We start from the raw sequence: 72,089 nt of genomic DNA on the forward strand, positions 1-72,089 counted from the left end.
GGGCAGAAGTTAGCAGTATTGCTGGGTAACTCTGCCGACTGCCAGCAGCTCGATTCTCACCAGGCTCCAGGTTGACTCAGTCTTCCATCCTTCCGAGGTGGGTAAAATGAAGACCCAGATTGCTGGGGGACGATATGCTGACTCTGTATATCTTAGGGCTGTAAAGCACTGCGAAGCGGTATAGAAGTCTAAGTGCTCTTGCCATTTGTGACCTTCCCAACTGACTTCCAACAAGCGAAGTTAATGGGGGAAGCCAGATTTCCTCAACAGCTGAATGATTCGCTGAAGTGTGGCAAAAAAGCTTGCAAAATCCAGTGTGATTCACTTAACATCCTCGTTTAGCAAATGAAATTCTAGTTCAGGGTTGACGAACCTTTTCAGCACCTAGTGCAGAAACAACAGCGTGCAGGGGGGAGGGGATCACTAGAAACCGGAAGAGCAGCTCCCCGGCACGCACACGCGGGAGTGCCAGAAACAGGAAGAGCAGTTCCCCAGCGTGCGCATGCATGCCGGTCACCTGGTCTTCCGGTTTCTTGATGCATGCGCATACGTGAAGACCAGCTGGCCAGCACGCATACGCCCGCCGGAAACTGGAAGCTCAGCTTCCCGGTGCGGGCATGAGCCCCAGGGAGCCATTCTACCAGTTTCCGGCACTCCCACACACGCAAAGACCAGCTGGCGTGCCGGAACCCGGAAGGGGCAATGGCTGGCGTGCCGAGAGAGATGGCTCCGTGTGCCACTTCTGGCGCACGTGCATAGGCTTACCATCATGGTTCTAGTTCCACTTGTGATTGTAAGTCAGGATTACCCGTGTAGCAAATGTGCTTGTGTGATTGCTACCAGCAGTGCTTTTGTGCTCAGTCGTGGGTGTTAACATTTCCATTGAAACTTAAAGGTAAAAGGCTGTGTGTTGTGATTTTCATAATTTGACTCAAATGGAGCCGTGTGTTTGGTGTTTTGCTTATCGTGTTGTCATGAACGCAGACTGTTTTGATACAGCTTTGCTCAGCTGCTCCGCTCTCACAGAATGAAATTGCCTGAATGGCAAAAAGGCTGCACAGTTGCACTCTCCTCTACCCCATACAAAACAACCTCTCTGCTGTTTGTGGGAGCTGTCAAAAAAACAACAGCAGGTTGGCAGCTGCAACTACACAACGCAAGTGGCACCCTCCTTTTTTAGGGCACAGATTAAAAGAATTGGGACTTTGCATACCTGCAACAGGCCACTTTATTTCTTAAAAATAGATCCTCGCATACTTCCTGTTTGTTTGCTCCATTTTGGATCCCTCAGGAAAACAAACCCCACACAAATGAACACAGGTGTTGTTGTTGTTTTGCTTTGGAAGCCCTTTTATTTAAATTCAAATATTGCAGGTTCACATTTTGTCCATCAGTCCTACCGCTATTTCTAAGATAAGGACAGCATGCGTTCTGCATTGGCTTCTCTGCCAGAGAAATGTACGTAGCTCTATCTATGTCGTTACAGAAGAGCAGGTCCAGTTTTTTTTGTTTTGTTTAAAAGAAAGAACATTGATTATTAAAATAGAGGGAAGCTGTGTTAAAAATACAGACTTTTAAAGAGATTTAAATACCTTCATTCACAAAATGCACCCCTGGGCAAGTCAAATGCCAGAGACTATTCATACAGAAACATTGTCCACAGTCAAAAGCTTTGTGACATCCTGAAAGTCTAAACTTTCTAATAAAAGTGTGCGCAAATTAACTCTTATCTCTTGACTGACATATCAGCTGGAAAGCAATAGAAGATAAAATATTTGTAGCTCAGGGTTGAACTGTGGGATCCTTGGTGCTCTCTGAGCTTGGTGGTTTTCTTACAGACGTTTCATTACCATACTAGGTAACATCATCAATGCATGGATACTGTTATCTAGCATGGTAATAAAATGTCTGCAAGAAAACCACCAAGCTCAGAGAGCACAGCACTGATGATGTTACCTAGCATGGTAATGAAATGTCTGCAAGAAAACCACCAAGCTCAGAGACCACCAAAGACCCCACAGCTGATAATCCCAATGAAACCAGAGATAGGCTTGATCAAAGGAGCATGCCTGTAGACCAAATACTCCCAAAAATATGGTGTCCTCCAGCACAGTTCCCATCATCCCTGCCTGCAGTGATGAGAATTGTAGTTAATAATCCCTGGAAGGCCCCAGATGGAGAAAGATGCACTTTATATCAAATAGCCTCTTGCACCAGGATAATATTCTTGGTGAAGGAAGCTTTCTCTCTTAAAAGTGAAGCCTCTTAAAAAGCAAACAAGTGTGCATATATTGGCCCAACGGTTCTGATCCAAATGCATCCAGAGAACTCTTAAAATCAATTGCTTAGGAGTTCTGAATAGATGGCATGTTTGCAAAGCTAGGAAAGTTTCAGAAAGCATGACATGTTCAGCTTAACATGTTATGTAAATGCAATCTCTATCTCCACAGGCAAAAAGCTAGAATAGGAAGAAAATTCATTTCTGCTAAGAAAGCTAGCATGGCAAAGAAATCATTTCTTTTTTTCCCCAGCACATAAAAAATTAAGGCAACTATCCAATGTTTGAAAAAGCAATAATGTTTAAATATATTAGTTCCCTAAGTATCTAGTCCCTAAGACCTTTCTGTAGTATGCAGGTACCTAGACTTAAAAGCTTTATTTTGGTCATGATCCCTTGATCCGTTGTATAGCAGCAGGGGAAAAAAAGAATATTAAGCCCTATCAAACTGAGGAGGGGCCAGAGGAGAAAAATAGGACTTCTGAAAGCTTTTTTCAAGCTCCTAGTTAGAAAATACCCCCATCCTTGCAACATGAAGTCTGTACATAGCTATGGATGTAGCTTGAGTAACAGTGACCCTTGCAGAATCAAATCTTCAAAATGATGAAGACCGATAGCTACACATTGTTAGTTTTCCAGTATAAAAACATTAAAATTCTAATCCAGCATCACCCCTGTGATATCAATAAGTAGCTAGCTTCTGAAAAAATGGCCAATCATTTACTCGCAGAAATATTCAATATAACTGAATATCAGACAATGGAGAGAGGTTTCATCTGGGTTCAAACTCCTTTTTGTAACAGCAGATCAAGGATGAATTAAACCAATGTTTCTCAAGCTTAGTGACTTTAAGATTCCTGGACTTCAATTCCCAGAATTCCTCAGCCAGCCAAGCTGGCTGGGGAATTCTGGGAGTTGAAGTCCAAACATCTTAAAAGATGCCAAGGTTGAGAAATTCTGAATTAAAGCACAAAACATTTTGAAACTGAAGTGCCATAAGTAAAAAAAAAGATCCTAACTAGCATCTACTTTCTATAGTTCATCACCTTGGATTAAAAATCTGATAAGAGATTCCAAAGAGGGAAGGAATGAAGGCGACAATGAAAAAATGCCAAAGGTCTAGACAGAATTATGGAAATATTCTGGAAAGAATAGCATTAGTATGCTCACTAAACTAGTTTAAGGTCATCAGGGTTATCCAACCTTGGCCACTTTAAGACTTGTGGACTTCAACTCCCAGAATTCCCCAGCCATGGAATTCCTCATGTTGGCTGGGGAATTCTGGGAGTTGAAGTCTACAAAACTTAACATGGCCAACGTTGGACACCTTTGAAGGTAATGAAGCTTCTACTCTCCGTTGGGCAAATTACCAATCCTCCTTTTTTCATATTCCAGTTTTATACCTTTTGCACCATGTCCTCCAGTCTAGATTATAAGACTACAATTTATGGTTTTCCCAAGCAGCACAGGATTTTTCCTGTTGAGCTGGCTTGAGAACTGTGGGGTTTCATATCCCAATAGTCATCAGGCTGGTGGAGGTAGCATATCCGTTTCTCTTGAATAGCATAGAAATGTTTATCAAGGAAAAATTTCAGTGCTTGAATTAAAAGCCTATCAATATAGGGCCTCAGTGGCGCAGTGCTTTAGAGTGCAGTACTGCAGGCTACCTCTGCTGATCACTGACTGCCAGCAATTAGGCAGATCGAATCTCACCAGGCTCCAGGTTGACTCAGCCTTCCATCCTTCCCAGATGGGTAAAATGAGGACCCATAGTTGGGGGGCAATATGCTGAATCTGTAAACCGCTTAGAGCAGGGGTGTCAAACTCAAGGCCCGTGGGCCGGATCCAGCCCACAGGGTGCTTAGATCTGGCCTGTGAGGCCGCCCTGGAAACAGTGAAGGACCGACTTGCGATACTTCTGCCAGCAAAAACGGAGCTCGGGAGGATTGCGAGTGGCCCTCCCGAGCTGATTTTGCTGGCAGACGGTTGCAGGAGGTCATCACAGCCGAAAACGGAACTTGGGAGCCCATTTTCGCTGGAAGAGCACTCGCCACCACACCCGATATGAGTGACGTTGAGCTGGCCACACCCACCTTGTCCACACACCCCTGCGCCCTCATAACCCTGATAGCGGCCCTCAATGAAATCGAGTTTGACACCCCTGGCTTAAGAAGCCTGTAAAGCCTTGTGAAGTGGTATATAAGTCTAAGTCAGTGTTTCTCAAACTTGGCGACTTTAAGTCCTGTGGACTTCAACTCCCAGAATTCCCCAGCCAGCTATGCTGGCTGGGGGATTCTGGGAGTTGAAGTCCACAGGACTTAAAGTCGCCAAGTTTGAGAAACACTGGTCTAAGTGCTATTGCTATTATGGATGTGAAAGCATAATTGGAAATGTGGGGAAATGAAAGTACCTTATTTCAGCACTTGTTATTGATCCATCCAGCCTGGTATCAACTATTCTGATTGGTTGGAAATTAAAAAGGGGAAATTCTGCGCAGAACTAGATGGGAACTGAGGAAAACGTCTGCTTGTTGGGAAGGTGGTTTTATTTTTCTTTCAATGTCTCCCAATGTTACTTGGAGGAAGCAGGCTAAGGCTCCAGGTGAGGTGGGGCATTACAGGTAGTCCTCGACTTACAACGGTTCATTTGGTGACCGTTCAAAGTCACAGCAGCACTGAAAAATGTGTTTTATGCCCGTTTTTCACACTTATCACCACTGGAGCATCGCCTTGGTCACGCCATCAAAATTCGCACCCTTGGCAAGGAGCTCCTATTTATGATGCTTGCCGTGTCCCAGGGTCATGTGATCACCTTTTACGACCTTCTGACAAGCGAAGTCAACGGGGAAGCCAGATTCACTTTACAACTGTGTTACTAACTTAACAACTATAGTGATTTACTTAACGACGGTGGCCAAAAAGGTCGTAAAATGGGGCAAAATTCACACTCGTTTAGCAACAGAAATGTGGGGCTCAGTTGTGGTTATAAGTCGAGGACTACCTGTATACAAACCCCACCAAATCCAATACCATCGAATTTCACTAGGGTTAATGCAAGCCATACAAGCCAGATGTAGAGGCATCGGGAAGATTCCAGTGATCTCTGGCTTGTTCAACAAACCATGTTTAAAAAAAAATTCAAGCTCGGCATTGCGACCAACTACAGTTGTAAAATATGATGTCCAGGTTTTGGAAATGGCTTCCTTTTTCTGGACCTACCAGGTTAAATTTTGCAACCCACTCCCACGTGCACATGTATCATTTAAATAGATCGTTCAGGATAGTGTGGATTTTTGTTTAAAGTGTGAAATCAATACTGCAATCTTTATTCTTTCCAGTTTCTGGAGGTAAGTTTGGGCATCAGGGAAAAGTTCACACGATCTTTGTCTAACCCTTGTAACATTAAAGATCAGCTTTACTCTCTTTCTTAAAAAAAAAAAAAAAAGGATAAGCACTTTTATGTTTTCCTATCCTTGAGGGGTAGAAGGGAAACGCAGCTTTTTTGTTTTCCTTTGAAAAAAGTTTAAAAATACATACATTGCAGAATTTCTGGACTTTGCCAGAAATTGCCCAGCGATGGTTTTGGAAAAGAAGAGAAAACAGGGCAAAGGAAAGAATACATCCAGTTCACTGGTCCTCCTGATAATAATAATAGTTGGCTGAGTTCTGATCCTCAAGGGGGGCTGCGTTGCTCGCCACCCCAGCGTTGCCTTGGGGGCAATACTTGGGGTCGTAGATTTGGCGGCCCAAACCGAACACCTGCCCGCTCTGGTTGGCACCCTGGTTGGAGCCCATTTGGAGGGACATGGAGCTGTCATCGCATTTGTCTGTGCCCAGCTTGGAATCATAGATGTGCCGGCGGGTTCCTGGAGCCGTCATGCCCACCTGAATGGGAAGAGAGAAATGGATCATGTTTATTGCTGTTTTCCTGTATTCACAATAGCAACAGCACTTGACTTATATACCGCTTTACAGCCCCTCTAAGCGGTTTACAGAGTCAGCCTATTGCCCCCAACAATCTGGCTCCTCATTTTACCCACCTCGGAAGGATGGGAGGCTGAGTCTACCTTGAGCCGGTGAGATTTGAACTGCCAAATTGCAGTCAGCAGAAGTTGCCTGCAGTACTGCAGTCTAACCACTGTGTCACCGCGGTTCATGGCAGACATTGACAGATGCACTGTTCTCAAAAGAAGGAACGCCCCCCCGTTCCCCACCAAACAATGTCACCGTCCCAAGGACAGCTACGGTATAATAATATAATAGCAGCAGAATCCAAAAATGCCAACTTATAACAAAACCTATATATAAAAAATCACAGTCCATTTTGAGTATATAGCGGAAAAAAGAGTCTTGAGAGTTAACAAGATATGGTATAAAGCTATTACAGAATCTAATTGTTCTGCTTCAGATACCACGAAGTCTCCTCCCAGAAGGCAACAAGGGAAACAGGTCATGGAGAGGATGTGCAAAGTCCTAGACAATACTACAGACCTTGATCAAGTAACACTTATATGCCATGTCCTGGATAGAAGGAAGTAAACTTCCAGTAATCTTTTCCACCATCCTCAGCCCAGCCTTCCAGTCCAAAGCAGTAACACTTCCAAACCATGAATGAATGAATGAATCAATCAATCAATCAGATGGATGAATGAAATGAATGAATGAATGTTTATCACAATATTATAACATGAGCTGCCCCTGGAGCTTCGCATAATCCCTTCCGACGCACCCTAAAAAGTTGGCTTTTCCAGCAAGCCGGCCTGGCCAGTTAATTTTAACTCATTTTTTAAATGTGTTGTTCTATAAATTGGGTTTGTTTTTTTGGATATGTATTTAATTTCTTTTTAACTTTCGGGATGTGTGTTTTTTAATGCTGTACACCGCTCTGAGTCCTTTGGGAGAAGGGCGGCATATAAATCCAATAAAAACAAACAAACAAACAAACAAAGGTAAAAGACAGAGGTGGGTTGCTCCAGTTCGGCCCAGATCGGGCGAACCAGTAGTAGTGGCGGCGGGAGGCTCTGCCCACCTGCCCGGACGCTTCTTTGTATGTGCAAAAACTTCGCGCGCGAGCAAACTGGTAGTAAAAAAAAAATGGAAACCCACCACTGGTAAAAGGTATAGTTGGAAACAGCTAAAACATCTCTCTCTAAAAAAACGGCTGGGTGTGTGTATGTTCCAGCAAAGTTCTGGAACGCCTCAACAGTGGCGTAGCGTGGGGGGTGCAGGGGGGGCCAGCCGCACCGGGCGCAACATCTGGGGGGGGGGCGCTCGCACTCGCAGCTCTCTGCTGTTGACTTGCATGTATTTCAAGGCTGAATTTGAATTGAATGAAGCCGAGGAACGCTTCCCACGTTTAATACAAAAGAGACGCGAGCAGGTCTTCCCCGGGGTTGAGAGCATGAAAGAGGGCCAAAGTTTTCTTCTGCAGATCTGGGTCTCTTGAAGACTGCTGGGCAGGGCGAGGGACGTTAATAACGCGATACGTTTAAATTAGAGCAAGTGAAGACCTCGGGCGGCTTTCCTTTTCCTATTTTCCCAGAACCGAGGGAAGAAAATGATTCTGCTTCGGGCCTATAGAGGGCGCTGCGAGCTTTGCTAAGGAGGACGGCTGCTTCAGAGCTCCCTTCATGTCCCGAGTCCAGTGGCGTAGCGTGGGTTGCCACGGGTTAGGGGGCGCAAATTACTTGCCTTGCCCCGGGTGCTGACAACCCACGCTACGCCACTGCGCCTCAAGCAATTTCAACCAAACTTGGTGCACAGATGACTTACCCTCTGGAAACAAATACTGTGGTGGGTAGGACACCACTAAAACACCTCAATGTGTGTGTGTGTGTTCTGTAGATACAGTCTGTTGTGCCTTAAAATGGATTCTATTGTACTGCCGTAAAATGGCTTCTACAGGGCAGCTCAGTGGAGTTGCCATGGTAACGGCTTCACAGTACTCCACAAGGGGGCTCCCCTCTGGTAAGGGGGAAAAAATCCAACATTAGAAATTACGCTTGGTCTGGACATTCCCCCCCCCCCCTATAAATAAATACCTGGGCAACGCCGGGTTATTAGCTAGTAATTAAATACAAGTTAATTAATATAGGTAATTGTAATGGTTGACACAAAAAATATGTCACAGCTATGAGAGATCTTTCATCAAGATGAGAGAAACCAGAATTGTATTTTATTTTGAACAGAAATGGCTGACTTATCTGTAGTGCAAAGCCATAATATGGTTTGCTTTTGGCTTACAAGTGAACCCCCTGAGTGAAAAGATTGTGGTTTGTTATTAGCAATTGGCAAAATGATTGATTAGTCTACAAATTCTGGCCTGAGTGATGTCTGGGGTCAGATACCGTGCTTATTTCCGCCATGTTTCCCCAATTTTCCTAGTTAGTGTCAACAGAAATGGAGAAAATGAAGAACTGACCCAATAAATTATAAATATGTTGTTAATCGGAAAAACCGACATTGGGTTTGCGTATTGTATCAAGCCAAAATATGGTTTGTAAACTTTGGATTAGGATTCATTGCAATATTTGAGTTTACCTGACTGGCTCATCCAATAAACCATAAATTAAATCATGACCTAAAGCATGAAATGACCAAGCTGAGATATTCTTGTCAAGGTTTACCAAAAGGGGGTAATTTGCTGATGCCTTATCTCTGCTGTAGGCATGGATCCTGTAAATAACTGGTATATCTTTGGGGCAAACTCTTTTGGCTTGGAAGACTGAAACTCTTTATGAGAGTTTTCAAAAGTTAAAACAAAACAAAAAGTTAAAACAAAGATTTAAACACTTTGTAAGAGCTCTTACCTGGCTAGCACACTTATTGGTACCCATCTGCAAACTGATGGTTGAATGGTCCATTGGAGGTAGTATCTGGTTCTTGGGGTCATAGAGATGCCTCCTGGTCCCATAGGCGGTCATTCCTGACTGGCTAGCACACTTGTTAGTGCCCATCTGAAGAGAAACAGCAGCTTGATTAAGCCTTAACAGAATAACAGACTCGAAAGGGACCTTGGAGGTCTTCCAGTCCAACCCCTGGCTCAAGCAGGAAGCCCTACCTACACCATTTCGGACAAACGATTGTCCAATCTCTTAAAAACTCCTGGTGTTGGAGCATTCACGACTTCTGGAGGCAAGTTGTTCCACTGATTAATTGTTCTAACTGTCAGGAAGTTTCTCCTCCGTTCTAAGTTGCTTCTCTCCTTGATTAGTTTCCACCCATTGCTTCTTGTCCTGCCCTCAGGTGCTTTGGAGAATAGTTTGACTCCCTCTTCTTTGTGGCAACCCCTGAGATATTGGATCACTGCTATCATGTCTCCCCTTTCTATTAAACTAAACATACCCAGTTCCTGCAACTGTTCTTCATATGTTTTAGTCTCCAGTCCCCTAATCATCTTTGTTGCTCTTCTCTGCACTCTTTCTAGAGGCTCCACATTTTTTCTACATCGTGGTGACCAAAACTGAATGCAGTATTCCAAGTGTGGCCTTACCAAGGCATTATAAAGTGGTATTAACCCTTCACATGATCTTGATTCTATCCCTCTGTTTATGCAGTCAAGAACTGTGTTGGCTTTTTTGGCAACAAAGCTGACTATGCCCGATACACTACATCTACAGTAGATGTCTGAATTTCATCCAGCTGATCCATAGATGTCTACAAGAGGAAGACAAGGGTTGAAATGTACATCCTCCTGCAAACTCTTCTGCCCCGTATAGTCTTGCGTGTGAAAGAGCAAAGCTTGGGTATGATGCCAATGACCCATGTTTCTTCATTCTGGTGTCATGTAGCTTAGGAATAGCCATCTATGACCAGTTCTTCAAGGTACTAAAACTGTTTCTCTTCTTCTGCAACATGTTCCTTCTTCTTCATTAGTGCTTAGCAAATCTTTGGACACGTGTAGTATTTAAAAAGGATGCACTGGGTTTTAAGGGATTGCAAATGGGTGTTACATTTTGCACGCTCTTCAAAGACTGTTTTGCCTTCAAAACTAAGGTGATTCACAGCCTTACTGAGCAGTGAAAAGAATTGACAAAGAAAGCATTTTTACATTAGAACAGAGGTGTCCAACTCATGGCCATGGGGCCGAATCCGGCCCATAGGGTGCTTAGATCTAGTCCAAAGGGCCGCCTTGGAAACAGCAAAGGACTGGCCCGCAGTGCCTCTGCCAGCAAAAATAGGCTCCTGAGCTCCGTTTCCGTCTGCGACAGCTTCCTACACCCTCTGCCAGAGAAAATGGCAGAGGTTGCAGGAAGCTGTCGCAGCCGAAAATGGAGCTCAGGAGCCTATTTTTGCTGGCAGAGGCACCGCAGGTCATCACAGGCACCCCTGATGCGAGTGATCTTGAGCTGGCCATGTTCACCCTAGCCATCCCCCCACCCCGAGGTCAAACACAACCATGATGTGGCCCTCAATGAAATCGCGTTTGACACCCCTGCAATAGAAGAAGGTCCCAAAACCAGGACTTCCTCATTGCACAGCTTAGTCTTTTGGCCATACGCTACATCCTCTTAGATCTCCCCTTGTTTCTCTCAAGAGCCACAGTCACCAAACGTACCTGCAGACCGATGACACAGTGTCCAGCCTTGAGTTTTTCATCATTAAAGGCTCTCTCCTGTTTCTCTGAATATTTCACTCCAATATCCATCCCACTTTCAATGCCTTTTGTTTTCGCCTGCAAGAAGAGGTTAAAAAAAAAACACCTGAATTATTTCTGCACAAAAGTTTCTCCACAGTTCTCATGATAAAGAGCAACTTTAGATTTCAGCTACCGGTACATAAGCTGATGGAATCCCGTACTCTGGTGAGTGTGTCTGTCAGCTCTTTTACTAAACTGTTTTATAAAAAGCACAGAACACTGGGGAACAGAAACACAACTCTGGATAATTCAAACACCTTGAAAATCTTTGTAAAACCAGCACTCTTCGGGGGAGATTCTCCACACGCAGGGATATCTGAAAGGGAGGGAGGTCATAAATACAATTGAGCAAGTCCAGAGGTATTTCACGAGAAGAGTCCTCCACTCCTCTACTCACAATAGAATATCTTATGCCACCAAGGCTTGAAAATTTGGCCTTGGACAACCCAGAACCTGTGGCTTGACCTAAGCGTAGTACACAAAATTGTCTGCTACAACGTCCTACCTGTCAATGACTACTTCAGCTTCAACTGCAATAATACACGAGCACACAATAGATACTAACTCAAGATAAACCACTCCAAACTCGATTGCAGAAAATACGACTTCAGCCACAGAGTGATCAACACCTGGAATGCTCTACCTGACTTCCTTGATACATCCTCAAACCCCCATAATTTTAATCTTAAACTGTCTAGCGTGGACCTCACCCCATTCCTAAGAGGTCCGTAAAGGGGGCGTGCATAAGCGCACCAGCGTGCCTACCGTCCCTGTCCTACTGTCCCCATTTATTCGTACCCATTTCCTGTGTTCATGTCCATGTTTATACTTATACCTGTTATCTTGTACAAGTTTGACAAACTAAATAAATAAATAAAGACAAGATGGCTAGATCAAAGAGTCAACTATACAGGAAGTATACCTTTATTGGGAGTGGCTTTAATGACAGTATCTTGTAAGTCTTATATATACTCTGTGTTTCACCCACCCCTCTTATATACAGGCAAATTAAGGAGGTGTCTGATCTATTTAGGCATGCTTTCTATTTGTTTTGGACTTAAACCAGGTTTCCCCTTTATCCCTTTGGTAATGAATCTGGCCCATCTCTGACAAAGTCATCTTTCTTACCCTCCATAATAAATTTCCAAACACAGAACTGGACCAAATTTGGCGTGAGAGAATGTGGCAAAAGAAAGAACGAGCCTGAAAGTAGGGCAGGTGCAGCCAATGGCTGTGGAGAAAACACCCATTAAAGAAATTCCCCAATGTACTTCTAGGAGAAAAGCAGTATACCAATTTTCCTGGTCACGTGATCCAGAATAGAACCTTTTTTTAAAAAGTTGAAAATAATCCTAGAAGCCGCTCTCGAGAGATACATATTCTAACTCAGCGGTCACCAACTGGTGGTCCATGAGAAAATTTTGGTGGTAGGCAGAAATTTGCATTTTTTATATTGCACTACATCAGGGGTCCTTAAACTACAGCTCCTGGGTCGGATACGTGCCATGAAGGTTTGTGTTGCGGCTGAGAGTCTCCTCTTCAGGGTGTTTTTGGGTGGGTCGGGGGGGAGCAGAAATTCCAACTTGGGGTCTGCTTCCGCCTCCTGGTGGGGGGCTTTGGGCGAAGGCTGGAGGGAAGTGCCGCTGGTGGCGAAGAGCCGGGGGGCCTTATTCCAGTGGGACTGCATCATGGCCTGGAACTGGCTGACCATCTCAGCCCGCTGAGCCTCCAGGTGCCAGTACCTGGCCTTGCACTCCTGCAGGTCTTCCCTCTGCTTGGAAAGCCTATGCTTGTAGTCCTCAGTGAGGTACTTCTACTGAGCCTAACCCTAACGAGCCGGGGCAGAGAAGGGTGAGTAGAGGCTGGCGAGGTGCCCCTCAACGTGAGTGACATTGAGTTGGCCACGCCCACTCAGTCACGTGACCACCTAGCTATGCCCACCCAGCCGGTCATTAGGCAGATCCTATTGGTGTTCCGTGGGATTTAAAATTATGAATTTAGTGGTCCCTAAGGTCCAAAAGGTTGATGACCGCTGTTCTAACTCACGTGCAATACCAAAACAAAAACTCCCTACAGTGGCTCATTTGGGTTGAGGTTTTGCATTCACCTTCTCGGTCTCCTACATTTATTTTCAGGTCGCTGTAGGGGGGAGAAAACAGAGGGCTGCACTTGGAAAAATGAATTGGAATATAGGAGGAGTTAATAGCAATAGCACTTAGACTTCACAGTGCTTTACAGCCCTCTCTAAGCCACTTACAGAGTCAGCCTGTTGCCCCCAACAATCTGGGCCCACATTTTACCAACCTCGGAAGGATGGAAGGCTGAGTCAATCTTGAGCCCGGTAAGATTCGAACTGCCAAATTGCAGGCAGCCGGCAGTCAGCAGAATTATCCTGCAGTACTGCACTCTAACCACTGCGCCACTGTGGCTCATATAAAGAGCAACTGCATTGTGGTTTTGGGGGGAGACGGGGGGGGGGGAGTGTTGCACACATTGGTTGCAGGTTAGGAGCCCTAGTAGCATAGTGGTTAAAATACACTATTGCAGGCAAAATCTACCCACAGCCTGGAGCTCAATCCTGACGGGGCTACCAAGAGTTGCCTGAGCAATTCTGCATATATAGCAATAGCATTTTAGACTTACATATTGCTTTACAGCCCTCTCTAAGCGGTTTACAGAGTCACCCTATTGCCCCCAACAATCTGGGTCCTCATTTTACCCACCTCAGAAGGATGGAAGGCTGAGTCAGCCTTGAGCCTGGTGAGATTCGAACTGCCAAATTGCAGGCAGCCGGAAGTCAGTCAGCAGAAGTAGCCTGCAGTACTGCCCTCTAACCACTGCGCCACCACAGCTCATTAAGCCTCCTCTCCTCTTGACCTGCCCTGGTCTTGATGCATCCACACAAGTCCCCTTACAAACTTGGCATTCTGCCCACACGGTATTCAAATTGCATCATTGCTAATGACAGCAGCCGCCTTAACAGGCGGGCCAGTCACCTTAAGTAGCCATGCAGAGTTAAGGTGGAGAACTAGCAGTCTGTCCTCCATGGAGACAAGAGGATCTTTTCACTCACCATGCCCGCCAGAGCAAGGAGCGAAACCTGCACCTGAGTCATGTTTCCACTCTCGTACAGATCGTTGGCTTCAAACAGATCGACGGGCTTCAAGCCGTAGCTTAGTAGGGACTTGATGAAGTTGGAGAGGTTCTCCAGCTGTTGGGAGAAAAAAAAAGGGGGGGGGACAGTTTACTTGGATGAGAAGCGGAACATTTCCAAAGGGAGGGGGGGGACCCAAGAAAGTCTAGTTGCCTTTTGGAAAAAGCACTTTGGGGACAGCATAGACAAACGAAAATACTTATCTGCATAATGTGCAATTCAACTTTGGAATCAGCGACACTACAAAATTCAAGGAAATCGTAAGAGATAATGGCTGTTAGCCTTGAAGATAGAGGAACTGCCTCCGAAGGAAATCTGCTGGGAGATTATGGATTTCCTTGGATAGTTGATAGTTCAGTGTGAAAACAGACTGCTGGACTAGTTCCTATGTTATCTGTTCATACATAGCTTTGTTCTCATGTTCAGCAGCAATAGCAACAGCATTTAGGCATAGAATAGAATAGAATAGAATAGAATAGAATAACGGAGTTGGAAGGACCTTGGAGGTCTTTTAGTCAAACCCCCTGCTCAGGCAGGAAACCCTACACCACTTCAGACAAATGGTTATCCAACATCTTAAAAACTTTCAGTGTTGGAGCATTCACAACTTCTGGAGGCAAGTTGTTCCATTGATTAATTGTTCTAACTATCAGGAAATTTCTCCTCAGTTCTAAGTTGCTTTTTTCCCTTATTAGTTCCCACCCATTGCTTCATTGTTCTCCCTCAGGTGCCTTGGAGAATAGTTTGACTCCCTCTTCTTTGTGGCAGCCCCTGAGATATTGGAACACTGCCATCATGTCTCCTCTAGTCCTTCTTTTCATTAAACTAGACGTACCCAGTTCCTGCAACCGTTCTTCATATGTTTTAGTCTCCAGTCCCCTAATCATCGTTGTTCTTCTCTGCACTCTTTCTAGAGTCTCCACATCTTTTTTTACATTGTGGTGGCCAAAACTGGATGCAGTATTCCAAGTGTGGCCTTACCAAGGCATTATAAAGTGTTATTAACACTTCATGTGATCTTGATTCTATCCCTCTATTTATGCAGCTAACAGATTAAAGTAATAGAGTTGGAAGGGACTTTGGAGGTCATCGAGTCCAACCCCCTGCTCATGCAGAAGACCTGTACTAGGGATTTGAACTGCCAAACTGCCTTATATACTTATATATCATACAGCACTCCTTGGGCAATTTACAATGTAAGCATTGTTTGCACATTCCTCTCAACAATCTGGGGCCTCATTTTACCAACCTCAGAAGGATAGAAGGCTGAGTCAACCTTAAGCCCCATCAGGATTGAGCTCAAGGCTGTGGATAGAGTTTGCCTGAAATAGTGTTTTTTAACCACTGTGCCACTAGGGCTCCTAATGTGCAACCCTCCCATCTCCCCCCCCCTCCCCGAAACCACAATGCAGTTGCTCTTTAGAGCAGAGTAGAGGAAAAAGGATGCCGTGCTAGGAGGAGACTCTATGATGGGGGAACTGGACTTCCAGTCGGCTTCAGAATTGAATGGGGAACTTCCGTTTAGGACCTTTGTGGCTCTTTAGAGTGTTTAAGGTTGCCGACCCCTGTGCTATTGCTAAAATATGCAGAATTGCTCAGGCAACTCTTGGTAGCTGTAACCAAGTAGGAAAGACTCCTCTAAAAACACGAGAAATGGTCCAGATGGCAGGGAGAACTTCTGTTGGCAAGCAGAATCTGGATGCATGGATCCTGATGGGGTCGTCTCTTCAACCCAGCATGATGTTAAGGTGTGCAACACGTCAGTCGGAAGAGGCAGTGGTTTGAATTTACCATAGAGTTTCCAAATTAGGGCAAGTTAAAAACCTTTCATTTGCCAAGGAAATCAATTATATCATAATACATATACTGACAGCAGCAAGAATAACATATGCTCAAAATTCGAAATTAAACAGCATACCTTCCGAAAATTCAAAAAATAATGGACTGCGCGGAAATGGTCAAATTAACTTTTAAACTGCAAGATGAAGAAGATAAAAAAAATACCATACAGTATAGGATAAATGGTATTATTGGCTAGAGAACAGGAATAACGAATGAAAGTAGAATATATACAGGTGAAACTCGAAAAATTAGAATATCGTGCAAAAGTTCATTTATTTCAGTAATGCAACTTAAAAGGTGAAACTAATATGTAAGATAGACTCATTACATGCAAAGCAAGATAGTTCATGCTGTGATTTGTCATAATTGTGATGATTATGACTTCATTAAGTCCAGGGTCAACGCAGCCGTCTACCAGGAGATTTTGGAGCACTTCATGCTTCCTTCCGCAGACAAGCTTTATGGGGATGCTGACTTCATTTTCCAGCAGGACTTGGCATCTGCCCACACTGCCAAAAGCACCAAAACCTGGTTCAATGATCGTGGGATTACTGTGCTTGATTGGCCAGCAAATTCGCCTGACCTGAACCCCATAGAGAATCTATGGGGCATTGCCAAGAGAAAGATGAGAGACATGAGACCAAACAATGCAGAAGAGCTGAAGGCTGCTATTGAAGCATCCTGGTCTTCCATAACACCTCTGCAGTGCCACAGGCTGATAGCTTCCATCCACACCGCATTGAGGCAGTAATTGCTGCAAAAGGGGCCCAAACCAAGTACTGAGTACATATGCATGCTTATACTTTTCAGAGGTCCGATATTGTTCTATGTACAATCCTTGTTTTATTGATTGCATGTAATATTCTAATTTTCTGAGATTGTGGATTTGGGGTTTTCATGAGCTGTAAACCATAATCATCACAATTGTGACAAATCATGGCTTGAACTATCTTGCTTTCCATGTAATGAGTCTTATCTCATATATTAGTTTCACTTTTTAAGTTGCATTACTGAAATAAATGAACTTTTGCACGATATTCTAATTTCTCGAGTTTCACCTGTATATATATACGTGTGTGTGTGTGTGTGTGTGTTGTATTTGTGCTGATAAATAAAGCAAAGGCAACATTAAAAATAAAAATATGGTTTTCTGCCTGGATGGTTTTCTGGAATGAGCCGAAGGACAGAAAGGGGGAGTAGTGAGCTCCCTCCCATATTTGGGCATACCAGGGGTTGTAACACACATACATACATACATACATACATACATGCATGCATGCATGTAATATTAGGTTATAGAAATTATAAATGTAAAGAGGAAATAGCAAATGTAAAACGAATGGAAAGTATATATGACGGTAAACAAAATGGGATATACCGATGTCTTAGGAATGGGAAGAATGGATGTAGAATGTGGTTTTTATGTTTTGTTTTGTAAAAAGCTTAATAAAAATTATTTAAGAAATAAAATAAAATAAAAACCTTGGCTATATCAATTTGCTACTTCTGACTATGCAGGGTGCACACTGCCTAACTTTTTTTTTTCAGGCAACTACCCCCAAGGAAACAAATAAGGATTAACCATTGTGTAAAAACGAGGTTTAGAGTTCAGTGGCTGTATCAAAACCTTCCCTGACCTGGCACCCTCAGAATTGTTGAAAGCATCCCCAGAATCCTTAGCAGCTCTGCAGTCCCAAAACAAGGCAGCACACCTGTTTGGAGAAAGCCGCTGTATCACCTTCCACTAAGGGCTGATCTCATTCAACCAAACAAATAGTCAAAAACAAATGTCTAGCTCGGTGGGAAAACGCCCATTAAAAAACCCAGAAGGCTGCCAGACCATTGAACAAGGTTTTCAAAAGTTGGACTTCAGCATCCTCAGGAACTACCGTATTTTTCGGAGTATAAGACGGACCTTTTTCCCCCCAAAAAAGAGGGAGGAAATCTGGGTACACCTTATACACTGAATACAGAATTTTTGGTGTCCCAAAACCCCGCCCTCTTCGCAAAAATGGACGTGCATAGGCTTTGGGAGGTTTGTAGAGTGCTCCTGTGGGCTGGGGAGGGCAAAAACAAGCAAAAAATGGGCCGATTTTGCTCGTTTTTGCCCCCCCCCCAGCCCCCAGGAGCACTCTACAAACTTCCCAAAGCCTATACATGCCCTGTTTTTTTGCAAAAAATAGGCCCGTTTTCGTCCACAAAAAATGAGGCGTGCAGAGGGTTTGGGAGGCCTGCAGAGTGCAAAAACTTTTTTTTAAATTTACCTCTTCAAAATCTTGGTGCGTCTTATACTCTGGTGCATCTTATAGTCCAAAAAATACGGTAATTCTGGTCCCTCCGTGACCCGCAAAACCAGCTGGGCAGACCGGTTCAGCCCACGCCCAGACATTCTCTTTCGGCTCTTGCTTGCAAAATAGCACAGGAACCACAGAGCCACACAATAATCTTAAAAAGATTTGGCAGGGACAATGCCTCCCAAAATACAGCTTTCCTTCTCTGACAGGCCAAATTCAAGGATCTAAGCAACTTGGCTGACCAATCTACAAATACATCCAGTTTTCAGAGTTCTGTTTCTAGTCCAATTGCCTGCAAATTTTCAAGCACAGCATGAAGGTTGAATTGGATCTTCCCCATTCCTGGTTTCCAAGGTTTGGTTATTCAGTGATAGACTGCACCTACTCTTGGAAGTTCCATTTAGAATTAACTATAGGTAGTCCTCGATGTACAGCCACATTTGTTCACCGTTACAACGGCACTGAAAAAGGTGACTTGGGACCAGTCCTCGCACTTACAACCGTTGCAGCATCTCCAAGTTCCCAGGATTCAAATTTGGGCACTTGGAAACTAGCCTGAATTTATGATGCTTGAAGTGTCCCAGGGCGATGAGGAGATCGCCATTTGCTTAATGACTACATGATTCAATTAACAATTGCAGTGATTTGCTTACCAATCCTGGCAAGAAACGTTGTAAAATATTGTGACCTAGGCTTCCCAAGAGCATGAAGCAGAGTCCTCGTCCCGATAAAACAGGGGTGTCCAAACTTGGGAACTTTAAGACTTGTGGACTTCAACTCCCAGAAATCCATGGCTGGCTGGGGAATTCTGGGAATTGAAGTCCACAAGTCTTAAAGTTCCCAAGTTTGGACACCCCTGCGATAAAACCTCTTTGTATGGGTATAATATAAGGAAACTGGATGTAAATTGTAAACAGTGATTTGGAAAGGAGGATTAGAAAATTTTGTTATTAAATATTATGGATGTTTAGCTAGAATAAGATATAAGGATTCAGTGTTAATGGAGGATTTTAAAAATAGAAAATGAAATGCCTAATATGTGGTTATGTACTAAATTTTGGTATATTTTATGATGAAAGAAGTTTAAATGTTTAATAGCCAAATAAATTATAGCCGACATTTAATAGCCAAATAAAAGTGGAGGTATGATGATGGTAATATGTATAAACATTTGAGTTAAAATATTAGAATTAATATGAACTATATTTGATGACGGTGGAAGAGATGCACGAAAACCTTTTGTAACCAACTGATACACTTTCTACAGTATGTAAAGAAGGAAGATTGTTATGTGTTATGTTTGTTTTGTAAATTAATTTTTTTTAAAAATGTGGGGGAAAAAACAACCGCTTTATTCCCTGTGGGAGGGGCTATTCACCGTCCACCTGTGCCTTTACTCCCGAGTCGGCCCTTGTTCCTTAGCTGTTCCTTTCTCCTGGCAGCTCTGCACATGTGTGCATCAGGAACAGGCTCCAGCTCTTCCTCTGCACCCCGATCTCCGACTCTGAAGGCAGCTGATAACTGTTGGACGGCCCTGGCTCCCTCTCTGCCTGCGACGCAGAGCCCTCATCAGAGCCTTCCCCAGACTCCAGGACTGGCCCATGTTCCTCCCAAACCTCCTCACTGTCTAAGTTTGCCACCAACTCCGCTGGCTGCTGGCAGGTCTCAACACTTCTTATAATAGGCAACTCAAACCATGAGAAGCTGGAATCTCCTTGGAAGCCAGCTTTATCAGGCAGGGTCTATTACATCCCAGGACTCTTTAATGTAAGTCAGCATTACATTGCATTGCATTGCATTGTATTACATTGCATTACATTACATTACATGTGCAAACACAGAGAAACATGTTCTGACTCAACACATGGTTGCTTAATTGTGGCTTGCATCCCATTTTTTAAAAATAAAATCATCATTGCAATTTAATTTCCCATCACTGCAGCCACGTACTTACCTGATGCCAGTTGAGAGAGGAGGTGTTGATTTTTTTTATTGAACCGGGCTGTAGTTTGTTTATTAATCTGGAGAGTAAAAACACAGCTTCAGTTAGATTTAATGCAGTTTTTAAATTCACTTGCCATTATCACAATGGGGCCGAAAACCATGTTTACCCGTAACGTCTGTAGAATGAATTATTTCCAAGGTATGCGTAAACTAGAAGGCAATCTATGTTCCAAAATCCAAAGTTCACTCCCAAATTTTACAAGCAGGAATGAAGAAATGAGAGGAAAACACACAAAAGTGACATTATATATACACTATAGTGCCAAAGGTATTCGCTCACCCATCCAAATAATCAGAATCAGGTGTTCCAATCCCTTCCATGGCCACAGGTGTATAAAACCAAGTACCTAGGCATGCAGACTGTTTTTACAAACATTTGTGAAAGAATGGGTCGCTCTTGGGAGCTCAGTGAATTCCAGCGTGGAACTGTGATAGGATGCCACCAGGGCAACAAATCTAGTCGTGAAATTTCCTCGCTCCTAAATATTCCAGTCAACTGTCAGCTGTATTATGAGAATGTGGAAGTGTTTGGGAATGACAGCAACTCAGCCACGAAGTGGGAGGCCACGTAAGCTTGCCCAACATCAGTGTGTGACCTCACAAATGCGCTTCTGGAAGAATGCTCAAAAATTCCCATCAACACACTCCCGAACCTTGTGGACAGCCTTCCCAGAAGAGTTGAAGCTGTTATAGCTGCAAAGGGTGGACAGACGTCATATTGAACCCTATGGATTAGGAATGGGATGTCACTTACAGTACGTTCATATGCGTGTAAGGGAAGGTGAGCGAATACTTTTGGCAATGTAGTGTAGGTCAGTGATGGCGAACCCTTTTTTCTTCGGATGCCAAAAGCGCATGTGTGCCAACACCCATAATGCAATGCCCCCCGCACATGCACGCGCAACCCCCCCACCTGGGGTGCCAGACTCCCCCATCCCATTTTGGTGCTAGTAGGCCTCCCTGAAGACTCCTGGAACCAAAAACAGGGTTCAGGGGGGCGCCACATCCCCCCCCCCCCAGGCATGCGCACACGTCTCCCAGCAGAGACCCGAAAATCAGCTGGCCGGCAGGAAACATAAGCGCATGCACAGTGGAGCTGACCTGGGCAACGGGTCGCGTGCCCCCAGAGATGGCACAGGTTTGCCATCCAGGTAAGAAAAAGTACAAAAATGTGCACATTTGCAGAAAGCGACCCATTCTTTCACAAATGTTTGTAAAAACAGTCTGTATGCTTCTGTACAAAAAATAAATAAGCAAATTGGCGCAGCAATGGGACGAAGCCAAGTGAAAGTCGATGAGAGTGGGAAAAAAGAAATGAAGCAACACCAGAAACAAAAACAAAACAAAACCATTAGGCTCTGTAAATTATTTTTGCCTCAGACGAAACATGATGTCTTTCACCATCTCATAATCAAATGCCACACAGCCTTTTAAGCATTCCAGGCCTCTCCCTGTCTCCATAAACCATTTTTGGAGCTCACTGGCTCTTCCCGAAAAGAATATAACTTCTTATAACACATCTTGGAAGAGGTTATGGGGGAAGAGCAGGAACGATGCTTCAAAGTACAAGTTTCTCTTCATCGGCCTACTTACTCGCAAAGTATGACGCCGTCTTTCAGCCCCTTCTGGAAATCGGGGCCAATCTGCCTCCCCGTGAGGTTTTCTATCCATACCCGTAATTCTGCTTCCTTCTGTGGGTCGTATTTCTGGGCAAGCTGAAAAGAGAAACAGATCCGAGTTTGAAAAGAACGCTTTATCCATGAACCTGGGAATGTATTACAAGTAATCCTCAACTTACGACCCCAACTGAGCGCAATATTTCTGTTGCTGAGCGAGACAGTTGTTAAATGAGTTTTTTGGGCTCCTCTTGTCGCTTTTTTTAAATGATTCACTACAATTGTTAAGTCAATAACACAACTGTTAAACAAATCTGACTTTGCTTGTCAGATGGTCACAAAAAGGTGATCACGTGGCATCCGTCTTATATATGAGTCAGTTGCCAAGAATATGAATTTTGATCATGTGACTATGAGGCTGCGGCAATGGTCTTGAATATGAAAAACGGTCATGAGTCCTTTTTTTCAGTACGATCGTAACTTTGAACGGTCACTAAATGAATTGTTGTAAGTCGAGGACTACCTGTATTCATCTTGATGGCTTGTCGAGCTATGGATGGCAAGGATAATGGGATTAGGAAGAAGAAGCAACTGGGAAGATTCATACCACCTGAGAGTAAGGAATTAGAATCTTGGTTTATGACCAGTCACTTAGCGACTATTCAAAGTTATGCCAGACCTCCCCAGGTGAATCTATGACCCAGATTCAAAGTTCTAATTCATCCTAATTGACTGCAATTCATGGGTATTTTTTACCAGAAACCAACATTTATTTCTGGTATTCAGCAAAAACCACCTACTGCAGACAATGGCTTAGTCTGCAGCCGCTTAACAACCGCTTTTTGTTTAACAACTACAGACTTTGCTTAATGACTGCCACAAAAAAAGATTATGAAATTGGGCATGGTCAGACTGTTGCTATCGTAGCAACCAGCACAACTTCTGAGTGTAATTCCAGGCTCAATTATGGACCTTAAGTCGAGAAACACTTGTAGATAGGACTTTACATCAGAAGATTTAAAAAAGGGGGGGCATACAATAATTTGCATAAGGATATGTGAATGTCAGGTACTAAACAGTGTGCACAATTCAACTGGGGTAAAAGAGTTCTCAATTTATAGTAATTCAGACGCAGATCTATATTTATATATGAAGACTATTCCAGTGTAAATTGGATTCATCAATTGCAACTGCTAAGCCCAAACATGTAAGTGGAACTCTCTTAGTAGACTGTAGGAATGCTGTAGATGTAATATGACTTAATCTGACAAAGCATTCCATGATATTCTGATTAGTGCAGATGTGGCCTGGTTAGATATATATATAGTTCACTCATACACTATTCAAAGAGTACGAATCAATAATTCCTTACCAAATAGGAAGGAGGAACTGAGTGCAAACTTGACTCTATATGCTTCAACATCTTCATTAATTACAGTTCTTGGATGAAGAAGTGAAGGAACTCAAGTCTTATCAAATTTGTAGGTTACATAAAATTAGGTGGCATAACAAGTACCCTAAAACAGAGGTCTCCAGTCCGTGGCATGCCACAACAACAAGCGAAGCCCCATCCACGGGATGCAGGTAGCATATAAAACCACGCCTCCTCCAGTCCACGGATAAACCTTTCTCCACGGAACCAGTCCCTGGTGCCCAAAAGGTTGGGGGGCCCTGCCCTAGAAGTTAAATCAAGGAGAAAAATCTATCCATGTTGTCACTAAGAATCGACAATGACTGGAAGACATAGAATCAATGAATCAATACAAGTTGAAATTAAAATTCAAAAGTACCGACAGAAGAGAATATTTGTAGCTCAGGATTGGATGGTGAGGCCCTTGATGCTCTCTGAACTTGGGTTGTTTTCTTGCAGACGTCTCATCAACCAAACTAGGTAACATCATCAGTGCTAGAGGATGATGATGTTACCTACTTTGGATAATGAGACACCTGCAAGAAAACAACCAAGCTCAGAGAACACCAAGGACCCCACAAAACAATAGTAAGTTCAAAACCAAGGTATTGTAGTTGTTTTTGGGAAGACTGGAGTCTGGATAGGGAAGGGATACATGAAGTTAAGTTTTATCTACTGTATACTTAGGACTTGTTTTTAAGCAGCAGGTTGCTGACTCCCACACTTTAAGGAGTTATTTAAGGACTATATAGTCCGTGCTATATAACCTTAAGGCAGCTCTCCAACCATAACTACTCGGGGTCTCTAATTCCAAACATATACAGTATATAACAGCAAAAGAGTCACATATGGGGCAGAACTGTAAGGTAAAGGTTCTCCTGCATATGCGTACTAGACGTTTCCAGGTCTAGGGGTGGTGCTCATCTCCTTTTCTAAGCCGAAGACATCTCCGTGGTCATCTGGCTGGCATGACTAAATGCCGAAGGGGCACGGAGCACTATTACTTGCCCATCAAAGTGGTCCCTATTTTTTCTACTTGCATTTTTTATGTGTTTCTAACTGTTAGGTGGGCAGAAACTGGGACAAGTAACGGGAGCTCACTTGGTTATGTAGCCCTAGGGCAGGGGTGTCCAAACTTTTTGCAAGGAGGGCCAGATTTGGTGAGGTGAAAATGTGTGGGGCCGATCATTCAGCCTGACATTCTTTGAACCCTTAACATGAAATGCGAATTAACTACCGTATTTTTCGGAGTATAAGACGCACCAAGATTTTGAAGAGGCAAATTTTTTAAAAAAGTTTTTGCACTCTCCCAAAAACGGCCCATTTTTCGCGAAAACGGGCCTTTTTTTTTTTAAAGGGCATGAATAGCCTTTAAGAGGCTTCTAGAGTGATCCTGGGGGCTGGGGGGGGGCAAAGTTGAGCAAAAAACGGCCCGTTTTTTGCTCATTTATGCCCTCCACAGCCCCCAGGATCACTCTGAAAACCTCCTAAAGGCTATGCACAGACATTTTGGTGAAGGGGGCAGGGTTTTGGGAGGCAAAAAATGCTGTATTTAGTGTATAAGATGCACCCAGATTTTTAGTCTCTTTTTTGAGGGGAAAAAGATGCATCTTTATACTCCGAAAAATATGGTATTTTATGAAAGACTAAACAAATAACTCCAATGGGGAAAAGAGGCTGCGGGCCACTTGAAATTTGAAAAAGGGCCACATTTGGCCCCCGGGCCGCACTTTGGACATGCCTGCTCTAGGGATTCGAACCGCTGACCTGCCGACCTCCTGATCAACAAGTTCAGCATCTTAGCCACTGAGCCACCACAGCAGAACGGTAGGGATATATAAATGCCTCCTTGCTAGAACTTTTCTGAAATGTATCTTTGGGGTGGGTTAGTCCGTGCCAGCTGCAGCATTAAGGAGGGAGCTGAATATACCCTCTGCACAAAGCAATTTAGTAATTATTCAACTACTGGCTGAAGATCCTATCTATGGACCCAGATAGATTACCCAAGCTGTGTTTTGAAGAGCAGTTGCATAACACGCTTCCTGGCACTGTGGCCGCCCAACTTTCAAATGTCATCTCACAATGTGGATTCTCCATCCAGTTCATGGTCCAATCAGATCTAAAGGCCAAGGAAGCTTTCAAACAAAGCGTCATTGATGTGGCTGATAGTGAGGCACTTAATTATGCCAAGTCCTTGAAGTGTCTGACTGGACAGAAAGCAGCCTCCCAGTTAGAAAAAATATTTTTTAACAACCGATATGCCTCAACATTTCAAAAGATCTTTTTCCAGTGCTCGTTTCGAAAAACTAGACTCCATGGTAAAACATTGGGGGGTTTCATGGAGTCCCATTTGAAGAAAAACTGGATTTGTGGAGCACCAACCGTTCAATAAGGGTGGCTCAGTGGCTAAGACACTGAGCTTGTCGATCAGAAAAGTCGGTGGTTTGAATCCCTAGCGCCGCGTAACGGAGTGAGCTCCCATTACTTGTCCCTGCTTCTGCCAACCTAGCAGTTCAAAAGCATGTAAAAAATGCAAGTTGAAAAATAGGGACCACCTTTGGTGGGAAGGTAACAGCGTTCCGTGTGCCTTCGTTGTTTAGTCATGCCGGCCACATGACCCCGGAGACGTCTTCAGACAGCGCTGGCTCTTCGGCTTTGAAACGGAGATGAGCACTGCCGCCTAGAGCTGGGAACAACTAGCACATGTGTGTGTGGGGGGGGAACCTTGACCTTTTAGTCATTCAAGACATTGGACTGCAAACTGTTTTCTGCGTCATAGGATTATTATTTTAAAAAACTGAGGCACAGCTGGGAGAGACTATCTAAGTTTTTGTAGGGAACGAAGCTGCACATCACTAGTGAGACTGCACTCGTTATATCAAAGGCCATTTTGAAGAGGATTTAGAACAGATTGAGGTTAATTGTAGAACTGACAACTTACTATGAACATGTTGTATTTGTTTGCATCTATTTGTACATTTGTATTAGTTTTCTAACTTCCGATAGGCCTGGTAGGCCCGTTTCTCGCCCTCCCCAGGCTCCGGAGGCTTTCCTGAAGCCTGGGGAGGGCAAAAATGGCCTTCCCTAGCCCTCCGGAGGCTTTTCAAAGGCCAAAAATCAGCTGTCAGGTACGCGTATGCGCGCTGCAGCTCACCTAGGGCAACGGCTTGCGTGCCCTCAGAGAAGGCTCCGCATGCCACCTGTGGCACACGTGCCATAGGTTTGCCATCACAGATATAGCACTTTGTTGATATCTAAAATGAAGACACAGGAGGAGGGTGAGATTTATTCTCCAAAGTTCTTTTTTCAATTAGATTTTTATTAGTTTATCAAAGTATAACATACAAAGGAAAAAAAGTAGCGGAAAACTAAGAAAAGGGGGAGGGAAAAGAGATATTATACAGAGGGAGAAAAGGAAAGCAAAAGGCACTGATTTCCAACTCTCTTTAGCGAAGTAGAAGATAACGTTATAACCATAACTTTTTGCTTTTACACAACAGTGTGTGTACAAGCCATTTCTATAACAATAAGCCTAGTCTCCAGAGTTCTAAATGCAGAATACAGAATAATAAAATCAGGGTCTACATCAGAAGTGGTATTCTGCCGATAGCGGGAGGCCCCACCCACCTGCCCAGACGTTATCACGGACGCTCTGCACATGCTCCCGGTCCCGAACCGGTAGCAAAGGTAAGAGGATTTCATGCCCAATGTATATGTAGTCCTCGCTTAATGACCCATCACTTAGCAACTGCTCAAAGCTACGACAGACTTCCGCAGAGCTTTTTAATGACCCATTTTCAAAATTCCAACAGCCACATGCAGCGCACAGAGAGAGAGAGGGAAGGAGAGAGAGGGAGAGAAAGATGGATGATTACATTTTGGGTGTTTGGCAACCGGCTTGATTTATAGTCATTTGCAGCATCCTGCAGTCTGGCAACCATGATTTTCGGTGGGTTTTGCCAGAAAAACTGCCCGTTGGGTATAATGGTTGTGAATATAGTGTTCACTTAACAACTGTACTAAAAAAGGTTCGAAATCAGGTGTGGTCAAATGGTGGCCTGCTTAATGACCACCATGGCTTACAATCATAATTCCGGGCTCAATTAGGTTCATAAGTCAAGGACTACCTTTCCTAGAATCTCAGAAAACCTGCCTAAGAATAACAGCAGTGGAATATTTTAAAATGAAAGAAGTCATCTGCTGGAGATGTTTCAATCTGGATGCCTGGACTGAATAATGAGTAAGATTCCGTGGCCATGAAATTGCCTTCTAACTCTTCTTCTTCTTCTTGTGCCATATCCGTCATCGGACGCTGGCGATCATGTTGGCAATCCCATTTTTATCAACAGCTGCACGAAAAAGTGCTGCTGAGTTTTGTCCAAACCACTCCCTTAGATTTTGAAGCCCTGATGCTCTTCTTCTGCCTGGACCTCATTTGCCTTCAATCTTTCCCTGGAGGATTAAGTGGAAGTATGCCGTATTTTTCCAGGTGTCGCATCACATGTCCAAAATATTCTAACTTTTGCTTTTTAATGGTTTTGGTGATTTCCCTTGGCTTTCCCAGGCGGCTTATCATTTCTGATTTTGTCAACCCAGCTTATACGTAACAGCAGTCTGTAAATCCACATTTCAAATGCTTTGAGTTTCTTCAAGTGGTCTTATGTCGGAGACCAACTCTCTACTCCGTAGAGCAGGATAGAAAAGATGTAACATCTGACAAACATGATTTTCAAATTTAGGCTTATGTCGTGATTACAGAAGACCTTTTCCATTTTGACGAACACTTGTCGAGCTTTCTCTATCCTTGTCTTCTAACTCTAGGATTCTTCTTTCTGATATGAACACAAAACCAAGTTCACTCTTTTCCACTCTTTAAGTACAAAGCAGAATGAATGAGAGACAAGGGCCAGGTTTATACAATATCCAAAGCCGTGGTGCAGTTGTTTGGATTTTATTCATTGAGCTGATTTATCTCTCTGCTGCCAGGAGCTGAAGACATCATGTCCAACATTTACTCTTAATGTTCCTCACAACAACAACAACGCCATGGGAGAATTTTAAGTTGTGAGACGGTGATTCAAGAGAGATCTAACTTAGAACTAAAAAGAAATTTCCTGACAGTTCGTGAACAATTAATCAGTGGAAGAGCTTTTCCCCAGAAGTTGTGGGTGTTCCAACCTTGGAGTTTTCAAGAAAGGATTGGACAACCATTTGTCTGGAATAGTATAGGACAGGGGTGTCAAACCTGCAGCCTGTGGGCTGGATGCATCATGCACTGGCCACGCCCACCTCCAGTTTAGCAAAGGGGGGGGAGGAAGTCACAATACGTCACATGATGACAACGTGACACTGCGAGTTTGGCACCCCTGGTATAGGGTCTCCTGTTTGATCAGGGAGCTGGACTAAAAGACCTCTAAGGTCCCTTCCAATCCTACTATTCTATGTTCTATGATTGGGCCCTTGCCACTCTGTGAGCTCCCAGGTCTGAAGGTGAGCTAGCTAATCTTGTCACAGTGTTTTGTAAACTATGATCTAAGTTATCTTCTTAAATTATGATTTATTGAACAAACCGTATACCCCAGGCTTAGACTGAAGCGCTGAACATAAACACTTCCATACCAACCCCTTTCAAGACATCCAACACAGGAACTAGATTTACACATCACATTAAGCCATAAACCACAGTTTACAAACTTTAACAGCTGGATTCACCCTGCACACTAAATCGAAACCAAACATGCCATATTGTGGGTTTGCATGCTGCGCGCAGTAGGTCTTTTGCTTCACAATCAAGCTTTTAGTTATTTAAGCCATCCCGTTCATTAAACAAGATGCTAAGCAGGAGGAATTCCACACGGCTTGCTTTAATTACTGCAGATGCTTATTATATATCCTTAGTTTCATCTCTATGGTTAACTGTCTTTGGAAAAATTGGAAGAGGAAAACAAAAACGCTGCAATCACAAAATAACTTGGGATACTCTCCCAGGATCCGGTGAGAAAGCCGATTTCAACTCAGGAAAGTATCATCACCTCTCAAATGTTCTCCATCGGTTCTAACGCAACCCCCTGGAGCAACAAGGGCAGACTGGCACTCCAGAAGGCTGGCAGGTTTCAACACCCAAGCCGATTTCCTGCTGACAGGACAAATACACCAGGGGTGTGTCAATTGGCTTAGTCTGATACCACTTCTCCTTCTTCCTGGTTCCCGACGCCGAGACAGAAAAGAAGAAGCTGTAAGAACAGCCTTTGGCGCGAAGATTAACCAGACCTATCTCCGGCTTTAGAAAGTCTTTCCAACTTGGTTCAAAGCAAGAAATAGTAACTACTAAATATCGGTTTGCATTTTGTGCAGACTCAACTGGGCGTGCACTGGGCCCTCTCTAGTTTTATAGCTCTCAAGAGGATGGCATCAAATACACTGGCTCAGATCCAGGCCGGTCTTAGCCTTAACAGGATTTGTTTTGTGACTTGTCTGGGTGAAATTAGACATTGCTGTTTGTAAATCACAGAACAATCAAGCAAATTAGTTCTCAACAAATGATAGTTTAGCCTGATACTTGAACCAAGTCAGCAAGATAAGACCAAAGTTTCTCAACCTTGGCAACTTTAAGATGTGTGGGTTTCAACTTCCAAAATTCCTCAGCCAACATGTTCTAGGATCCACACATCTTAAAGTTGTTAAGATTGGAAAACACTGGACTAAAGCATTTAGTATTTCTCTTTCTCTCTCTCTCTCTCTCTCTCTCTCTCTCTCCCTCCCTCTTCCTTCCTCCCTGTGTGTGGGTGTACATACATCAGTGGTGGGATTCACATTTTTTTTACTACCGGTTCTGTGGGCGTGGCTTTGTGGGCATGGCGTGGCTTTGTAGGCGTGGCAGGGGAAGGATAGTGCAAAATCCCCATTAACTCCCCACTCCTGGGGGAAGATTCCTGCAAAATCCCCATTCCCTTTCCACTCCACTAACCTGCTTTCCAGTTCTGTTCTCCTGTTTAGGGCAACAAAAGAATATCAGCTGGGAGGCAGCAGGGGCGGGGCCAGCCTATTTGCCGGTTCTCCAAACTACTCAAAATTTCCGTTACCAGAACTTGTCAGAACTGTCTGATACCTCTAACATACATTATATGTATATGTGTATGTATGTACCTGTACACACACACACATACACACACACACACACAGAGTCACTCTTCTATCCCAGGCATGCAATATTTTATATCCTACAATTATATACCAATATGACATCAGTTGCCATTAATGCAGTGTCATTACCTCCTTAGAGACACAGGAGAGCAATTATCATTCCATTCATTTTCTCTGCTGCAGCCTCTTGCCAAACATGGCAATTTCAAGATGTGTTAGGACCTTAGAATTCCCAACCAGCATCGTGTCTGCCCCAAGGTGAAAACTATGGTCCGTATCTATCCAGAGGGCACCATACAGCTTCTGAACACCTAACTATTTTTCTAGCAACAAGGAAGCCAATGATCTTCCACAAGTTGAAATAGGTTCTGATGCTGTTATTTCTCCTCTCAGAATGTACCACTTATTTAAAAAAAGCCTGTTCCATAAAAATAAGAGCAGTGGAAACTGGGAGACTATGAAGTTCTGCCTTGGGCCTAAAAGCCAGCTGGGTGATTTTGGATCAGCCCGACAATCTCACAGAGTTGCTGGTGTAGGGAAAATAGGAGACAGAAGTATTATGTACAATGCCTTGAGAAATAAAAAATAAAGGTGGATAAGGATCTAATGATAATAATAATGATGATTTTGCAAATCAGTGTGAGATCAATCTAGGGAGAGTTTTGAAGATAATTAACTAGGGTTTTCCCAGAGTTAATTAGATGTAACTTTTTGGGTACTAAAATGAGGGTGTTAAGTCTTGATGGAATCCAATGTCTCATGATCAATTAAACATAATTCTGAATTGTATCTTGAAATAAGTAGAAAGGAGCTAGATACCAAATTAATATTAGGGACTATTAAAGGCAAGTCAATATTAGGTACAATGATCCTGTTATCCTTCACTGAATGTGTTTCAAGCACATAACTGTCTGGGAATTTCTATTTGAATTCCCGTGTTGAGCAAAGCATTGGATTCCATGCCTTAAGTATTTCCTAACATTAGTACTCTAAATAGTTAAGAATTCAGGACTTGGGGTTCTAAAACCATGATATCTAAACATTCCCTTATTTCAATCTGATGAGCCTCAAGATAAAGCTTCAGTGGTTCTTCTTTCAAGTATGCGGAGAATTATTCAATTTGCCCTTCTTAAATCAAATATACCACAGAGATATGGAATGGAAGAACTACTGAAAAGCATCTTATTCGGCCTCCTGTTCAATTTAAGTAACTTACACATCCAGATTAAATATACCATATTTTTCGGAGTATGACACACTTTCCCCCCCCCCCTAAAAGAGTGTAGAAATGTTGCTGCGTCTTATACACTGAATACAGTCGTTTTTGGCCTCCCAAAGTCCCGCCCCTGCATTCCATTTTTGCAAAAAATTGAGCATTTTTTGCAAAAACTAAGGCATTTTTGTCTTCCCTCAGCTCCCAGAAGCACTCTGCAGGCTTCAGCAGGGCTGGGGGAAAGCAAAAATGCCCCCGTTTTTTGCAAAAAAAAATATGCCCCGTTTTCTGCCTCTTTTTTGCAAAAGCGGGGGCGTTTTTGCCTTCCCCCAGCCCTGTTGAAACCTGCAGAGTGTTCCTGGGGGCCGGGGAGGACAAAAACTTTTTTTCTTACTTACCTCTTTGAAATCTTGGTGCATCTTATAAACCGGTGCGTCTTATAATCCGAAAAATACAGCAACTAAGAGGCAATGGCGGGATATGCAATTCACACGTGGCTGCAACCATTACCAACATCTTGGGTCCATATATTGACATGGCATTCTAGTATTTCTCTTGAAATTCGGGTTCCCCTGAAATCTTTTAACATTAGTGGCATGTTCCACTAATGGCTAAAACAAAAAAAGGAGACAAACATGCCTGCCAAGAATGTAGAACAAGCTCTTAGCTCTGTTAGCGCCTTTAGCAACAACAACAACAACCAAAAAAAGCCTTTGGCATAAAATATATCTTAGCTCAAAATCTCAGGAAAATGTGTTTACGTGGTGCAACTAAGCGTTTTGCTACAAATTGTTATGATTAAAGGAAATGCTGTTTGAGCTACACATGATGAAAGGCTAAATTAGACAACCTTTTGTGTATAACCTTAAAGGACAAACGTGTGCTTGCTAGTACGCATTCTTTCACAAGCAATCAGCAACTAAAAGGAAACCACAACACAAAATAAGCTAAGTCTGAAATAGCTGTTCTCCCATTTGAAGTCTTTCTCCCTCCATATTTTTATCGCTAAATATTGTAGTTCACTTCACATGCATGAAGCTGCCATTTTAACCAACTGGCTGGATTCGCAAGGAAAGGCTGAATCATGGTTTACAATCTACAGTAGCAGGATGGACTTATGACCTCACTTGTGTTACCTTTTAACCTCCTCCTTATGTGTATTTATATCTGTATTTATATTTGTATTTGATACTTATTGTTTGTTGTGTGGACTGTACACCGCCCCGAGTCCTTTTCGGGAGAGGGGGCGGTCTAGAAATTCGAAGAAAATAAAATAAATAAATAAATAAAATACTATTGCTTACGTGAATTCCCCATGGTTGTTAAGTGAGACATCACATGACTGCAACTTGTGATTTTACTGCTGGATTCTCCCACAGGCTCCGTTTGTCAGAATCCAGCGATGAAGGGCACAGATAGTAAATCACGTGACCATGGGACGATGCAACGCTAACAGTCGCAAGGGAGAGGACTGGTTGCAAGGTTGTTTTTTTTCAGCACTATTGTAACTTCGAATGACCGCTAAAAAGGGCAGTTGCTAAGTGAGGACTACCTGTACAATTAAGTTTAATAACCAATATTCACTTTCTTATTTCTCTTCCTACCACACACACACACCCGTTGCTTTTATCCAATGGGGGAGGGGAGTTAATTCTCTCATTGATTGAAAACTACAGAAGAAATAACTTTTCCCTCAACCTGAATTATAGGCCATTTTTTAAAAAGGTCGTGTGTCTTCCTATGCAACACTGCCTTATTATTTTCTACTCAACTGACTTGGGCAGGTTTGACCCAACCCTGCTAGATTACCGCAACATGGTTTAAGTAGGGCTGCCCTTGAAGACTTGGAAGCTAAAGTTAGTCCAAAGTGTAGCAGTCTCTGCTGAGGAGAGAAACACTTCCAACACCGCGATTCTGCACTGAGGCTGCTGCACTGCTTTCACAATAGGTTTCCGTAATTCTAGGTGCTGTTTTTAACCTTCAAAGCCCAGAGATCATGTCTTCGAATCAGAAATAACTCACCCTGTGTGCATTCCTCTCCCAAAGAGCTGTTCCAGGTCTCCATCCCAAGTGAAGCTAAGAGAAGGTTCAGAGCCCTGTCTTCTTAGTTATGAACTATGAACCGATTATGAACTCCCTTCTACCATGGGACGAGCTCTCACCTCCCTTGCATTTCTCAAAACTGTGAAAATCACCTAGCTTTGCCGACTTGCTTGGGGCTCACAGAATATGCAACCTTGGAGCCACCCACCTTCCTTTTTAGGTAAAGCTAAAGGTTTCCCCTGTCCAGTTGTGTCCGACTGAGCGGGGGGGGGGGGAGAGAGGATCATCTCCATTTCTTCGCCAAGGGAGCCAACATTGTCCGAAAGACATTTCTGTGGTCATGTGGCCATTAGGACTATAATACAAGGCTCATGGAATGCTGTTATCTTCCCACAGAAGTGTTACCTATTTGCATTCTTTTGAACCGCTAGGAGGGCAAGAACTGAGGCAAGGGCGGGAGCTCACCTCGTCGCGCAGCGCTTAAGTCTCTCAAACCTGGCAGATTTCCAGCTGACAAGTTCAGCATCTTTAATCGCTGAGCCATCATGACACAAACATACACACATACACCGCTGTATTATTAATATTATCCTTGTTTTAACTGCCTCCACCAGAATACAATATTAATATTTTTAATACTTAAATTGTACGCTGCCCAGAGTGAATCTGTGAGTGAGCTATATAGCTCAATGACTGGATGGATGGATGGATGGATGGATGGATGGATGGATGGATGGATGGGCAAAGACACAGACAGGGGTAGTTTGGGTCACTTTTTGAATGCAAACATCTCCTTTTGTTCTGGGGTTGCCCTGAGCTGTGAGAAGCAGAGTTGGCCCAGAAATATTGAAACAAACAACACCAAAGGTGTTAGCTAATTTGTTACTCAGTGCATGGTGGAAACCTAAATGATGCAGGACAGCCCTAGCAATCCAGTATGCTTTATTTATGTGTATAAATGTATTCATTTATACATTTGATGCAGCTGCCCATCTCTCAAAAAACAATGACTCCAGGCGGCGAACAAGAATCAAAACCCAAAATAAATCATGCTATAAATAACAAGCAGAAACAAAAAACTGAACATATTATTACCTTAACTGTTAAGTAATAGATGCATTATAGGTGGTTTTATATACTAAAGTTATTTTTATTTTTCCTCCTCCAGACCGCCAGCCAGACCTTACTAAGCCATCCCAGCGCTCATCCATCCACGTGCCCAGGCAAGGAGCGCCGAGATTAACGATTGAAAAGCCGGCGTCTGCGCTGGTGGCGGTGCGGCTTTTGCTTTTGTTTTGGTTTTTTGGTATGGCCTTTCTTATATCCGGCGTATAAGACGACCCCCGATTTTTGAAATAATTTTTTGGGGTTAAAAAGTCATCTTATACGCCGGAAAATACGGTAAATGAATCTGGCTTCCCTTGACTTTGCTTGTCAGAAGGTCGCAAAAGGAGATCACATGATTTTTGCCTTTAAACTGAAATATGAAAAACTTGGGAAATTTAGTGATTAAAACAGATCAAAAGCACTAGACTCTTTCCTGCCACCCAGTTGGCCCAAAGACAAACACAGAACCAAGTTTTCCACCGTTTCTCTGAGTAAGAATCTATTACTTTTGAATAAGAGAATGTTTAAACTTGTGGAAATGGAATTAAGTAAGAAGAAGACAGGCTGATTAGAACAAATTTTACAGTTAAGTTGGACAGTGGATGCATTCAAGCAAACAATGTTTTAAATTGGATACTGGCGTCAAACAAAGGACTGCATTGATCAACCAAACTTATCTCCTTCCAACTTTTATAATTTTTGTCCTATTCCAGCAAGCTAATCTTTATAGATTTTGAAAGAGTGAAGGCAGAGAGAGCTTCTGCTAAATAAGTATTACTTTTCATCATTAGTTAATAGAATTAGCTGAAGCAAAGATTCACTCTTTCTTATCTCATTCATTAAGCAATGAAATGTTATTTCTGCATTACAAGTTATTTCTGCATTACGGAGCGCATTGGGATTGTCTACCGGGAAGAGACCGTGGAAAGAAGAAGCAGGATTATAGGAAACTATATGCAAGTTTCATTCTTCAGTTTCTCTCTTGGGGGAACGAACATTTGAAAGAGAGAGAGAGATCTCAGCTTCCGAATTGGCATGCTCCTCTCCAAGCAGCTGGTCACTTCTGAAATAAAAATCTTTTTATAATGCATTCAGTATTTTCTCTCCTTCTCCTAAACCACAAAAATATCCCTTTCTGAAAGTGCAATTTACATACAGCACTAGATTGTCCAGTTTTTTTTTTTCATATATATATGGCTATTGCTTTTTAAAACAAAATATGGATTTTGAGCACAGCAAATTTCCATTTTAGGAAAACAAAAACCAAAAGATTTTGGTCTTTTACAGAGATAGAACATACCAAAACATAGACAATAATAAATAATTTAATTTATGCTCCATGTTTTGAATTCCAGCTCCCAAACAGGTAGATCTCAACATACAACCATTCATTTAGTAACTCTTTGAAGGTATAACGACACTGAAAAAAATGACTTAGGAACATTTTTTCACGCAAGCATTACAGCATTCCCATGGTCACATGATCAAAATTCGGCCTCTTGGCAACTGGCATGTATTCAAACAGAGGGCAATTTAATTTGGATTCTGGTGTACATTGACTATACAGGCTCCTTCTGACTGTGTAATTCCATATATTTTGTCCTATTCCAGCAAGCCAATTCATACAGATTTGGAGGAACTTGAGAAGAAGTGGAAAGTAAAGGCCAACGTTATCACAGGGGTGGTAGGAGCCCTTGAGGCTGTCACCCCGAATTTGGGAGAATGGCTCCAATAGATCCCCCAAATGGCATCTGAGCTCTCGGTCCAGAAAATTGCAGTGCTAGGAACAGCTAAGATCTTGCACTGAACCAGTGGTGAAATTCAATTTTTTTACTACCGGTTCTGTGGGTGTGGCTTGGTGGACGTGGCAAGGGAAGGATACTGCAAAATCCCCATTCCCACCCCACTCTGGGGCCAGCCAGAGGTGGCATTTGCCGGTTCTCCAAACTACTCAAAATTTCTGCTACCGGTTCTCCAGAACCTGCTGAATTTCACCCCTGCATTGAACCTTTGGCAGAGGACACAAAACTCAGGAAGACACACACCACTAATATGTGTGTTTTTATATGCAAGTAGTCCTCGATTATGACCATTATTGAGCCCGAAATGTCTGTTGTTACGTGAATTTTGCTCCATTTCTTGCCATAGTTGTTAAGTGAACCTCTACAGTTGTTCAAATAGTAACAAGGTTGTTAAATGAGTCTGGCTTCCCCAATGTCTTTGCTTGTCGGGTCTCAAAAGGTGATCACATGACCCTGGGACACTGCATAAATATAAGCCAGTTGCCAAGCATCTAAATTTTGAGTGCTGTTGTAACTTTGAATGCTCACTAAACGAAAGCTGTATATATTTCCAAGTTTTTATGATGAAGTCTCCAGCTCATAACTTCTAACTTCTCCTATGGTAGAAGTCATTAGCTCTACCCATCTATCTTTAACAGTTCCCCAGTTAACTGTTTAACCAAGTGGAGCACAATACCCATACAAATGAGCCAAGGCATGGAAAATTAAACCTGCCGGATCTACCTTCCTTTGAGATGCTATCATTTGGATAAAAGGATGGAACTGGGCTGGAAATTGCTCTCCTTCTCTCCTTTGCATCACCTCTCAAGCAGAGCTGAGCTACCATATTTTTCGGTGTGTAAGACGCACCGGAGTATAAGACGCACCAAGATTTTGAAGAGGCAAAGATTTTTGCACTCTGCAGACCTCCCAAAAACAGCTAGTTTTTCATGAAAAGAGGCCCGTTTTTTGTCCAAAAAAAGGGCATGCATAACCTTTAGGAGGCTTATAGAGTGCTCCTGGGGGCAAAAACAAGCAAAAACGGCTCATTTTTCACTCATTTTTGCTCTCCTCAGCCCCCAGCAGCATTCTGGAAGCCGCCTAAAGGCTACATACGGCCATTTTTGCAAAGGGGGCAGGGTTTCAGGAGGCCAAAAATGCTATATTCAGTGTACAAGACCCACCCAGATTTTCACCCTCTTTTTTGAGGGGAAAATGTGCATCTTATACTCCGAAAAATACGGTATCTGGATTAAACAAGCTTTTGGATCAGATTCCTGCTTCAGTCTCAGCCAAAATGTCTTTTTACCCAGTTGAAACATTTTTATAATTCGGGCTTTTTCTTTCGCATTCAAGCCTTCTGACAGCTTGAGGGGGAAGGCGGGGAAAGATTAGTGATCCCACAAGGGGATCAAAAATGTGCTCCTTACCCTAGAGGTCAAGCAGAGGAAAACTCCCAACATCTCACAGACCCAAGAAGTGTAGCTACAGAATGTTCCCAGGAGTGGCTGCTCCTGGTTTAATGCCAAGAACCAAGAGAGGAAAACAAGTGGAAGCATCCAGTGGGTGAGAAGGAACAGGAAACAGAGCAAATGCAGGATTTCAGAACTACGACAGAAGTGAAGTTGAGTCAAATTACCGGAGAACCTTCTTGTCTCTTTTCAGAGACTAAGGTCATGCCACACCTTACTAAGATCTTGGCCTACTTACGGTAATTCCTTTTAAGATAGATGCTATTCACAGGGGTGGGGGGGCTGTTGTGCTGAAATTTGATTTGGATTTTTTCCTCCCTCTGCAAAGATAGCTTCTGGTTTTCTACCTTAGGTGCTGAGATAACATCTTTTCATTCTCGGTGGCATCTTCCAAATTGTAGATGAGAATCCTGGTTGCTGTCCCATGTTTTCTGTCTTTAGCAGCCTGAAATTTCACTGATCCTTCCCCACATTAAAAAAAAAAAAAAAAAATCTCAGCGGAAAGTATTCCTTCTTGTGGGGTTTAATTGAGGCATGAGAAATTGGGAGATGCAGTAAAAGTCATTGTATGTGTATGGGAAGATAGCATAAGCCTACACATCTCTTGCTATCAAATATATAAGTAACTAGCCGATAACCTGGCGTTGCCCGAGTATTTATTTATAGGGGGGAAAATATCCGGACCAAACATAGTTTCTAATGTTGGATTTTTCCCCTTACCAGATGGAATCCTTTTGTGGAGTACTGTGAAGCCGTTACCATCGCAATTCCACTGTGCTGTACAGTAGAAGCCATTTTATGGCAGTACAGTAGAAGGCATTTTAAGGCACAACAGGCTGTATCTTAACAGAACACACCCCGAGGGGTTTTAGGGGTGTCTTAACCCCACAGTATTTGTTTCCAGAGAGTAAGTCATCTATGCACCAAGTTTGGTTGAAATTGCTCAAGGCGTTCCAGCGTTATGCTGGAACACACACACACACACACACAAGCGCACACACAGAGCCATGTTTATGTGTATATAGAAGAGGATGGATTGCAAAAACTCTTCTCCCCATTCTTAATCTCTTTACTGTAAATCTTTTCTGCTTTGGGTGGAATTGCTTTTTCACCAAACTGAAAAAGAACACCTTGATGGGTCTTCAAAAACCTAAGTAGGACCAGTGTCCTTAGGGTGACCCGCTCCTTACTTAATCAAGAAACTGGGGAAGACCCCTTGCAGGGTAGGGCTGAGGAATTTGTTCAGTATCTGCAGGATAAAATCGCTCAGATTCGGACAGGCTTGGACTCTGATTGGGTAGATTTGGGTGAGTCAACGGGAATGAATCTTGTAGAAACTATCTGAGATGAGTTTGACCCTGTGACTCCTGAGGGCATGGACAGGGTTATGGGGAGACTCAGTGCTGCCACTTGTGTGCCGGACCCCTGTCCCTCTTGGTTAGTTTCGGCTTCCAGGGAGGTGACAAGAGCCTGGCTCCATGCGATTACCAACGCTTCATTGAGAGAGGGGTTCTTTCCCACCCCCTTGAAGGAGGCAGTGGTGAGGCCCCTCCTTAAGATGCCTTCCCTGGACCCAGCCTCTTTAGCCAACAATCGTCCGGTCTCCAACCTTCGCTTCATAGCGAAGGTTGTTGAGAGCGTGGTAGCACGTCAGCTTCCCCAGTACCTGGATGAAGCTGCCTATCTGGATCCATTTCAGTCGGGTTTCAGGCCCGGGTACAGCAAGGAGACGGCATTGGTCGCGTTGGTTGATGATCTCTGGCGGGCCCAGGACATGGGTTGTTCCTCTGTCCTGGTCCTATTAGACCTCTTGGCGGCTTTCGATACCATCGACCATAGTATCCTACTGCGACGACTCAGGGGGTTGGGAGTGGGGGGCACCGTTTTGCGGTGGTTCTCCTCCTACCTGTCGGATCGATCACAGTTCATGTTGACTGGAGGGCAGAGATCGACCCCGAGGCGCCTCACTTGTGGGGTGCCCCAGGGGTCGGTTCTCTCACCCCTCCTGTTCAACATATACATGAAACCACTGGGCGAGATCATCCATGGTTTTGGGGTACGGTATTATCAATATGCTGATGATACCCAACTTTTCATCTCTACCCCAAACCATCCAAACGATGCCCTCGACGTGATGTTCCAATGCCTGGAGGCTGTACGGATCTGCATGGGGACAAACAGGCTCAAGCTCAATCCCTCCAAGACTGAGTGGCTGTGGTTCCCGTCATCCCGATTTGTGCATCTTGTACCATCGTTGATGATAGGGGGAGAAATTTTAGCCCCCTCAGAGAGGGCCCGCAATCTGGGAGTCCTCCTGGATACACGGCATAATTTAGAAGAACACCTGACGGCCATGACCAGGGGGGCCTTTTACCAGGTTCGCCTGGTATGTCAGTTGCGCCCCTTCCTGGATTGGGATGCCCTGTGCACAGTCACTTACGCCCTCGTCCTTTCTCGCCTGGACTACTGTAACGCTCTCTACATGGGGCTGCCCTTGAAGAGCACCCGGAGGCTTCAGCTGATCCAGAATGAGGCCGCACGGGTTGTTATGGAGGAACCTAGGTGCTCCCATGTTACACCCCTTTTAGGCGGCCTGCACTGGTTGCCGGTTGTTTTCCGGGTGTGATTCAAAGTGTTAATTATGATCTTTAAAGCGCTCCATGGCTTAGGCCCAGGGTACTTGCGAGACCACCTACTGCCACCGGTAGCTTCCCACCGTCCAGTACAATCCCTCAGAGTTGGCCTCCTCAGAGTGCCGTCGGCTAGGCAGTGTTGGCTGGCGACCCCCAAGGGGAGAGCCTTCTCTGTGGGAGCGCCTTCCCTTTGGAATGAGCTGCCCCCAGAGCTTCGCATAATCCCTGACCTCCAATCCTTCCGGCGCGCCCTAAAAAGTTGGCTTTTCCAGCAAGCCGGCCTGGCCTGAATAAAATAAATTATTAATTTTAATTGTTAATTTTAATTTAATTTCTAAATCTCATTGTAAATGTCTATTGGGTTTTTTGGATATTCTATTTAATCTTTCTTTTAACTTTTGTAATATGTGTTTTTATGTTATACGCCGCCCTGAGTCCTTTGGGAGAAGGGCGGCATGTAAGTCCAATATACCTAACCTAACCTAACCCAGTTCTGTTTAGCACTTGGGACGGCAACCACTATGAAATCCTAAGCCAAGCAGGCTAGACTGGAAAGCTAAAAAAACAACACAGAAGGCAGCAGCAAGGAGCCACGTCCATAGTACTGCCAAGAAAACAGCACAGGGATGGTCATGAAGTCACTAAGAGTTGACCTTAACTCAAAACTTTCACTGAAAAAAAAAGGCAGGACTTTTCTGCATAGCCTAGGAGAGAGAAAATAAGCTGCCTTAGCACTCTAATGACCAGTTTTTGGAGGCTCACTTGCATCCAACCTCATAGAAGAAACTCACCAGAAATTTACATAAAACGGCGGAATACTTTTTAGGTGTTCACCAAATCACTAAAAGTACAGGTAGTCTTCAATGTACGACTACGATTTAGCCCCAAACGTCTGTTGCTAAATGAGATGGTTGTTAAGTGAGCTGTGCCCCATTTTACAACCTTTCTTGCCACAGTTGTTAATTGAAACTGGCTTCTCCATTGACTTTGCTTGTCAGAAGGTTGCAAAAGATGGTCACATGACATTGGGACACTGCAAACCGTCATAAATACGAGCCAGTTGCCAACCATCATAATTTTGATCACGTGACCCATGGAGATATTGCAACAGGTGTAAAACCGGTCATAAGTCGCTTTTTTCCGTGCCGTTGTAACTTTGAACAGTCACTAAACAAACTGTTGTAAGTCAATAACTACTTGTAGTTCTTGCTCATGCAGTGATAACTTTCATCATTTCAAGATGATGAAACTTATTCATTTGTGACAATTTACTGTTTCAATGTCCTAGCTAAGGATGCCTGGTTAATGGTATTACTTCAATTTGCTTTTCTTTCTTTCTTTCTTTCTTTCTTTCTTTCTTTCTTTCTTTCTTTCTCTTTCTTTCTTTTCTTTTCTTTCTTTCTCAGGGCTCAGCTCTTTCCATCACTTCTCTAAGAAGAACACGCTCCGAATCTAGCACACAAAAACTATTGAGACTTTGTTTTGACCCACCAAGGCTCCTAAGAAAACCCAAACTAATGGTGCTACTTCCAAGTATAATTTGAACACTCTCAATATTGTGGGTCCCTATTTATCTTAGCAGTTTCCATTTACTGTAAATAAACCTGGCCTTTGCAAAAGCCAGATTAAATATGTTGCCATCAGATGTGCTAATTAGTAAATGTCAAAAGATTTCCATTTCTCAAATATATTGTCCCTCTAATGGTATTGACCTTGAAACTGTGGATCATATTTTATTGCCTATTGCATAAGTTTTACAAAAGTTTTTGGCAGGGTATTATCTGACCTAATTTTAAATTCAAGGCCAAGAAAGATATTGCTGAAAAATGTTTTACTCTCAGCTAAAAAACTTAAAATTACAGGGTCAACAGCCACATGTTTAACTACAGGTATAAAAAACATTTGCTAATAAATTAACACATTTTAAATGCTTTATGTAATATCTCTCTATGTATTTTATTTGTTAAACTGTGTTATCTTACATCAAACTTTTGAACAATATATGTACTTTGTTATTTGGCACTTTCAGCTATATAATTATAACAATAATAATGTGGTTGAACCCACTGAAAATTGTGGCTTTTACAGAGATACAAATAATACTACAAATAATACTGTACCATAAAAATAAGCCAATGAAAGAGAAGGTACTTTGGGAAAGTAATGTGGCTCCAGTACTAATTTAAACACTGAGTTTTGGCAGATCTTAAGCACAGTGAATTCTGTAAAGAAATTGTTCTTTTCAGTAAGGGCTATCCAAGCCAGATGTGATCAAAACATTTCAGGATGAATAATACGGGAAAATTACAAAACATGGGCATTATAGACATGTACCTATCCATGTAAAAATATGTGTGGTGTGTGTGTGTGTGTGTGTGTCATCTGCCTGCCTGCCTGCCTGCCTGCCTGCCTGCCTGCCTGCCTGCCTGCCTATCTATCTATCTATCTATCATCTATCTATCTAATCTATCTATCTATCATCTATCTATCTATCTATCTATCTATCTATCTATCATCTATCTATCTATCAATCAATCATCTGTCCTTATAGACCCAACCTAGCCAGCAACTTTGGGCAGCATGCAAAAATTGATTATGTGTCATCAAGTCATTTTTGATTCGTAGCCACCTCACAAATTTTCTCCATGAGGCTTGCAAAAAGAAATGAATAGTAAATATCTCAGCAATTTAAAAAGCCTCAAACAATAAAGAAATTAATTGCAACAAAATAATAGAAAACAAGAGAAAACATTTGTATCTTTATTAAGCCACTTAAGCATGATGAAATAATTTTGGAAGGCGGGGGCTTCCTGAATGAAAGGAGAGTATGGGGTCAATCATGGGGGGTGGGGGGAGATAGCATGTTGCATAAGTGGGAAGGTATAAAAAGGTTTGTCTGCCATTCCAAGCTTCCTAGACCTGATGCTGGTAGGCATTTAGAGCAGGTCCTGTTCAGTGTTCAAATTGGATGGGCAGCCTTACACTGGACAGGTGGTCCTGATGCTGCCAGCCATGTGACACACTATGTAAGTCTTTCTAAATGATGGTTTTGGCCTAGAAGCCAATTAATAAACCAGCATAGCAACAATAATACCAGTATACTGTTTTAGTCACTAGAAAAGCTGAATATAAATAGTTGCATGATTATCTCCATTCCACCAGCAAAAGAAAACTCAGAATCTCGCCTCTTATACCCTTCAATCACAGATTTCTTAAATCACACCCATCCTTCGAAGAATACAAGGTTGCCAACAAGGCTCTCATTCCGGGTTTTTTGGGGCTCCCCAAGAATCCAATGAGGCAGTTTGAGAATAAGTCAAGGCTGTCCACCTGATACCGATTTTGTGGCTAGCCTCGTTTACACTCTCAACTTCGCTTACACTCCCTACTTCGCTTCACTTTTGATCTCGGCAGAAACCACCCAAGAACTACCGTAAGTTCCAACATTCTGAAATAGAACGTTCCTACGTTCCCCTACGGAGCATTTCAACGCTCAAGATTCCAAATGAGAAAGTGGAAAGAAACGCGCCTCTTTAGCCCACTATTAACCGTAGCCGACGCCCCCAAAATGTAGTTCCGGGAAGCAAACCCCCTTTTGGGGGCTGAAGCGGCTCAACTCAGAGGAAGCTTCTTAATTCCCCTGAGCCCCCCTCTCCCCTTTTAATGGGAAGCGCGCGGCCCCCGCCTTCCCCCAGGGCGCGGCGCCACACCTCCGCCAGGGCGCACGGAGAAGCGCCTCTCCAAAGCCATCGCCGTGCGCTCAGGGCGCACCTGGCCGCGGCGGCACCCTCCCTCCCTGCCACCAATTTCTCACCCGATTTCTGACTTCCGCAGACAAGCCGTAGCTGGGGCCCTTGTTGAATTGGTTACTGCTCATCCTCTTCCGGAACAGGACGGAATCTCCAACGAAGGCGAGACGCGCTCAAGACCGTCTCAGCGGGCCGCCACTTCCAGCGCCTCCTTCTTCTTACCCGAAGTTTTGGGGCCAAGAGAGCGCCGCCTCCCTTTTGCTGATTGGCCAGGAGTTGAAATAGCCTTATAAGGGCACAAAGAGCCGAATTCCTGAAGGATGGGAGTTTCCTGTGTGGGTCTTTTTCCAGAAACCCCAAGTGTCCTGGGCATCCACCCCCCTCTAAATTGAATCCAAGTGGTCAAGGCAGTTCTCGTTCCCCTCCCGTCGGTTAGTCGGGTTGGCCGCTTTTTCAACAGATCCGGCGATTCAACAGGTTCCTTTCGCTAGTTCTAGGCTGCATAAACAGAGGGATAGAATCAAGATCCTGTGAAGTGTTAAATACCACTTTATGATGCCTTGATAAAGCCACACTTGGAATCCTGCATTCAGTTTTGGTCGCCACGATGCAGAAAAGGATGTGGAGACTCTAGAAAGAGTGCAGAGAAGAGCAACAAAGATGATTAGGGGACTGGAGGCTAAAACATGTGAAGAATGGTTTCAGGAACTGGGTATGTCTAGTTTAATGAAAAGAAGAAGTAGGGAAGACATGATGATAGCAGTGTTCCAATATCTCAGGGGTTGCCACAAAGAAGAGGGAGTCAAATTATTCTCCAAAGCACCTGAGGGCAGGATAAGAAGCAATGGGTGGAAACTAATGAAGGAGAGAAGCAACTTAGAACTGAAGAGAAATTTCCTGACAGTTAGAACCATGAATCAGTGGAACAGCTTGCCTCCAGAAGTTGTGCATGCTCCCAACACTGGAAGTTTTTAAGAAGATGTTGGATAGCCATTTGTCTGAAATGGTGTAGGGTTTCGTCTAAGCAGGGGGTTGGACTAGAAGACCTCCAAGGTCCCTTCCAACTCTGTTATTCTATTCTATTCTACTAAAGCTGTGCTCTAAACATGGGATTTGGGCACCTCGTTCCCCCTTTCCCCCCCACTAGACCTCCTTGCCCTGCATCCGTATAGCAACTGTCTTGACACCAGTTATTGCAAGAGTAACCTAAACAGGCTTTATTCAATCTATCCAATTGACTGGGTTCACCCAACCCCGAGGACAGAAACTAAGTATAATGGCTCCAACACAGTGCACTAGCTGTATTTGCACAATGCGCTGACATTACAGTTAGCATCTACATTTTAATCCGGTGTGCTGTAGACACCCAGCCCTTGGGTGTAGTAGTGAATGGTTCTGTGGGTTATGCAAATCCAGAAACTTTAATGTGTTGAATAAACATGATCGTATTATCATTGGTTGCACAACCAGTCAGATGTTTAGGCTGCATCTGGCATTTTTATCCATCTGTGGAGTCTTTCTCAAGGACCTGTGATAAGCAGCTGTTTATGTTAAAACTTACATCCTTGCAGGATGTCTGCTCTTCCAAGTAAAGCTGCCTTTTGCAATTGACTGATGGGGATTTTGTCAAGGTTGATGGTGTTCAAGTGGTGCTCCAGATGTTTTGACATTGCACCAAAGGCACAATCTTTGCTTTCTTATGCCACAGTAGACAATCTTTAAGACCATGGAAGAAAGGCGATTCCTCAGGTAATCATGACTGGCTGAGGAATTCTGGGAGTTGAAGTCCACAAGTTTTAAAGTTGCCAAGTTTGGAGTCCCCTGCCATAAAGGGTTATGGTTAAGTTTCCCATGCAAACTCAGCTACTAAGCCGTAAATATTTTTAAGTATGCGAAGCAAAAGGCTGTTTTCTGTATTCAGAAACACTTTTTCTTCTGTTGATGTGCCCATGAACCTATCTTCCAATGTTTGGGCTTTTTTTATTTAATGAATGTATATCACCACAACCGTCTCACAAACATAATTCTGGAAGGCTAACAGATTTTAAACCTTACAAACCAACAAAGAAAGCAATAGCCAAGAACAAAACCAACACAATGTGGCCACTGAGAAAGGTACCAACCACCAGAACTCTCATCTAGTATTTGACAAATGTCCCTATGAAAACACCCAGGTCCTAAGTGTTTTCTGAAATATTAACAGGCAGGATGGTGTTCCAAAAGGCAGATATTGTGACAGAAACTTCCTGGATCCCGCAAGATGGCTTTTTCTAATTAATGAGACCCATGGCCCAACCCTCCTGCCAGATCTGATGAGACAGGTAAAAGCAACTAGAGAAAGGTAGACCTCAACTAAATCAGTCCCACGCCATGTACCACTTTAAGTTAATATTGATTCCCAGTTACTACAAGGGCATGGCCATGCAGTTTTCTTGGTCACCATTACAGAAGTGGTTTACATTGCTTTCAGAGGTACTTACCTTCCCCACCTGCACGCATGCACTCATCCTTTTGTGCATGCACTTTTGGAGAAAAAAGGGCCTAAATGGGATGCCATAGAGCCGGGGCAAGTGGGCGGGGCTACCCAAGATTTCCACCAGTCCGAACCTGTAGAATAACACCTCTTTGCTTTCTTTCTAGAGCTGGAAAAAAAATGGCCCAAACCTGCTTAACCCACTTTCTGCTTAAACCAGGATTCAAACCCAAGGTCTTGTAGTTTATAACTCAGTACCTTTAACTATAGGTGGTCCTTGACTTATGACCACAATTGAACCAAACTTTCCATTGCTAAGCAAAGTACTTGTTAAATGAGTTTTATGACTTTCTTTGCACAGTTGTTAAACAAACCACTGCGGTTACTAACAGATCGTAAAAGTTGATCACATGAACCCGGGACACTGCAACTGTTCTAAATACATGCCAGTTGCCAAGCTTCTGAATTTTGGTCACATGACCATGGGGATGCTTCAATGCTTGTAAATAGGAAAAACAGTCATAAGTAACTTTTTTCAGAGCTGTTGTAACTTGGAACGATTACTAAATGAATGGTTGTAAGTCAAGGACTACCTATACTACACCAAATAAGCTTGATAGTGTAAATATATACATTATGCTAAAACATAAGCCATAAGTTACAATTCACACTTAATAGATTTCTACAATCTGATAGACCAGAATTAAGTAAATCGCATTATAGTTTAAAACAACGTAGATCTACCAATCAAATAATTAGAATTCTTAATATTAGTAAAGATTAAATAGTAATATTAGTGGAAGTCAGATGAAATACACACATACTGTACACACCCTTTAAAAAATTTTTTACTGTGAACTATTTAATATAATTGTATTTATTTCAGGTCTTGGCTTGGAAACATTGCGCTTATCTCTTTGGGGAAGTGTGCGGCACGCAAACTTCTTAAGAACACAATATTTTATTCTAAACTTAAATTGTGGTTTTAGGCATTTTACTTTTTTTGTGTTTTGTTTTATAATGTGCACCACCCAGAGTCACTGTGCGAGATAGGCGGCTGTACAAATATGTATTTATTTATATCTTGCCTTTATTATAAATAAAGCTTGCAAGAAGTGAAAACCTTTGGGAAATTCCTGCAACGTAAAGATAAAAAGATTTATCTCTGAAAGAATACACATGTAATTAGATGGTTATGCGTTCCTCAAAGTTGTAGCCTGGGTTACAGGATCTTTGTCCTTCCATGGGAAATCTCCGAGAGCCGATTCCTGGTCTGAGTCACTTTTGCGAGCTCTTTCTTCTTCTTCTGTGTGATTTGCCTGCTTTAGATGCCACAACAGTGACATCATGTGGGTCAGGAATTCAAAGCCTAATGGCTGGTGGGATGAGGTAATGGGGTGCAGCGGGGAGGGGGGGATGTCTGGTGAGGCTAATGTTACCTTCTTACACCACTCACTGCTGCCCGAGGGGAAAAGTTTTTACGCAGTTTCTGAATTCTTAAGAACTGAATGCATTTCCTTACCTTGGTGTTCTGCAAATGTATTGCACAGCCAGGGATGTCTAACTATTCAGGAACAGGATTCAGACATGTTTCCCCACAATTAACCAAGGAAGGTTCTAGAGGATGCATCGCATGCAGGCTGGATTTCAGCAAAGTTCATTTCAACACGTTCAAAGCAGTTAGGTTAGGTTTAGGTTTATTAAATTTATAGACCGCCCCCTCTCCCCGTAGGGACTCGGGGCGGTGTACAGACCGTTCGTGTATAAAACAACAAAACATAACATAAAACATCAGACAAAACAACGCAAACATACCGTCTGTATATACAACCCAAACTAATTAAATAATTAAAAACAATACTAAAACCAATTTAAAAACCCCAAATTTAAAATTTAAAAAGCCATCCAGGAAGGTCAGTAGTGGGTGTTCCCTGTAAGTACAATGTAAGTGTTAGACAGGATTACCTGGACAGAAATCAGGAAGTCAAACGGAATACAGAAGGGTTTGGAACGCCTCCTGCACAGGTAGATTTCAATTGAACTACATGTTGAAAGAAGGAAGGGGCAGAGGAAATGGCAGGTGTTGGTTTCCCAACAAGTGGTTGTCTTCTGCAAGAAACAAAGTCAGGAACTTAGGTTTTTGCAAGAAAAGCTAAAATCAATTTATTCTATTAATAGAAAATGAAGGAAAAAGGGAGGGTTGGATCCATTACTAGAAGGTATTGTTGGAAGAAAGGGTCCTTCTGAGTTCAGTTCCAAGTGGGGAAAAAGACACTGGAAACATGGAGGCTGCTTGGAAAGATGGTTTTAATGGTGGACAGGACCACATGGTTGAGGTCCTGGGGGAAAAGGTGATCACATGCTTCCAGCTGTTGGATGAAGAAGAAAAGAGAGAGAGAAAAGGGACTTGCTGGGTTTTTTATACTCTGTTCGCCCCCCCCCCCCTCTGTTTCCTGTTCCTGTGTAAGAAATGTATTCGGATTGGTTGTCAGATTCCCATGGGGCCATGCAGGGGCAACTCTCTAGGCTGTTTTTTGAGTCCAGGTTGGGTTGAGTTCCCAGATGCCATGTGGTGAGTTTCTGTAGAAAGCTAACCCTACCTTTATTATGTAGAGTAGACTAGCTCAGGGCCCTAATGGCCCATTAAGAAAGGTGGGGCTATTAAGAGTGAGTCTGTTTCCTACCCAAAAACATGTTTCTCCATTTGTTATCCAGGGAAATATAATATTCTGCCTTTTCAATATTTCCTAGGAGAGGGGTGGGTGCTAACTTCCTACAGTATTAGAACAGGGGTCCCCAACCCCTGGTCCATGGGCTGGCACAAGGCCACGGCATGCCAGAACCTGGGCTACGCAAACAAGTGGAGGGATAAAGAAAGCACATGAAACCACACCCTCTCCAGTCCGTGAAAAAACCTCTCCACAGGACTGGTCCGTGGTGCCCAAAAGGTTGGGGGCCACTGTATTAGGGTATTAACAGATCAGATATAGTTAGTCCTTGACTTATGACCACAACCAAATCCAGAATTTCCAGGGCTAAGCAAGACAGTGGTTATGTGAGTTTTTGCTCTCTTTTACGATCTTTCTTGCCACAGATGTTAAGGGACTTGTTGCAGTTACTAAGTTAGTAACGTGGTTGTTAAGTAAATCTGGCTTCTCCGTTGACTTTTGTTTGTTTATCAGTCTGACTGTTCAAAGCTACAACAGCACTGAAAAAAGTGACTTAAGACAGGTCCTTGCACTTAGGATCACCCCAGAATCCCCAAATCATGCAGTGATTTGCTTACCAACCATGGCAGAAAAGGTTATGAAAAATGGTAGAACTCAATTAACAATTGCCCTGCTTGCCCATAGAAACTCAATTGTATTGTAAATTGAAGATTACCTATAAACACACAGAATTACACAATTGTAGGTTTTCTTTTTAGCTGGGATAGTTGTTAAATTTTATAATTGTTTTTGTTTGTTCTCTTTCCCTTTTAATGTTTTCTAATAATAGGTCTGATTATTTTTTATTCTTTTGTCCCCTCAGATTTTATATTTGGTAGCTTATGTAACTTTTTTTCTCTTTCTTTTTCCTCTATAGATTATTATATAACAGTTTAGAGCTTTTCTCCCTTCTAACATAATTATGTAGCTTATATAATTTACACATCGATATAATGCCTTGTAAGAAATATTACAATATTTAAATGACCTCTGCGATTTATTCCAGTCAGGTTGACTAAAGCAGTCTCAATTGTACTGTTTTATTCAGATACAAATCTGTGATATATGTAATATTTGGGTTCTGACCTCATATGGAATATGTTTTTCCTAAGTATGGATCCCAATGGACAAGCCCTCTAATGTGTGGTCGAAGATATCAAACTCTCTGTACAGTTGCCTTTCAGATAATATATTGCTATATATTCTATCTCTGGAGCTCCATAAATACATTACGCTTGTGGAAAGGAATTTGATTAAACTTTCCATACAGTTTACTATTGTGTTAACTGCTCAAAGCTAGGTTTTTAAAAATGAAATCCAAAACAAAACAAATTCTTAAAAGCAGTTGCAAATTCTCATGGACAAATGTATTTTAACCATTTTTGAAATCAAAGACAATGAGAGATCAAATTTATCTGTCAAATGAATCAGCAATGGGACTAACATTTTGTTTGTTTTATTAGATTTCCGACTCCAAAAAGATTCTGAGAAGTATGAAAAACTTTGCGTCCCCCTCAACAAATGATCCATTGAAACTAAGGAGTGTCTTTCAAAGACCCTCTCTCACAAATCTTAGGGCTGCGTTGATTTAAGATTGGTCTTGCACATTTCTCATACTGTGGTTGAGATGTGGGCTAGAATTAGAAAATGTTCCTCTACAAAGAAATATGATCCCAGTTAGGATATTTACCTCAACAATCTCCATCTGGAAAATACTTGGAGTTCCTTAGTTGATGCAGAGTGGGAGAGCCATGACAACTGTGCCCAAACCAGAACTGGGCCCAAACTGGAATGTGCCCGCATGTGCGCAGACCTGACCACCGAAAACATGAAGACCAGCTGGCAAGTGCACATATGTTTTGGGTTTTTGGCACACACTTGTGTGTTGGCCAGCTGGTCTTCGCGCGCGCCAGAGCGCTGAAATCCCGAAGAGCAGCTGGTCAGTACACCCATGTCTGGTTTTTGGCCATTTTCAGAGCCTTTTTCAGGCTGTTTTTGGCCTAAAAAATGGCCTGTGTTTGGCCATTTTTCTGGCTGTTTTCTGGCCGTTTTCCTGTGCTCCAGCACCTGCAAAGACCAGCTACCGGCATGCTGGAAACCAGAAGAGCAGCAGGCGATGGCGCATGTGCCCTCAGAGAGGACACTGCATGCCACCTCTGGCATACAATACAATACAATAGCAGAGTTGGAAGGGACCTTGGAGGTCTTCTAGTCCAACCCCCTGCCTAGGCAGGAAACCCTATACCGTTTCAGACAAATGGCTATCCAACATCTTCTTAAAGACTTCCAGTGTTGGGGCTTTCACAACTTCTGGAGGCAATTTCTGTTCCACTGATTAATTGTTCTAACTGTCAAGAAATTTCTCCTCAGTTCTAAGTTGCTTCTCTCCTTGATTAGTTTCCACCCATTGCTTCTTGTTCTACCCTCAGGTTCCTTGGAGAATAGTTTGACTTCCTCTTCTTTGTGGCAACCCCTGAGATATTGGAACACTGCTATCATGTCTCCCCTAGTCCTTCTTTCTCTTAAGCTAAACATACCCAGTTCCTGCAACCGTTCTTCATATGTTTTAGTCTCCAGTCCCCTAATCCTCTTTGTTGCTCTTCTCTGCACTCTTTCTAGAGTCTCCACATCTTTTCTGCATCGTGGTGACCAGAACTGAATGCAGTATTCCAAGTGTGGCCTTACCAAGGCCTTATAAAGTGGTATTAACACTTCACGTGCTCTTGATTCTATCCCTCTGTTGATGCAGCCTAGAACTGTGTTGGCTTTTTTGGCAGCTGCTGCACACGGCTGGCTCATATTTAAATTGTTGTCCACTAGAACTCCAAGATCCCTTTCACAGTTACTACTGTTGAGCAAGGTACCACCTATACTGTACCTGCACATTTTGTTTTTGTTGCCTAAATGTAGAACCTTACTCTTTTCACCATTGCATGCCATAGGTTCACCATCACGGCTCCATGGTGCCTATGGAGATTCTCAGTCATCCAAGTCATGGTTGTCCCAAAGGTGCTTTTTTTTCAAAAGGCAACTGGACTTTTTTGGTTTTTTCCTTGAAGACGTTTTGCTTATAATCCAAGAAGCTTCTTCAGTGCTGAATGATGGTGATGGGGGAATGGAAGGATTCCATGGTCTACCCTTGCACCAAAGATAGCTTTGCCACTCTTCCAGTATATAGCACAGGTAGTTTTCCACTTATGACCACAATTGAACGCAACATTTCTGTTGTTAAATGAGTTTTGCCCCATTTTACGACCTTTCTTACCACAGTTATTAAGTGAATCACTGCAGTTGGTAACATGGCTGTTAAGTGAATCTGGTTTCTCCATTGATTGTGCTTGTCAGAAGTTTGCAAAAGTTGATCACGTGACCCCAGGACACTGCAACCATCATAAATTGCCAAGCTTCTGAATTTTGATAACGGGGCTGCTACAAAGGTGGAAAGAGTGAAAAAGGATCATCAGTCAATTTTTCCAGTGTCGTCGTAACATTGAATGGTCACTAAATGAATTGTTGTAAGTCGAGGACTACCTGCACAGGTAGTGCTCGGATTACCATTAAAATTGGGACCAGAATTTCTGTTGTTGAGCAAGGAATTATTAAGTGAGTCATGCCTAATTATGTAACCTTTTTTTGCCATGATTGTTAAGCAAATCACAGCAATTCTTAAATGAACGTTGTGGTTGTTAAAGAAATCCGGCTTCCTGCATTGACTTTGCTTGTCGGAAACAATTGTTAAGTGAATCATGCGGTCATTAAGCAAACTTGACTTCCAGGGATGGGATTGAAAAATGTTAGCAACCAGTTCTCTGCCCAGTTTTTGGGTGGGCGTGGCCATGTTGGATGTGGCCTGGTCGGCTTTCTGCACCACAGCAGGGGGGTGTTTTGCCCTTCCCAGGCTCCGGAGGCTTTCTTCAAACCTCCAGGAGGGCAAAAACGGCCGGACCTGGGCTCCAGAGGGCCTCCAAAGGCTGGAAACGGCCCCGTTTCCGGACTTCTGATACTTCCGGTACTCCCGGTAGGCCTGTTTGTTGCCCTCTCCAGACTCTGGAGGCTTTCCCCAAGCCTCCAGGGGGGCGAAAACGGCCCGTTTTTCGCCCTCCCAGAGCCTCTGCACGGGCCCTGCACTTACCTGGCATGATACAATGCAATACAATGCAATACAATACAATACAATACAATACAATACAATACAATACAATACAATACAATAGCAGAGTTGGAAGGGACCTTGGAGGTCTTCTATTCCAACCCCCTGCCTAGGCAGAAAATCCTATACCGTTTCAGACAAATGGCTATCCAACAACTTCTTAAAGACTTCCAGTGTTGGGGCATTCACAACTTCTGGAGGCAACTTCTGTTCCACTGATTAATTGTTTTCACTGTCAGGAAGTTTCTCCTCAGTTCTAAGTTGCTTCTCTCCTTGATTAGTTTCCACCCATTGCTTCTTGTTCTACCCTCAGGTGCCTTGGAGAATAGTTTGACTCCCTCTTCTTTGTGGCAACCCCTGAGATATTGGAACATGGCTATCATGTCTCCCCTAGTCCTTCTTTCTATTAAACTAGACATACCCAGTTCCTGCAACCGTTCTTCATATGTTTTAGCCTCCAGTCCCCTAATCATCTTTGCTGCTCTTCTCTGCCCTCTTTCTAGAGTCTCCACATTTTTTCTACATTGTGGCAACCAAAACTGAATGCAGTATTCCAAGTGTGGCCTCACCAAGGCATTATAAAGTAGTATTAACACTTCACGTGATCTTGATTCTATCCCTCTGTTGATGCAGCCTAGAACTGTGTTGGCTTTTTTGGCAGCTGCTGCACACTGCTGGCTCATATTTAAATGGTTCTCCACTAGGATTCCAAGATCCCTCTCACAGTTACTACTGTTGAGCAAGGTACCACCTATACTGTACCTGTGCATTTCGTTTTTGTTGCCTAAATGTAGAACCTTACTCTGATGAACGGGCTGCGTGGAGACTCTGGGGAAGGGAGGCGTGGGCAGGGACAGCTGGTCCTTGCAACAACCGGTTCGGGGAACCAGTGCAAGCCGGCTGAATTCCACCCATGCCAACTTCCCCCACTGACTTTTCTTGCGGGAAGGAAGTTGGGAAGGTCGCATATGGTGATCACATGACCTTGGAATGCTGCAACCATCATAAACACATGCTGGTTGAGAGTGCCTGAATTGTAATCACATGACCTTGGGGGACTGTGACAGTGATAAATGTGAGGTCTTTCAGTGTCATAACTTTGAACGGTCACTATGTTAATTTTAACTTATTTTAAATGTATTGTCTTTTAAATTCGGTTTGTTTTTTGGGATATGGATTTAATTTTTTTTAACTTTTGGGATGTGTTTTTTTTTTTTAATGTTGTACGCCGCCCTGAGTCCTTTTGGAGAAGGGCGGCATATAAATCCAAATAAATAAACAAACAAACAAACAAATTAAACAAACAGTTGTAAGTTGAGGACTATCTATAATGTCCAGATGGGTCAAAAGAGAAAATCATGGTAAGGGAAGAATGGGGGTGAGGCTGCCTTTTCCACCGGTGTCCTGGAAGGAAATTTTATTGTAGCAGAAAAGTTGTCATTTTTTGTTGCTGTCTCCAAATGTGCTTCGATCTGTTTTGTTTTGATGGGATGTGCCCTGACATGCCTTTAGCTGGTAGTTAAGCTATTGTCCCACCTGCTTTTATTATCCTCGGTTCCTCATTAAACTCGGGTGCTGAAATGGCTGAGAAAAGAGGATTAGAAGTGATGGTGCCTATCACATGGCCCCTTCAGCTTAGCTAAGACTTGTACCATTTCATTAACTTACAACATAGGAAATGTTCCAAGTACTTTCAGGAAACCATTATGACATGCTTTGTTTACCCGCCACTGGTTCTAGTTACGCACTGTACTAAATTATTATCTGTGACTTAGTAACAAGAGTTGTTAGGCTCACACAATCCCCAAAGTGTTACGGGAAAAGTTGGTGCATAATAATCGGAATAAAATCGGTCATCAAATTAAGCTCATCATATTGTGGTTCACACACACACTGGATGAATCTAGTGACTTATGAGCAAAATTATTTTGGCTTCATTGGTCAATATCTGGTGTGTTTCCTCCATCTCTTTTGCAAGTACATTAGATAATGGTAGTCCTTCATCTGAACTCCTGTTAACTTGAAGGACACACCCATGTAGTCGTCTTAGAGACAATATAGAGGTGGTTGACCTTTAGGATATTTTCCCAACTTCAAGTCTTACCTACAGCTCTGGAATTTCCTGGCAGTCTTGAAGGGCAATTTACGGTAAATATCCAAGAATTCCTTTTCCAAAGGCACAGATTATTAGACTACAACTCCCATCATCCTCTAGTCAATGTGACCAAAGAGAAACTCTGGCTGAGATGGGAACTGTAGAGTGAATTGGGTTAGGAAACGGCCTTTTAAGTAATAGAACTCTGAATGGAGGTATGATGAGACATAACGTTGACAGAGAGATTGTCTGTTTGGCAAATATTGGTATAAATGTTTCTTGTCAATTTTGTTGTTATTAGTCGTGAAGTCGTGTCCAACCCATTGCGACCTCATGGACGACATTCCTCCAGACCTCTACTATCCCCTGGCAGGAGTCCATTTAAGCTCATGCCGACTGCTTCAATGACTCCATCCAGCCACCTCATTCTCTGTTGTCCCATTCTTCTTTTACCCTCAATCTTTCCCAGCATTAGGCTCTTCTCCAGTGAGTCCTTCCTTCTCATTAGGTGGCCAAAGAATTTGAGTTTCCTCTTCAGGGCCTGGCCTTCTAAAGAGCAGTCAGGGTTGATCTCTAGGACTGACCGGTTTGATCACCTTGCAGTCCAAGGGACTCGCAGGAGTCTTCTCCAGCACCAGAGTTCAAAGGCCTCCATTCTTTGGCGCTCAGCCTTTCTTATGGTCCAACTTTCATAGCCATGCATTGCAACTGGGAAAACCACAGCTTGCCCTTTTGTTGGCAGGGTGATGTCTCTGCTTTTTAGTGCTCTATATAGATTTGCCATAGCTTTCCTCCCCAGGAGCAAGCTTCTTTTAATTTCTTGGCTGCAGTCCCCATCTACTGTGATCTTGGAGCCCAGGAAAATAAAATCTGTCACTACCTCCATTTCTTCCCCGTCTATCTGCCAGGAATTGAGAGGGCCGGATGTCATGATCTTAGTTTTCTTAATGTTGAGTTTCAAGCCAACTTTTGCACTCTCCTTCTTCACCCGCATCAAGAGGTTTTTTGGTTCCTGTCAATAGAGGGTAGCAAAGATCTAATTTACCTCCTTTTGGTTGATTTGCAGACAGAAGAGAAAAGATAGTCAAAAATTACGCTCTAATCTCATTTTAGCTAAAAGAACTATATTTGTATTTTAATTTGAAGGTAGAGGGAAATAAAACTAATTCTAATAATAATATGTATGGTTAAATTCAGAAAAATGTGCTACATTGTTGATCCAATAAGCCACAATTAACTAGGTTCACACAAGACAGTAAACCATAAACCACACTTTGCCATCTAGAGTGGCTGGCTTCACATAACATGCAAAACCAAAGAAACCATGTTGTGTCTAGTTAGGGCTATATGCACCAGATCTAAATGATGATTACTTATTTTGAGTCAAGGCTATAGGACAAACTCTGCTTTCCAGGAAAAGCCAGACTGTATTTGAAGTTCCTGGGAGACACTTTTTTCCCCAACATCACTTTAGTACAAGGGTGTACAACCTCGACAACTTTAAAACTTGTGGACTTCCCAGAATTCCCCAGGCTGGTTGGGGGATTCTGGGACTTAAAGTTCACAAGTCTTAAAGCTGCTAAGTTTGGACATCCCTGCTTTAGTAGGAATGCAAGAGAATATCTTATTGGCAGTTTCTCCTAACATTTTCTCCTAAAAAAGGCCTCTCTTTATAGTCAGTTAGCAGTCAGTCAGTTAGCACATATTCCAGTTGTCCTTGAATCAGCCAGAAAACGATAGTGGTTTAAAAATGTTGGTGTGCTGAGCTCCCTGCCAATCTTACTCAGATTCTATGTTCTGACTTAGCTGCTGGGTGTAATGTTCTGGTTTCAGAGGCCAGGGTAGGGTGGGGTTCATTTAGGGGTTAAAAATTATAGGTGGGGTCACAACTGTGCAATCCAGTATGGTATGGTATGCTTGAGCAGGGGTTGGACTAGAAGACCTCCAAGGTCCCTTCCAACTATATTCCGTATTCTGACAGTTGTGACCCAATCTTCATGTTTTTAACTCTATACCAGTGATGGCTAACTTTTTGGTCCTCGCATGCCGAAATCGCACCCACGAGTGCGACAGCCACACCCGCAATGCAATGCGCCCTTCCCCCAACGCATGCACATGTAAACCCCTGCATGGATGTGACTCCCACCCACCCCCGTGTATGTGCGCACCCCCACACACACCTCCCGCATGCGCGCGTGCACCCATACCCCATTTTGGGCTTAGCAGGCCTCCCTGAAGCCTCTTGAAACCATACCCCGCGTTCCCCCCTGCCTCCGCGTAGGTGCATGTGATCCGCCGCTCCCTCCCATGCATGCATGCACGTCTCCCACATGCGTGGCATAGACCCGAAAATCAGCTGACCAGTGGGAGGCGCATGCGCAATGGTGCTGAGCTGGGCACGGAGAGAGGGCACGCATGCCAGGTTCACCATCACAGCTCTATACCCTCTGTGAATGCCAGCTGGGCAGTGCATGTTAACCAAAGCCATTGGCTAAACCCTGGGATTTCACTTTCTCAATATTGGCAGTTAGTGAGAAATTCTCTGCCAATCTGTGATTGGCAAACGGGCTTCATAGATAAGATAGATAGATGATAGATAGATAGATAGATAGATAGATAGATAGATAGATAGATAGATAGATAGATAGATAGATAGATGATAGATAGATAGATAGATGATAGATAGATAGATAGATAGATAGATGATAGATAGATAGATAGATAGATAGATAGATAGATAGATAGATGATAGATAGATAGATAGATAGATAGATAGATAGATGATAGATAGATGATAGATGATAGATAGATGATAGATAGATAGATAGATAGATAGATAGATAGATGATAGATAGATAGATAGATAGATAGATAGATAGATAGATAGATAGATAGATAGATAGATAGATAGATAGATGATAGATACGGTAGATAGATAGATGGCTCTGCTCATTCCCCTACTAGAAACAAAATGGGGCCAGAGAAAAGTGCCTGGAACCAGATCTAAATGACTAATAGATGACAGGGTTATCCTGTCGCAATGAGTCACCTGTCTGTGGAGAGGCTGTCAGCTGTCATCTTAAGAAAAAAAGTGCTACTTTAAAACTTTAACAGAAAAGAAGCATTTAAGTCTCTTTCAATCATGGATGGAGGACAAGATGAAGATCTAGTAGTGGTTAGAAACCAAAAGACTGTGAGTTCTAGTCCTGCCTTAGGCATGAAAGTTGACTTGGTGATTTTAGACCAATCCCCCAGGAGACTGAGAGTTCTAGTCCCGCCTTAGGCATGAAAGGTGATTGGGTGAATGGGCCAGTCACTCTCCCTTGGTCCAACTGACCTCACAGGGTTGTTGTTTTGGGGAAAATAGGAGCAGCAAGGAGTTCAGTCTTAGGTATGTTAGCTACATGGAGTTATCTATAAAAATAATAAAGGTAGGAAAGCAAGCAGAGACATGGAAGAATAGAGAGGTTGCCTGAGTGCATATATACCATGGTTAAATGCAGTGGGGAAAATACATTTAAACTGTGAATTCCCTACCCTCTCCTCCCAACAGCTGTATTCTTGTTTTTACATTAGCAAAGACTGTTTGTTTGCTTGTTTGTTTGTTACATTTAAAGGTTGCACAACTCCAAATTTAATCTGTTTAATTTCAAAGTTTTCCTGGAGCAAGCATTTTATTTTTAATTAGTTATGTGATTTAGATCCTTGCTTTCTTGCTCAAGTTTGCGTTGCTTGGTTTGGAATGGATGGGTTTTTCATTAATTGGCTTTTATGATTAACAAACCATTTACATTTCTGCATTATCCATTTATCTCATGAATAGAATTAGATTGGCCTCCCTGACTATCATTTGTTTTGGAAAATTGAGATTATGTTGATATATATATCGATAAAATAAAATATAAAGTACTTTTCCCTGAGTTATAAGGCTGTTGTCGGAATAAGTCTCTTTCATTCTGATTTAAGTTTCTTTCATTCTGAATAATGATGCTCAGTCAGACATGACAGAAGTCTGCTAAACCATGAGCACATTAGAAGTTTCTCTCCGCCTTACAACTTTGAAACACATACCTACACAATCCCACTTGTAGCCTGTTGACTGACAATTATGTCTGTCTTTCAATTTAAAAATTAGCATCAAGAATTCCTGGCCACAAGATGTGCCCAAATAATAGGACCAATGAGAAATAAAAACGTACTCCTAAAATATTCAGATGTTTTTGCACATTAAAGAGAAAAAAGGGGATGGAATAACAGCAAAGAGGAATTTAACAAGCCATGGCTTCCTCTTAGTTTTCAACTACAGTGGTCACACACACACACCAGCTTTTTCCTGTGCTGTGTGTGTATGTGTGTGTGTGTGTGTGTGTGTGTGTGTGTGTTTCAGGCAAACCCAGCCAGGAAATAAGTTTGTAATCATGTGCGTTGAGCCCAGGCAGTTTACACGCAGGGGCGACTGTCTATCGAGACTCTGAAGCTCTTCCTTGCTGAATACATACGCACCCAAAACACTTTCGCAAAACCAAGTGTTAGGAAGCCACATCTAGGAACTTCAAAAGAAAAGATGCACCTTGGACACTTCGGGCCCTGAGCTGGGGGACTAACATTGATCTGTACCCATCGCCTTTTCACCGAGCACCATGTTTTCAAGGAAGAAGCGTGAACTGATGAAAACACCCTCCATCTCCAAGAAATGCCGAGCGGGGAGCCCTGTGCCCCCAGCCTCCTTGGTAAGTAGCGTGCGACCTTTCGGTACCTGGGCAGACGAAAATATGGATGCTCTTGTTTTACAACCTGCAGTTTCATAGAAGTAATTTTTGGGGAGCTGAAACTTGGGCAGGACTGCATTAGTTCAGGCTGCATTTATTCATTTGACTTGAACTGAATGTCTGAATTGGAGAGCAGAAAGGGACGGTTGTGTTTTCCTTGAAAGGGCATGTGCTTCAATGTAGAAAGTCTCAGTTTATACATTGCACGGAGCTACGGTTCGTTTAACCACAGTTTATTAAAGAACAGTTGGCTGGGTTGTATAGTTTAGACAGCCTGCTAAACTGTAAATCATGATTTCTACATTGCAATGGCACTTTATAAATCCGAGGTTGTGCAAAACATCTGGCTGAATTCCAAGCCATAATTCGGCCTTTCAGCACATGTATTTATGTGCATGCGCATTAGAGACGAAATAACAAAAACATTGGGAATAAGGTATGGTGAGCCTTGCAGAGTGGCAAATAACTCCAGCTGCGAAAATGTCAGAGGTATTTTGCAGAAGCAAAATTGGGATAGTGATTTACCAAAAAAAGAAAAAGAGAGAGAGAGATTAAAATTAACTATATTTTCTATCTTATTTTATTTATTCACTTACCTTAGCTTGTCCTTATGAACTTCTGCAGCAGCAGGCGGGTAGGGATCAGGACATATCCAAAAGGAGGAAAAGATAATACAGGTAGTCCTCGACTTTCAACCACAATTGAGCCCCAGATTTTTGTTGCTTAAGTGAAACATTTGTTCAGTGAATTTTGCCCCATTTTACAACTTTTTTGTGCCAGAATTGCCAAGTGAATTGCTGCACTTCTTAAGTTAGTAACACAGTTGTTAAATGAATCTGGCTTCCCCATTGACTTTGCATGTCAGAAGGTCGCAAAAGGGGATCACATGACCCAGGGACACTGCAACCGTCGTAAGTGTGAGTCAGCTGCAAAACATCTGAATTTTGATCACGTGACCACAGGGATGCTGCGACGGTCGTAAGTGTGAAAAACGGTCATAAGTCCCTTTTTTTCAGTGCTGTTCAAACTTTGAATAGTCACTAAATAAACTGTTGCAAGTCGAGGACCACCTATAATTAAGATTACTGAAGTTTGTAAAAGCTGGAAATGAATCTAGTGGTAATTCTGAACGTATTTTTTTCCCCCATTGAACTGAAAGTGGTTTCAGAAGAATTTCGTTTCCCGTGGTACATTCAAAATCACTTTGGGGGGTTTTTTGGCCAAAGATCTATCAGACTTTTGAGACAATTAGCCCAACCTGTTGTACTTATGTTAGCTGAAGCCACAAAAGGAGAAGAACACATACAGGGCAGACAGTGGGGCCCTGTTCAAGCAACTCTCCATTTCTAGGTGAACTAGCAGCTTCGCTCCATTGATAGCATTCAACAAATGCAATCTTTTTTTTAATGACCCCCATAATCCCTTGCGGGGTGGAATCTGGGCAACTGAATTGAGCTGACTGGCCGGATGCCCTTCCTGTCACTAATGCAGAGGGTTTTCCCCCCAGCAGATACCATATTCTCATTGTGCCCAGAGAGAGAGAAATATCTGTCTCTACCTAGGATCGAACTCACAGTCTCCTGATTGTGAGGCGAGAGCCCCACCTCTAGGGCACCATACCACTCAAACAAATGCAATTAGAATGAATGCAGCAACATGTATTTAGATAGTCCTCAACTTACAACCATAATTGGGACCAGAATTTCTATTGCTAGACAAGGTTAAGTGAGTCACGCCTGATTTTACTTCCCGTTTTGCCACATTTGTTAAACAAGTCACCTCAGTCGTTAAATGAATCATGCGGTCATTAAGCAAATCTGGTTTCCTCCATTGACTTAGCTTGTCAGAAGCCTGTGGAAAGGCCACAAATGGTGATCACATGGATACCAAGATGCTACAACCATTGTAAATACAGCTGGTTGCCAAGCGCCCCAATATTTATTATCTGATCCTGGGGATGTTGCAACAGTCATAAGTGCAAGGACTGGTCGTAAGTCACTTCTTTCAGTCTGTTGTATTTTTGAACGGGTACTAAACAAATGATTGTAAGTCAAGCTCTACATATAAATTGGATAGGAATATGTGAGTGTGAACGAAAATAAAGGGATGTATTTTGTGTGTACCTGGCTACCCCATCCATCATAGATAGATAAGTATGGTATTCTCTTCTGTTTTCATACTCTGTAGCAAAGAGAAACTCACGGCCCACCAGATTCTTTGCACGTGGTGAAAATCAGGCAGTTTTTAACTACATATCTGAACTCTAAAGTCAAAGTAAAAATATAAGACTTGCAATCGATTGGATAAAAGATCTCTCCGGCATCCTGTTTTCCATAGAGGCCAAGCAGATGCTCCAATGGAAAAACCCCTTGTCAATGAAGGAAATGGTACTCACTGATAGATTTATTGGGTTCTTGATGTTCTCTGACTTGTTCCTCTTCCTGCAGACACTTTATTATCAGGCTAGGTAACAACATCCGTGGAGAAATTCAAAGAACACCAAAAACCCAGTGATTCCACTCTGAGCCACTTATACGTTACCGAGAGGTAGAAGTTTGGTGAATAGAGAAATGATATCCATGATCAATAAGAGTTTATATTCTTTCTCTCACTTACTTCCATTGATTTATCTAATGCTGCCTTCAAAACAATCGTGACAGTCAGCAACATACAACTAAAATGACATCCCTTTGTTATCTTTAGGTTTGTCTGCAATAATCTCTCCCCATTCAGTTTCTCCGGATGATCCCTGAATTTTAGTACTGTATTAGCAAGCGAGGAAAACCTATCTTAGATCAATCAATCAATTTGTCTATTGCGTTGAGTGCTGATCACAACAAATAAGACAAAGACTACATGCAAGTGATCAAAGACTAATAATGTTCATTCAAATATGCAGAAATCAGTAAGAACATTAAAAGATTACTATTGCAAGCAGATAAAACAATAGGAAAACATCAGGAACTTTTGATAAAATCGTATCTCTATTTAGCAGAAGCTTGCTAATCTCCATAGTGATGTTTCCTCGTCTAAATTCATTAAATATTCAACTTTATATGAATCAGGGTAAAGCAAGAAGGGGTCCAGATTTTTTTCCACATGCTAAAGTGTAAATAGGGCAGTAAAATAAATAACATGCAAAATCGTCTATAATTTCCTTGGAAAATGGGAAGATGTGCATACAGATAGTCCTTGACTTACAACCACATTTCAGCCCCAAATATCTGTTGGAAAGTGAGACATTTGTTAAGTGGATTTTGCTCCATTTTAGGACCTTTCTTGCTGCATTTGTTAAGCGAATCACTAGCTGTCAAATTAGTTACATGGTGGTTAAGTGAATCTGGCTTCCCCATTGACTTTGCTTGTCAGAAGTTTGCACAAGGGGATGCTATGAACCCAGGACGCTGCAATTGTCATAAATATGAGTCAGTTGCAAAGCAGCTGAATTAAGAAACTGACTTTCTCTAGTTGCCAATGCCATTTGCTGGAACTGTAAACTTGTGAGTGTTTCTTGGAGGGATGGCACTGTAACAAACATCAGATATGGTTCGGTTCACCTCAGCCTTTTCTCTAAAAGAATTATATCAATTTTTAAACTACTGAGTAACCTAACCCATTTGTGTTATTGTGAGTCCTGACTTCATTCATTGTACAACAATGATGACGATGACAATACACATATTACAGTGGTATTTTTAAAAAATCTTGGGCTTTTAAGCTAATACGATTTTTTTTATGATGTCTGAAGTAAAGACCCTCTTAATTTTTTTGTGGGGGGGATTGGTTTTCCTCTGCGGTTTCAAAAATATTTGACTTGGGGAAAAAGAAGATGAGATTAAACAAAGTAGAATTGCATAAATCATATTCTTCTCAGAATTGCCAGATACAAAGAGTGGCACCTTTAATAATTAGAAAGAAGAGGATTTTCGTATTTACGTATGCAAAAATATCGTATTTTACATGCTATTAAAAATGAAGCTGGATTACTGTGTTTTCTCTCTGGCCATCTTAAACCGTTAGATTTTAGAGGATGCTGTTTAAAAAGATAAGTTGGCACGGCCTGGAAGAAGCAAGGCATTGTAAATATACAGTATACCACGATTGACCATGAAAATTCACTATCCTTGGATCTGAATTCAGATAATGAGTGATTATCACCTTACAGATATTAATTAGTGTTTTCAGTGCCAGAATGTTTTGTGTTTTATGCTTTGGAATTAGCCACTGTATTTTACATACATCTGACTTCTGACTAGGTTGACTCACATTGGTCTTTCTTAAACTTAAGTCTTGGACTTCAATTCCCATAAAGCCTAGCAACATAATCATTACCTGTGCTGCTTTGGGATTATGGGAGTTGAAAAACAAAAAAATTCCAGGGCACTCCAAATCGAGCAGAATGTGTCTAAACAAAATGTTAGCAGTTCATTGTGGTCTCCTCCCATTCTTTATTTTTCCATTTACAATTCCCTGTATCTGTGAGTGTGTGTGTGTGTGTTTGTGTGTGCATGTAAACACACTCACGCTTCTGTCAATGCAAGATAACCCTTGGTGTATCTGCTGAATCAGACTGTCATCTATATAGTGACTGGAGTTATTGGTTTCCATCGTGCTACAAAACGTATTGTTCGTATTACGTTTCTTTGAAAATGGAGTGTCCTATCTTTGGCTGTTGCAAGAGTGGATGGGTGAGTTAAGAGTTGCACATGCTTCCTTTTACGAGCGGGTGTCTCAGTTTGAAAATGTTGATTCTGTCAGTGGTTGGGGTGTAGCCACAAAAATGTTGAAATGCACAGTATGGAGCAGCTTGGAAATAACTGCTTGAAGATAAACTCAGCCGGTGAGGTCTGACTATCCTACTTATCCTGCCAAAATGTTACCTTTTAAAAAAATAATGGAGAAATCCGGCAGGGTGGAGAACACAAAAGAAAACACTAGCAGCTTGTAATCAAGCCGTGTTCTTAAACACACAGTATATAATGTGGGCATTGTACTTTTCAGCACAGGAGTGAGCTGTACACATATGGAACAAGGAAGGCCTCTTCTAAAGAAGTGGGTTTCTGAAGGAATGTCTCTTTTGTGACCAGTAAATACATTGTCCCAAAGGTGCTTTTTTCAAGAGACAACTGGACTTTCTGGTTTTTCTTTGAAGACATTTCACTTCTCACCCAAGAAGCTTCTTCAACTCTGACTGGATGGTGGGGAATGGAAGGATTTATAAAAGAATGCAAACAGAATAGAATTCTTTATTGGCCAAGTGTGATTGGACACACAAGGAATTTGTCTTTGGTGCATATGCTCTCAGTGTACATAAAAGGACAAAATACATTTGTCAAGCGGCACAACACTTAATGATAGTCAATAAGCAATCAGAAAACAATCAATATCAATATCAATCGTAAGGATACAAGCAATAATGTTACAGTCATGCAGTCATAAGTGGGATGACCAGCTGTCTGCAAGGAGTATAAATCCTTCCATTCCCCATCATCCAGTCAGAGCTGAAGAAGCTTCTTGGATGAGAAGCGAAACGTCTTCCAAAAAAAATCAGAAAGTCCAGTTGCTTCTTGAAAAAAAACACCTTTGGGACAACCATGACCTGGATGACTGAGAATCTCCATAGACAGTAAATAATTAAAACTTTATTTTTCATTCAGAACCACTGTTCTCTTGACACACTTAATATTTCATGCAGGAATCTTGGAATCTTCATGGAATGTTGAGTAACTATTAACTCATTGAATGATTATAAGATGTTTCAACAGGGGAAAACACATATGGTTTATAAAGAAATATTATCGATGTTTCAATGCATTCAGGAAGATATGACAAGGAATCATAGAGAGATGGTGGAATTGATGCAAGATAAAGGTGTGAGACTAGGAAAACCCCAGCAAACAAAAATAAAAGATGAACAAAGAATTCAGAACATAGAGAAGAAACCAGAAGGAACTGAGGAAAGAACAGAGCAGATAAATCCAAAAATGATATAAATGGACAAAGATATAGTAGAGATAGTAATAATTCTTAAACAGGAACCAACAAATTATCCTCTAAGAGTTACAAATATAGAAGAGAATAAAAAGAAAAGTTTCTTTAAAATGTTGAAAGAACTATAAATGGATTCTCTAGAGATCCAACAACGAGAGATAGATGTTGTGGCAGATAAAATACTTAGATTAAATAAATGCAAGGTAAGGAATACACTTGGAATACTGCATTCAGTTCTGGTCGCCACGATGTAAAAAAGATGTGGAGACTCTAGAAAGAGTGCAGAGAAGAGCAACAAAGATGATTAGGGGACTGGAGACTAAAACATATGAAGAACGGTTGCAGGAACTGGGTATGTTTAGCTTAAGAGAAAGAAGGACTAGGGGAGACATGATAGCATTATTCCAATATCTCAGAGGTTGCCACAAAGAAGAGGGAGTCAAACTATTCTCCAAAGCACCTGAGGGTAGAACAAGAAGCAATGGGTGGAAACTAATCAAGGAGAGAAGCAACTTAGAACTGAGGAGAAATTTCCTGACAGTGAGAACAATTAATCAGTGGAACAGCTTGCCTCCAGAAGTTGTGAATGCCCCAACACTGGAAGTCTTTAAGAAGATGTTGGATAGCTATTTGTCTAAAACGGTATAGGGTTTCCTGCCTAGGCAGGGGGTTGGACTAGAAGACCTCCAAGGTCCCTTCCAACTCTACTATTGTATTGTATTGTATTGTATTGTATTGTATTGTAAGGAGTTACAAGATCCCAAGGGAGAAGCATGAAAGATTTACGAAAAAGTCTATAAGAGTTGAAATTCTAAAAATGGCAAGAGATAATGGATAGAGATAGAATACTTCTTATTATGGTAGCTATTTTATTTAAGAGTTAGAAAAAAGAGATAGAAGTCAGAACATGGGAAAATAGTATTATGTATACTGATAAAGAATAGAATATATTATAATTACTATGTATACACAAATGTTAGAAATTGAAAGATTATGATTACGTATATTTAAATAACATTATTATTATTATTATTGTGTTTAAAATATATTGACCCAGAGAATACTGTTTGTTAAAGAAAAAAACATACCATAAATAAAACTATATATAAAAAAATATTTCAGGCAGAAATCAAAACTAGACTGAATAAACCACAAAGGGAACACTTTGTTCAGGTTCTAATGTAGAGTATTTCAAATGTGGCAACTTTAAGCCATGTGGATTTCAACTCCCAGAATTCCCAAGCCAGCACTGGCTCGGCAATTCTGGGAGACGAAGTCCACACGTCTTAAATTGCCAAGGTTGAAAAACATTGCTCTGAGGCCAGTATTGGATTTTTTGTTTTTTTGCACTGTGCAGAAGAGAGGAAGTTGTCAGATCTAACACATTCTGAACAATTTGTGGTTTCTTTTCTCCGCCTTTTTTAGAGCAAGGAAACTGGTAGTAGGCGTTTTTTTCCCTTTTCTATTTTTTTTCATTATTATTATTTTTTAAAAACAATACTCCTGCAAGTTTTTCAGAAATAAGATGGGCAAGGAAAAACTGCAGCTCCCGTGTCAGAGATGGAGATATTTTCTTTTAATTTAATAGCTTTGTGGAATATACTTCTTAGCAGCGTTTTCAAAACCGCTGAATTGCCTTCTTTGCAAAACTGGGGGGGGGGGGGGGTTGCCGATTCAGCCCCTCCTGATGCTATGCAATCGGAGGAATGCTTGGCAAGCGGATGAATAGTAAGTCCGCATACAGCCCGTATTCTGCTGAACTACGGAAGAAGGGCTCCAAAGCCGGAGGAAACGTTCTAGACTCTGTCTCCTTTCGAGCTAGTGTCTGGCTTAAGGTAGGAATGATTTTCAAAACAGTTCTGCATGTATAAGGCAAAGAGGAAGCAAAACTGAGTCCTGTGTGGTGACTTGGCATAGTTCAGCTCCCCTGCTGACATTTGGGTGGATGTGATTCTTCACATTTCTGCTCCACAGATCTAGACTGCAAAAATCCAGATGAGCACTAGAAGTCAGCCAAGGGGTGGTTGTCTATCTCTTTGCTGCCATCTAGAGGTTGCTTGAGTTGTCACAGTCCATATCTGATAGCCTAACTTCCAATAGAAGTCCAGTCCTAAGGGGTCTCACATGGACTCTTGGGGGCTCTCTTAAAACCAGAGGAACATAACTAATTTATTTGATTTACTGTATATCTGCAATGATGATACACCCTTTATTACAGAAAGCTCTCCTTTAAATTTATTTCATTTAATGATTTATTCTCTTGGTTTTACTCTTGAATTTTCCTTTGTAAAGCAAAGTTATAAACATAAACAATCAATTTATTTTTAATCCCTATGAATCGCTTTTAGATTTGGCCCCTTCTCAGGTTTTCCCCTTTTTTCACCCAATAAAATATGAAACTCTGGTGAGCATTTATGGCAACTGACAAAACAGAGTATAGGAAATGAAGCGTAGGAATTAATCCTGAATCATTTTGGAAAAGCCCTTAAAAATCCTCTAACAGTTGAAAACGTGAGGAAAGAGATGTGTCTATACAAATGTTGTAGATACAAAGTGGGAGACAAATGAATTTCTTGAGGAGACAGGAAAAGGGAAATCTTTGGCAGATTAATTGGCTGCCAACATCAGAGGAATATCAAAAGAATAAAACAGCTATTAATTTATTTACTAAATTTATATGCCATCCATCTCACTGTCAAGCAACTCTATCAAGATCCATTTTGATAAAATGCATCTTTCTAAGAAGGGGGTCTCCAGAGTTGGCAATTTTAAGACTTCTGGAGAATTCCTCAGTCCACCATGCTAGCTGGAGAATTCTGGGAGTTGAAGTCCACGAGTTTGGAGACCTCTGTTTTAAAAGATAATGTTCCCCTATCTGGCCAAGTTAAAAAGTTCTATTTTCTTGTGGATTAACATTGCCTTAGGTTTAATTTATGCATTTGGTGAAGGATAGGACCCATCATGACCAGTGGTGGGATTCAAACATTTTTACTAACAGTACTGTGGGCATGACTTGGTGGGTGTGGCATGGTTTGTTGGGTGTGGCTTGTTGGGCATGGCAGGGTACGGATACTGTAAAATCTCCATTCTCTCCACTCCAGGGCAAGGATACTGTAAAATCTCCATTCCCTCCCCACTCCGGGGGAAGGTTACTGCAAAATCCCCATTCCCTCCCGATCAGCTGGTACTCGGGAGGTAGAGAATAGATGGGAGCGGAGCCAGTCAGAGGTGATATTTAGTGATTCTCCGAACTCCTCAAAATCTCCACTACCGGTTCTCCAGAACTGGTCAGAACCTGCTGAATACCACCTCTGATCATGACCCCTAAAATGTAGTGCAGAAATCAAGCAAATAAAATAAAAAGTATTGGAAAGGGCAAAGTATTAATCCTGCAATGAGCTTTCTGCCTTCCAGGCTGGTCCCTCCAATTCTTATTAAAAAGGTTACAAGTTGCATGGGCTGGAAAATTGTCATTGTCCCAGTGTTAACTGGCTTGTGCAATTGCAGGGCAGCTATTTAAAAAAGTGGACAATAGGAAAGATGCCCAGGGCACTTAACATTTATAAAAGTTATTAAATGGTCCTTATATTTGCAACATTAGATATTCACTTGTTGGAAGAAATGTCCTTCTGGGTTCAGTTCTAAGTTGGGGGAAAAGACACTGGATTCATGGAAGTCGCTTGGAAAGAAGTGATAGTGGACAGGATCACATGGTTTGAGGTACTGTGGGGGGGAGGGCAAGGGGAAGAGATGCTGAGATTGCCCTGGTTTTATGCCTTCTCTGGGTTTTTGAATTTGAGCTTTTATTCTGATTGGTTGTCGGACTCCCAAGCTTGGTTGAGCCTTTGCTGAGTGATGAAAGGGCTTTGGAATTTCCACTATGGTTCTGCCTGAAGGAGATGGATCTTTGTTATGTAAAATAGACTGGCTCAGGCCTTAATGGTCCATTGACAAATTGGGGGGGGGGGGGGGAGAGAATGAGTTCCTGCTTTTAGGGGAAATATTCTGTCCTTTTAATATTTCCTAAAATATTTCATTTTTCTAGGAGAGGGGTGGGTGCTAACTTCCTACATACTCCATTGACAGTAACAGTGACGTGCGGTGAGGTTTATGGCTGGTGAGGCTGGTGACGTCATCAGGAAGGCGGGGAATGGGACCACGTGTGCTGGAGGCTCAGGCTGCCTCAGCCTCCAGCACACGTGATCCCATTCCCCGCCTTCCTGAGCGTGCTCCGCCGGCTCGCGCTCCGCAGTCCTTGAAAGCGACTGGGGAACGACGAGAACCTTCCTGTCTCCTGGACTTTGCGCGCTCCTCCCGACTGCATATTGCAGTCGCGAGGAGCGCGCGAAATCCAGCAGAGGCAGGAAGGTTCTCGTCGTTCCCCAGTCGCTTTCGTGCCTTCGTCATCCGGGAGTGCCGACAACATTTCTGCCTCCGCCCTCCGCAGCTCCCGGGCGCGCCCGGATGGATGTATATAATATACTATTATTTCATGAAGAGAGGTGAGGCTCTGCCTCCCCTGCCTCCCCTGACCGCACGTGCCTGGACAGTAATGAATGTGACTTGTGTTTCTCAACCTCAGCAGCTTTAAGATGAGTTAGACTTCAACTCCTAGAATTCCCCAGCCAGAGTTGAAGTCCACTCATCTTAAAGTTGCTGAGTTTGAGAAACACTGTCCTGTACTGTGGCTACGCAGGTCGTTAGTTCATGGGCATGACTCATAAAGAAGTGTTTATATTTCTTTTCGTAGTCCCTCATCCTTTCTTTCTTTCTTTCTTTCTTTCTTTCTTTCTTTCTTTCTTTCTTTCTTTCTTTCTTTCTTTCTTTCTTTCTTTCTTTCTTTCTTTCTTTTTGCCTTCAGCCCAGGAATTGCTTAGTTTAGGCATCAGCAAAGAAAGGTGAGAGATTAATGAGGATTAAATGTCTAGCTGGTAGCTAAAACAAACGAGGGAAACAATGACCGAACTGAGGTTAAAGCTAGAAGCTTGTTATCTCACAGCTTGCCAGGATAAATAGGAAGAGCTGGCTTGTTTAAGCAGCCACTCTCTCAGGTGTTAATTGAAAAAAGCAGGTCAACCACAGGACATCCAATGTAAGAAGCTGTTGGAAGAAATGCCCTTCTGGGTTCAGTTCCAAATGGGGAGAAAGACACTGGAAACATGGAGGCTGCTTGGAAAGATGGTTTAATGGTGGACAGGGTCACATGGTTTGAGGTCCTGGGCAAAAAAGGGATGCTGAGACTGCCTGAGTTTTATGCCCTCTCTGGGCTTTTGAATTTGAGCTTGTATTCTCATTGGTTGTCAGACTCCCATGGGACCATGCAGGGGTAACTTTGCAGTTGTCTATCTCCCAGGCTTGGTTGAGCCTTGCTGGATGATGATGTAATGAAAGGGCTTTGGGCAATTCCTCCTATGGCTTTGCCTGAAGGAGGTAGATCTTTGTTATGTAGAATAGACTGACCCAGGCCTTAATGGCCGATTGACAAAGGTGAGGTGGGGAGGGAGTGAGTTTCTGCCTCCCTTTCAG

General features: G+C 42.5%; 2 protein-coding genes and 1 long non-coding RNA gene across 17 annotated transcripts in view; 1 reads left to right on the top strand and 2 right to left on the bottom strand.

Moving 5' to 3' along the window:
- Positions 1 to 1,323: 1,323 nt before the first annotated feature.
- LOC309396019 lies at positions 1,324 to 2,098 on the bottom strand. Its single transcript, XR_014176019.1, has 2 exons — positions 1,957 to 2,098; positions 1,324 to 1,888 (listed from the first exon to the last, which is right to left on the bottom strand). It is a non-coding gene; the product is annotated as an uncharacterized lncRNA (long non-coding RNA).
- Positions 2,099 to 5,711: 3,613 nt separating this feature from the next.
- CNN2 (calponin 2) lies at positions 5,712 to 44,712 on the bottom strand. The gene is made up of 7 exons (XM_081960054.1): positions 44,443 to 44,712; positions 21,803 to 21,924; positions 20,160 to 20,226; positions 13,989 to 14,126; positions 10,835 to 10,951; positions 9,087 to 9,233; positions 5,712 to 6,162 (listed from the first exon to the last, which is right to left on the bottom strand). Exons 1-7 carry the CDS (start codon positions 44,503 to 44,505, stop codon positions 5,905 to 5,907), a joined length of 912 nt encoding a protein of 303 aa, XP_081816180.1. The 5' UTR covers positions 44,506 to 44,712; the 3' UTR covers positions 5,712 to 5,904.
- A 1,977-nt stretch (positions 44,713 to 46,689) lies between these two features.
- Positions 46,690 to 72,089, top strand: part of ARHGAP45 (Rho GTPase activating protein 45) — a gene marked incomplete at its 5' end in the record, with an annotated part of 91,900 nt that continues 66,500 nt past the window's right edge. For 3 of the 15 annotated variants that reach the window (XM_081958184.1, XM_081958177.1, XM_081958185.1), the window contains 3 exons: positions 48,379 to 48,532; positions 48,802 to 48,875; positions 60,455 to 60,533. In XM_081958184.1, the coding sequence (XP_081814310.1) occupies positions 48,407 to 48,532; positions 48,802 to 48,875; positions 60,455 to 60,533 (279 nt within the window). Of the gene's footprint in view, positions 46,719 to 48,193; positions 48,240 to 48,378; positions 48,533 to 48,801; positions 48,876 to 49,410; positions 49,423 to 58,979; positions 58,997 to 59,097; positions 60,534 to 65,179; positions 65,261 to 68,128; positions 68,399 to 72,089 lie in introns of those variants that run through there. The other 12 variants (XM_081958188.1, XM_081958187.1, XM_081958179.1 and 9 more) reach the window with 12 other exon arrangements.

This window comes from Natrix helvetica, assembly GCF_964273705.1.
Source record: "Natrix helvetica genome assembly, chromosome: 1".
Lineage (NCBI taxonomy): Eukaryota > Metazoa > Chordata > Lepidosauria > Squamata > Natricidae > Natrix > Natrix helvetica.

What these genes read in the sequence shown, in the direction of transcription:
- CNN2 (XM_081960054.1), bottom strand. Translation starts at nt 44,505, where the DNA reads ATGAGCAGTAACCAATTCAACAAGGGCCCCAGCTACGGCTTGTCTGCG. An exon ending in ACTGTGTCATCGGTCTGCAG is followed by an intron (nt 9,234 to 10,834) that starts GTACGTTTGGTG and finishes GTTTCTCTTCAG; the next exon opens with ATGGGCACTAACAAGTGTGC. An exon ending in CCAATAAGTGTGCTAGCCAG is followed by an intron (nt 6,163 to 9,086) that starts GTAAGAGCTCTT and finishes CTTCCCATTCAG; the next exon opens with GTGGGCATGACGGCTCCAGG.